Source organism: Coregonus clupeaformis, chromosome 25 (assembly GCF_020615455.1).
Source record: "Coregonus clupeaformis isolate EN_2021a chromosome 25, ASM2061545v1, whole genome shotgun sequence".
Taxonomy (NCBI): domain Eukaryota; kingdom Metazoa; phylum Chordata; class Actinopteri; order Salmoniformes; family Salmonidae; genus Coregonus; species Coregonus clupeaformis.
The window spans coordinates 18,541,201-18,613,289 of NC_059216.1; the positions used below are offsets into that span (position 1 = coordinate 18,541,201).

At 44.8% G+C, this 72,089-nt stretch overlaps 3 protein-coding genes across 3 annotated transcripts in view; all 3 read right to left on the reverse strand.

The window, feature by feature from the left end:
• Window positions 1–10,314: 10,314 nt before the first annotated feature.
• LOC121539086 (serine/arginine-rich splicing factor 5) lies at window positions 10,315–15,961 on the reverse strand. Its single transcript, XM_041847327.2, has 8 exons — window positions 15,855–15,961; window positions 15,234–15,368; window positions 14,569–14,639; window positions 14,177–14,332; window positions 13,805–13,877; window positions 12,168–12,241; window positions 11,771–11,878; window positions 10,315–11,480 (listed from the first exon to the last, which is right to left on the reverse strand). Exons 2-8 carry the CDS (start codon window positions 15,357–15,359, stop codon window positions 11,153–11,155), a joined length of 936 nt encoding a protein of 311 aa, XP_041703261.1. The 5' UTR covers window positions 15,360–15,368; window positions 15,855–15,961; the 3' UTR covers window positions 10,315–11,152.
• A 1,829-nt stretch (window positions 15,962–17,790) lies between these two features.
• On the reverse strand, window positions 17,791–56,235 carry LOC121539087 (deubiquitinase DESI2-like). Its single transcript, XM_041847328.1, has 5 exons — window positions 55,590–56,235; window positions 47,767–47,839; window positions 42,617–42,710; window positions 18,940–19,081; window positions 17,791–18,716 (listed from the first exon to the last, which is right to left on the reverse strand). The coding sequence occupies exons 1-5, from the start codon at window positions 55,626–55,628 to the stop codon at window positions 18,465–18,467; spliced, it is 600 nt and encodes a 199-aa protein (XP_041703262.1). The 5' UTR covers window positions 55,629–56,235; the 3' UTR covers window positions 17,791–18,464.
• Window positions 56,236–70,651: 14,416 nt separating this feature from the next.
• LOC121539088 (synaptojanin-2-binding protein-like) overlaps window positions 70,652–72,089 on the reverse strand; it is a 7,720-nt gene continuing 6,282 nt past the window's right edge. Inside the window, exon 4 of the mRNA XM_041847329.2 lies at window positions 70,652–72,089. This exon is cut by the window's right edge and continues 2,277 nt beyond it. The gene's annotated coding sequence lies outside the window, so the exon portion shown is untranslated.

The following is a 72,089-nucleotide window of genomic DNA, read 5'->3' on the forward strand; positions in this document are numbered from 1 at the left end:
CACTTCTCGTACATCAATGCCACACTCTCTCAGGTCTTCCTCATAGAAGCTCAGATTGCCTTTTCTCCAGCTGTTTGGACGGCTAGTTTCCCCAGCTTCAGAATCTCTTCATCCAGTTTTTATGTGTGAATCTGTCTCGGCTCTCTCTCGTCCCCCCTGAATATTTCTGGGTCTTGTGTAATACGTTGCAGTTCAAGAAGTGTGAGTACATCTCAGTCAGAGTCTTGGGCATCTCTCCCCTCTCTGCTTCTCTCCCCTCTCCAAAAGTCTCTCTGGAACAGTGGCAGAGGTCCAACTGGGGACTGCCCATGACGTAGGGGCTCCTTGATGACTTTATGTGTGTGATGATTCTATTGGACAGGTTCTCATCAATGATTCTCCTCCTAAAGTACTTCCCCTTCTGTGAGTCGATGAACACTGGGGGGGGTTTGATTGGCTGGTGCAGAACGGGAGGTTATCCACAAGAGAACAGAGGGAAGCAGATTCCCCTTGATGAGGTTTGTCAGCAGCACATCCACTGAGGTTGACTCCGTGACATCACAACAGCTCTCGTTGTTCTGGAAGTCTAGAGGAAGTCGGCACTCATCCAGACAATCAAAGGCAAACAAAGACAAACGGATTCCTGATTCTTTGGTTTCCATAGAGAAGTGATTTAAAAAAAGTTCAATTAAGCTGTATTTTTTCTCCATCAAATTCAACTCCCAAAGAGAGAACATCAATTGGACATCATCATTTGCTCTTCCTTCAGCCCAGTCCAAAAGGAACTTCAGAACAGTGTTTTTAAGATGCCAGCGACTCCTTTTGTCAGCACACTTCTGATTTGTTTTGTCCTGTCCAGGTAAAGGCTGGAAGATGTCGTTGCATTTGATTGAAGTTTCTTATGATGCTGGTCTTCTGGATGCAGTCTCAATCTGTGTTACCTCATGTTCTTTATTGACCTCTGTGACCTCTGTGGTGTAGAGCTCCTTATAGATCTGAAGTGTTTGGTTTCATTGTTTGAGTATTACTTCAAACACACGTTGCCTCTTCCTCTTCAGCAAGTTCATCTAAAAGACCTGACAACGCAGAACAATGTGTTCATTTAAAATATGTTACAGTTAATATTACTCAGGTTAATATTACATAGATAATTACAGGGCGGCAGGTAGCTTAGTGGTTAAGAGCGTTGTGCCAGTAACCGAAAGGTCGCTGGTTCTAATCCCCAAGCGGACTAGGTGAAAAATCTGTCGATGTGCCCTTGAGCAAGGCACTTAACCCTAATTGCTCCTGTAAGTCGCTCTGGATAAGAGCGTCTGCTAAATGACTAAAATGTAAATGTTAATCTCGATCAAGTATATGTGGTAATGCTTTATTTTACGGTCCTCTAATTATGTGGAATTTACTTAGAAACAATACAAAGTAACAGCGTAACTACAGTATAAAACGTGGGCGAGCATCCACACTGGAGTCAAGTTTATCGTTCTACAGTAGTAAGCGGAAGCATAGTTCCCGCTCAGCCCAGTTCCCGCTCAGCCCAGTTCCCGCTCAGCCCAGTTCCCGCTCAGCCCAGTCAAAGCTATTCGCTGCTCTGGCACCCCAATGGTGGAACAAGCTCCCTCACGACGCCAGGACAGCGGAGTCACTCACCACCTTCCGGAGACACTTGAAACCCCACCTCTTTAAGGAATACCTGGAATAGGATAAAGTAATCCTTCTACCCTCCCCCTCCCCCACCCCCCCAAAAAAATAAGAGATATATTGTAAAGTGGTTGTCCCACTAGCTATCATAAGGTGAATGCACCAATTTGTAAGTCGCTCTGGATAAGAGCGTCTGCTAAATGACGAAAATGTAATGTAAAATGTAGGCCTACATGTGTCAATCAACTGATGGCCCAAATCAGCTCATCAACTCAGCCAGGGAAACACAAACAGTAGGCTATTATCTGTTTTCACACCTTTCATTATGTGACAATGGATAGGCTAACGGGTAACGTATAGAATTATTGGAATAGAATCAATTAACAAGGGGCCTGTGGCAACAATCGATGGCACTAGAATATCGCCATCTGAATAAACCATCAATACCCGCTAAATTCAGCTGCACAGCTGATCTCATTTGCAACCATTATTGGTCACCTCATTGCCTCTCCCTAAAAGATGATGTTGGTATTACCTTTGTTCTGCTTGCAACCAAAGTCTTCCAAGATACACTGAACAGAAATATAAACGCAACATGCAACAATTTAAAAGATTTGACTGAGTTACAGGTCATACGAGGAAATCAGTCAATTGAAATCAATTAATTAGGCCCTAATCTATGGATTTCACATGACTGGGAATACAGATATGCATCTGTTGGTCACTGATGCCTCACAATGGGCCTCACAATGGGCCTCAGAATCTCGTCACGGTATTTTTGTGCATTGAAATTGCTATTGATAAAGTACAATTGTGTTCGTTGTCTGTAGCTTATGCCTGCCCATTCCATAACCCCACCGCCACCGTGGGGCACTCTGTTCACAACATTAACATCAGCAAACCACTCACCCACACGACGCCATACACATGATCTGCGGTTGAGAGGCCGATTGGATGTACTGCCAAATTCTCAAAAACGACGTTGGAGGCGGCTTATGGTAGAGAAATTAACATTCAATAACATTCCTGCAGTCAGCATGCCAATTGCATGCTCCGTCAAAACTTGAGACATCTGTGGCATTGTGTTGTGTGACAAAACTGCACATTTTAGAGTGGCCTTTTATTGTCTCCAGCACAAGGTGCACCTGTGTAATGATCATGCTGTTTAATCAGCTTCTTGACATGCCACACCTGTCAGGTGGATGGATTATCTTGGCAAAGGAACATTTTGAGAGAAGTAAGCTTTTTGTGCGTATGGAAACATCTCTGGGATCTTTTATTTCAGCTCATGAAACATGGGACCAACACTTTACATGTTGCATTAATATTTTTGTTCAGTGTATGTTTACCCTCTAGTTGGTATTGTCATTGGAACAACTTAGTCCTTTTTTAACAGACTAAGTGCGATTTATCTATTTGACAAGCATTCCGTACAAGAGAAATAAAGTATTTCCTTTATTTACCACGGCAAATCTACTGTGGCAATTTAGCCGACCCTTTGTATGAATGGAAAGTAATGTTGGTGTAGCCTCCTGTAGACCATCTGATTTGTTCCCTATTTATGTCCATTAAGACAACCGTCTTTAAAATAGAATGTATAGTTTGGTCATTTCTTATCAAGATAGAATGTATAGTTTGGTCATTTCTTATCAAGATAGAATGTATAGTTTGGTCATTTCTTATCAAGATAGAATGTATAGTTTGGTCATTTCTTATCAAGATAGAATGTATAGTTTGGTCATTTCTTATCAAGATTGGGGGTCAAAGATCTCTGGACTGTCCATATCTGAAATGTGTAACCAAGGGTGTTTTCACATATAGTGCACTTATAAAAGATCCGATCTCAGTCCTCTTTAAAAGATCAGAACTCAGTCCTCTTTAAAAGATCCGATCTCAGTCCTCTTTAAAAGATCTGATCTCAGTCCTCTTTAAAAGATCTGATCTCAGTCCTCTTTAAAATATCGGATCTCAGTCCTCTTTAAAAGATCCGATCTCAGTCCTCTTTAAAAGATCCGATCTCAGTCCTCTTTAAAATATCCGATCTCAGTCCTCTTCAAAATATCAGATCTCAGTCCTCTTTAAAGTGAACTCTGGGGTAAAAAAAAAAAAGAGTAAAATAACTCACTTCTCTTCGTATTCACACTGCCCTTGCCTTGGAATGAGGACTCAATTATTTTGCCAGTTCACTTCACGTATTTTGTGGTCCAAGTCCTCTTTGCATTCACATTGCTATGTTTAGAAAGGAACCAAGATCTTTTTCCAATATTCACTTGATGCAGATCAGTCATCTGCACCCAATACAGCTAGCCTTCAGCATATTCTTATAGCCTACATATTCTTACCTCTGTTGATTGATATCCATTGAATTTTGTCCAATTTCTGATTTAGAAAGATTTGCACAAATATGAAACGATAGATGGTATCATCATATAACAATATCAATTTAGATCATACAAGGGACATTTTTCAGTTAAGTGCCTGCACCTGCTGTCCTTTCAAATTCAAATGTTTCAGTTGGGCAGTTAGGTTCCTGCAAGAACCCCCGCCAACTAAGGAGGTTCCTCGATTAACCCCACCTCCTATGGGGTTCTTGGAATAACCTTTTTGGGGCAATTTTCAGTCCCAAGAACCTTAAGGTTCTTTGAAGAACTTTGAGGATCTTAGACGAACCCTTGTTCGTCTAAGGGGGGTTGAGTTATTTGTGCCAGAAATTGAGTGGGCAGATATCAAAACCACGCTGACACCATAGGTCTAAATGCAGGGCAGGGGCCAGAACGAATCAGATGGACGGGCATTTGATTTCGATAGACGGGCCCGTTTATTAATGTGTAGGATAATAAAGAAGATTATAGGCAGCTCGTGAGTTTCAAGGTTGGCGAAGCTTACAATTTATCCCACCATTTCTACCGATCTGTGTGCCAGTTATGATTATTTTTTATATGCACATTTTCGTGGAACAGTTTCATTTCAATAATAACGTTTTTGTTTCTCAAAATTGTCACGTTGTTAATCATAAAAATCCGAATAATAAAAATCTAAAAGTTAAAATTCAACTAAAGCAAGAGCACCAGCCTTTGCCATATGGACACATTGATACACCGTGATCCATTGGCGGCTAAATACATTAGCGCATGGAACTCAGAGAGAGCCTATAGGCCAATGCAGCAGAAGGTCTATAACTTCCGTCATCAACTAAGTAAAATACATAAGTCTAAAGCCGACAAATAAAAACAGTAGAAAATATTGGGATTAAAATGTAGGTTCTTAATCTCTCTACTCCGCCTGTGCCTTTTCTTTCTGTCTTGGTTTGAGTTGTAGCTGGTGAAGTGCGACATTGTATCAACTCAGCAGGTTGGCGGGCACACGTCGTGCTCCCTCAACAGAGAAACCACACACATGCTCAATGCTCACATGGAGCACTCCAAACAAAAGACAATGAAAAAATTGACAAAACTCCTAAATGATGGTTATATGAAATAAACCAAAACTTGTTTCTCACAAGTGTAGCAGGTTGTGAACTCTGCAAACAACGTTTCCACTCCGATAATGAGAACGGTACATGACTGTAATAAGTGCATTAATAGAACATGACGGGGATTAACGGTACATTTACTAGGCATACTGGTTACACATGTAATGGGGAATTTATAAAAAAAATTAAGAAACAATCAAAGGGCAAACAATTTACTCAATGAAATAATGAATGTGCAAGAATTGGCGGGAGACAGTGGAGCACATTCTGGAAAGAGAACAATATCTTCGCCACACACCCTCCCCTTCTTCTTGTCTCAACATTTTTAAATTATACTGAAGACACATTATCTTCACACATTTTAGATGCTTTTCACTGACAGCCGAAACTCAATCATCAGTTCGGCCTATTGCCACGCGTCTTACCCAAATTGCTGGCTTCCCAAATAGACATAGACCTATGCTCTTGTGATTTGAAACAATCCACAGCTATTGTTTTTAAATTAGCTAATGATCATCTGTGGCTTAAGTCAAGCGTTCTGATAAAGTCTTTTGTATGATTTTATTTAGACAGGAGTAATTATATAATTTTGGCAAAACATCAATTTACTTTAGGGCGAGCCAGCATCCGAACAGTGCGCTGTGCACCCGACAATATGCGCGCGAGTGGCTGAAACCAGAGATCTGTATATAATGACGAGATGCTCTTGTCTCCTCCCTAACAATGTGAGTCGTTGTCCCAAAGGCGGGGGATGCATGAGGCAAGTTTAGGTCTGCAGATTATGCCCATAGAAACGCATTAGGCTTATTCAGGACAGATTTGGGTGAGAGTGTGCCCTCTCCCTTCGTCTTCCTCTCTGTTGAAACTAGAGAGTGAAACCGCGCGGCTCGGTCTTGCGATACACGGAGTATGGAAAACATTAAGAACACTTGCTCTTTCCATGACATAGACTGACCAGGTGAATCCAGTTTAAATCTATGATCCCTTATTGAGGTGACTTGTTAAATCCACTTCAAGAAGCGTAGATGAAGGGGTGGAAACATGCTAAAGAATGATTTTTAAGCCTTGAGACAATTGAGACACAGGGTGAATAGGCAAGAACCCAAATGTAATGTAACTTTTAAGGCGATCCCGACCAAATTCACATAGATATAGATATATCATTGTACTTGAACGCAAGTCTAAGAAGCGGTAGATCTGTTCTATGCGCGCTATTTCTATGCTTCCCGTTTAGTTTAGTTTTAGCGTCTTTTACTGGGTTTTGGAACCCAGCTTCAAACAGCTGAAACTACAATATATTTGTTATAGAAAATATATTTCACAGAGGTTTAGATGGTTCAATGATTCTCTACACTATACTAGCTTATTTTGTCACATAAACAAAAATTAGCCTAACTATTTGTGTTTTAGCAACCAGGAAATGGTGGAGCTATTTCTGCATATTGCATAGTGAATGGGGTACGGTAGTAGGTGCCAAGCGCACCGGTCTGGGTCAAGACCTGCAATGCTGCTGGGTTTTTCAGCTCAACAGTTTCCAGTGTGTATCAAGAATGGTCCACCACCCAAAGGACATCCAGCCAACTTGACACAACTGTGGGAAGCATTGGAGTCAATATGGGCCAGCATCCCTGTGGAACGCTTTCGACACCTTGTAGAGTCCATGCCCCGATGAATTGAGGCTGTTCTGAGGGCAAAAGGGGGTGGGGGGGTGCAACTAAATATTAGGAAGGTGTTCCTAATGTTTGGTATACTCAGTGTATGTAGCTCATGGACTGTATCTGGTGCAGTCTGCTAGACCACCCCAGGCCACGATTGAACTCAATTTTGACCGTTGAATCATTACCTTAGGTTCACTAGAAACCTTAAAATGTCCTCTTTTTCGATAATATAATAAATATCCCGAAATGCATTTCGGATACACTTGACACTTGTATGTTGTAGTAGAGATCAATATCCATCCTGTGGTAGTGATGCTACACTATACAGTGAGGAAAAAAAGTATTTGATCCCCTACTGATTTTCTACGTTTGCCCACCGACAAAGAAATGATCAGTCTAATTTTAATGGTAGGTTTATTTGAACAGTGAGAGACAGAATAACAACAACAAAATCCAGAAAAAAACGCATGTCAAAAATGTTAGAAATTGATTTGCATTTTAATGAGGGAAATAAGTATTTGACCCCTCTGCAAAACACGACTTAGTACTTGGTGGCAAAACCCTTGTTGGCAATCACAGAGGTAGTTGGCCACCAGGTTTGCACACATCTCAGGAGGGATTTTGTCCCACTCCTCTTTGCAGATCTTCTCCAAGTCATTAAGGTTTCTAGGCTGACGTTTGGCAACTCGAACCTTCAGCTCCCTCCACAGATTTTCTATGGGATTAAGGTCTGGAGACTGCCTAGGCCACTCCAGGACCTTAATGTGCTTCTTCTTGAGCCACTCCTTTGTTGCCTTGGCCGTGTGTTTTGGGTCATTGTCATGCTGGAATACCCATCCACGACCCATTTTCAATGCCCTGGCTGAGGGAAGGAGGTTCTCACTCAAGATTTGACGGTACATGGCCCTGTCCATCGTCCCTTTGATGCGGTGAAGTTGTCCCCTTAGCAGAAAAACACCCCCAAAGCATAATGTTTCCACCTCTATGTTTGACGGTGGGGATGGTGTTCTTGGGGTCATAGCCAGCATTCCTCCTCCTCCATACACGGCGAGTTGAGTTGATGCCAAAGAGCTCGATTTTGGTCTCATCTGACCACAACATTTCACCCAGTTCTCCTCTGAATCATTCAGATGTTCATTGGCAAACTTCAGACGGGCCTGTATATGTGCTTTCTTGAGCAGGGGGACCTTGCGGGCACTGCAGGATTTCAGTCCTTCACGGCGTAGTGTGTTACCAATTGTTTTCTTGGTGACTATGGTCCCAGCTGCCTTGAGATCATTGACAAGTTTAGTTCTGAGCTGATTCCTCACCGTTCTCATGATCATTGCAACTCCACGAGGCGAGATCTTACATGGAGTCCCAGGCCGAGGGAGATTGACAGTTATTTTGTGTTTCCCCCATTTGCATATAACCGCACCAACTGTTGTCACCTTCTCACCAAGCTGCTTGGCGATGGTCTTGTAGCCCATTCCAGCCTTGTGTAGGTCTACAATCTTGTCCATGACATCCTTGGAGAGCTCTTTGGTCTTGGCCATGGTGGAGAGTTTGGAATCTGATTGATTGATTGCTTCTGTGGACAGGTGTCTTTTATCCAGGTAACAAACTGAGATTAGGAGCACTCCCTTTAAGAGTGTGCTCCTAATCTCAGCTCGTTACCTGTATAAAAGACACCTGGGAGCCAGAAATCTTTCTGATTGAGAGGGGGTCAAATACGTATTTCCCTCATTAAAATGCAACTAAATTTATAACATTTTTGACATGCGTTTTTCTGGATTTTGTTGTTATTCTGTCTCTCACTGTTCAAATAAACCTACCATTAAAATTCTAGACTGATCATTTCTTTGTCAGTGGGCAAATGTACAAAATCAGCAGGGGATCAAATACTTTTTTTCCCTCACTGTATATCCAGAAGTATGTTGACACACCTTCAAATTAGTGGATTCGATTATTGTAGCCACACCCGTTGCTGACAGGTGTATAAAATCGAGGACACAGCCGTGCAATCTCCATCGACAAACATTGGCAGTAGAATGGCCTTACTGAAGAGCCCAGTGACTTTCAACATGGCACCATCATAGGATGCCACCTTTCCAACAAGGCAGTCCGTCAAATTTCTGCCCTGGTCAACTGTAAGTGGAAACGTGTAGGAGCAACAATGGCTCAGCCACGAAGTGGTAGGCCACACAAGCTCACAGAACGGGACCGCAGAGTGTTGAAGTGCATAAAGATCGTCAGTCCTCAGTTGCAACATTCACTACTGAGTTCCAAACTGCCTCTGGAAGCAACATCAGCACAATAACTGTTTGTCGGGAGCTTCATGAAATGGGTTTCCATTGCCGAACAGCCGCACACAAGCCTAAGATCACCATGCGCCGGCTGGAGTGGTATAAAGCTTGACTCCATTGGACTCTGGAGCAGTGGAAACACATTCTCTGGAGTGAGGAATCACGCTTCACCAACTGGAAGTCCGACGGACGAATCTGGGTTTGGCGGATGCCAGGAGAACGCTACCTGCCCCTATGCATAGTGCCAACTGTAAAATTTGGTCTGGGGCTGTTTTTCATGGTTCGGGCTAGGCCCCTTAGTTCCAGTGAAGGGAAATCTTAACATTCTAGACGATTCTGTGCTTCCAACTTTGTGGCAACAGTTTGGGAAGGCCCTTTCCTGTTTCAGCATACAAAGTGAGGTCCATACAGAAATGGTTTGTTGAGATCAGTGTGGAAGAACTTGACTGGCCTGCAGAGCCCTGACCTCAACCCCATCGAACACGTTTGGGATGAATTGGAACGCCGACTGCGAACCAGGCCTAATCGCCCAACATCAGTGACCAACCTCACTAATGCTCTTGTGGCTGAATGGAAGCAAGTCCCCGCAGCAATGTTCCAACATCTAGTGGAAAGCCTTCCCAGAAGAGTGGAGGCTGTTATAGCAGCAAAGGGGGACCAACTCCATATTAATGCAATGTTCGACGAGCAGGTGTCCACATACTTTAAGAGGCAACTTGAATTAACTCAGATATAATTTTTTGTCCAAAATTGGTGCCGGATCCACTAAATCTGTTTAGAAAGGTTCAGCGATCAGCGCTGCTCTCCCTGTCAAGCATATTCTGTGTGATACCATAATGTGTAGTGCATGCAAATTCTACAGCGCGGATTCCTTGACCGAGGATTATTGCTTGCAGGATAGGTTGACTGCAGTCTTTAATCCGTAGGGATATCTGGTGCACTTGGCTGCTGCCATCAGTTTATCCCCATCTAATGTTGTCAAACAATTGTGAACTAAGGCCACATTTACAGCAACACTGACAGCTGTGACTTATCGGACTATGGATATTCTTCTTGGTGTGTGCAATACAACGCTGTAGAGAACATTAGCCTGATTCCAGATCGGTTTGTGCCATCATTTCATTCAACTCCTTGCCAAATATGTGGCATGATAAACAGACTGGTACCCAGGCTAGAAGAAAATGCCATTTAAAATATAACCTTTTCTGTAAAATGGCTTTCATTAATAAAAATAGGCAAGTAATGTTCTTTGTAGAAAATAAATTTGACTCAACAATTAATATTTAATAGAGACGTACAAGTACCCATTTAATACGAATTAGTGAAGAGCATATATACAATATTTTTCTGCAAATGTTAAAACTAAACCTTGTGGGAAATGTTTTCCCAATACCCATCCGTAAATGATCATGTTGGGTTTAATTTATATGAGGTCTGGGGTGTGGAATGGAATCACTGACAGGGCAATAATGGTGATGGAAATATAACATTGTATTGATTAGATTCATAACAGAAAGCTTGGACAGAACGTTTCACTTCAAATGGTACATTTCACACAGATGTTATGAGACTTACAATCTGCAGGGAGAACAGTAGATAATCAAAAGGAATGAGACCCAATCAAAAGCTCTCAAATCGCACTATACATTTAATTAAAAAGGTTCAGTTTTCAAAAGGAAAATGTTTAATTATTCATATGGCAAAAAAACAAAAACAATTAGAAGTTGAATTGAGGAAGCGCGATCCAAGCTATAAAACAAAGGCTCCCAAAAAGAGAAAAAAATCATTACAGGGCATCCAAGATACTGGCACAATGACCAAAGAGCCGATTATTTTATTTTTTTTAAACGAGAGATTGTGGGAGAACTTCACCAAACGCAAGCCTCTTCATTCATTCCACACTAGCAAGCAAGCAGGCCGCCACGGTCCCAGCACGACAACGCTTCAGCCCATACCACGACACCACTAGAGGCTGGTGGTCACTTTAAAATGAGAAGACAGGCTAATTGGAATAGCTGGAATGGAATCAATGGAACGCTATCAAACATGGTTCCATTAATTCCAGCCATTACAATGAGCCGGTCCTCCCTCCAGCCACCACTACACACACCCAGTGCAGCTCAGTGCTGGCTCTCAACCGAAGGGGAGCGAGACTGCTTCCGGGCTGGGGCAGGGGAACCGGGAGGAGGCGTGCGAGAACTGGGGGCAGGGGAACGGGAGCGAGGGGCAGGGGATCTGGAACGGGACGGGGAGCGCGAGGTGGAGCGATGTGCAGCCCTGCCCCCTCCTCCAGAGGAAGGCTTCTTCTCCGGGGTACGGCTGGCCGAGCGAGATCGGGGGCTCCTGGAGCGGTTACGGCTCCTGCTACGGCTGGGGGACTTGGAGCGGGGGGAACGGGAACGGCTACGGGAGTAGCTACGAGAGCCACGGGAACGACTCCTGCTGTGGCTGTTGGAAGAGATTAAAACAGTTATTAGTTTAACCCCACCACCAAGAGAGCATTGGTTGGTGCAAAGCCTTAATGTATTGTTTACACTCCCCTGGACACATGTCAATCCCCACTTCCACCCACATGCCCATCTCCATCTAATTTCCTTACTGTCAAAACACCTACATATATATATATATAAATAATGAGAGCATTGGTTTACAACTGTAGCTGGAAAATGACAGTCAAGTTCCCGTGTTTGTCTAGTCTCAGTGAAACTATAAGTTGCAACCGGAAAAGAGATACTAACCGGCTCTTGCGATCCTCAGACAGTTTCAACTTGCGTCCATTCAAGTCTGTTCCATCAAGCTTATCGATGGCATTCTTCATTTCACTGTGTGATGCAAACTCCACCACCCTGTAGAGTGAAATCACATTCAGTTGACAGGCTCATTTCATAATAACAACCGTTCAACCTAACAACCGTTCAACCTAAGGTATTTGTGTTTTCAGTAGAGCACAACAGACCTTTACTTATTTATTATTAAAACAGAACATTTGGGTTTCTTGTCGGACAAGCCCGAGGTAGTCTCTCCCTGTCTCAGTCCACAACGAACATGGGTCATCGTGCAACAGATTAAACGTTTTGCAACGGAATCCAACTAATGAATAAACCCTGGACCAACTGGACAGGCAACTCAACTCACCCTTCGTTCTTGTTGGTTCTGTGGGCATCCACAAAAGTGACCTCTCCAACTTTCCTCATCAGGTCTTTCAGGTCCTGTGGTGAAGCATACACGAGTCAGTGACTGGCTAACAGACTGGATAATGTGGCTGAGAGGGTTCTGTGAACCTGGGCAAGACTAATAAGTAACTCACGACAGCAACATCCATCCACCCCTGTAATACTGACTTCACTTAAAAAAACGCCCTCGTCTGAAAATGCTAAAACACCGAATGATTAGCGTATTTTGTTGAGGAGCCACTGAAATAGCTTCACAGGTAGGCCAACTTGGTTAACTATCTTACCCAAAGGAGAAACGTGCTAACACTATTTGGTTCCTTGGTATGGTGTTTGTTTCCGGTTTGTGGGCAACTAGGATTGATGGTAACAAAAAAAAAATGATTAAAAAATATATATTAAAGGTGGTGAGACGCGACAAATCCCTTGCATTGTGGTGGCTTGTATATGTTCAAGGTTTGTGTCTACTATAGTGGTTTTAGGGGGCATCGTTTAACTAAAAATAATATAATTCTGTGCCGATGTATTTTCATTTTATCCTAAGCTCCTACTTTAATCAAGGGGTTCTTTCATTAACCTATTAAGTAGCCTAGTATAATTCCATAAGGGCTTATAAACTTATAGAAAGATTTCTCCGGTAAGACTAGGGTATATGATTCTACTCTGTTCCTCCCAACCCTTAACAAACCCAATCACATGAGTTATATGTTACTTACCATTCCATACCCAGGAAGACATTAGCAAAGAGCCACTTGTCCAAATAGCGGACCAATGGGAACCAATGCAGTCACAGTGTTAAGCCCTTGAGAAACGACCTCCCCTCAGCCTTGACAGACCCGGACTCCGGCCAGCCTCCACAAGGGACCACCAGAGAGCAAGTAGGGGGAAGGAAGGAAGGGGTGTGCAGTGTGCCCAACTGTCAACACCCCCCCAGCGCCATCAGCAACAGAAAAAGACCCAAACGGGAGAGTGTAGGGAACGTGGAGTGGATTGAGGGGGTTACAGGCTGGCTGCAGTCGGGGGGGGTTTCCACCAGACCAGACCACAGAACCTCCAGACTGAGGCTACGAGGGACCATCCTAAGGCTATCCTGCGCTAGACCACTTCCTCCCGCTACGGGGCCCAGCCAAGATTTAGACCAGCGGCAACTGCGTGTAAGGAGAGGCACCAAATGGACACTATTGAAAACACAACCAGCAGAGGGCGCTATGCACAGACACCTCCAGGGAGGCGGTGCATGCAACTCCTTTATATAAAAATGAATAACCAGTTAAGAATAAGCTCATAAAATAAAAATAAAAAGGTTAAGATGTGCTTGGTTAGATTTACCTTTTCGTCTAAGAAGTGCTTATTCTCGAAAGATACAGTAAAACGAAGTCAAGAAATAAACAATTCTGAATTCACAACATCGAAAGTGGGCCTTGCCGTTCTATTCACCTAATGGGACTATTTAGCATATAGCTATGTTTTGTTAATAAATGAAAAATGTGCACGTTTCAATAAAAATGCTGCTTCACATAGGCTAAAAGAATTGGCAGTACCAGAGCAAGTAAAGGCTAATTGTCTTGTATCACATTGAACCAGATGGGTGTAACCCCTCACCTGCCAACTGATCCTTGACGACAAGTTCTCCACGATGAGTCTGTGTTCCGTTCGTACAGGGGGACCATACCTACTGCACGGGTGGAAGAGAGCAAAGTTGTAAAATGGAAGAGATAATGTTTTTATAGTTACCAATCACACTCGGAAAATTACAAAACAAACAAAAAACATTTACATGTTGAACACTAAACTCTAAATCACATTGACTAAACTCCATTCACTGCAAGTAAACTTCAAAACTCCTAAAATTGTCAGGTTTTCCAGAAATCATATATATGGAAGCAGTAAGCAGGAAACTCAGGTCTCCAACCAGGAGTTTTTGGGGGGGGGAAGTTTAGTGAGAGGTTGAAATTAGGTCTGATTAGTCTATACCTGGAGCCACCACTGTGACCACCAGACCCTTGGCGGTAGCTGCTGAAACGAGGTGAGAAGCGTCCTCCTCCTCCTCCTCCTCCACCGCCGCCGCCGCCACCCATCCCAGGTCCACCACCCCTCCCTCTTCTGGATCGGGCATGCTCTATAGTCACCCTATACGGACAAAACAGTTAATACTAAGGCTACAGAAATTACTGATAAGAGTAAATTAATTCACACACACTGAATGCAGCTAGGCCCAAGTCAGAGAAAAAGGTGTAGCAGTTCTGTGTAAATATCAACAATACCACTACTATAGTATTAGAAATGATAGTATACGGAGTACATGCAAAAACACATTTCACCATTGATCTTTCTCGAGACATTGAAGAATGCATCCAAATCTTTACCTTTCACTACAGAGTTCCTTGCCATTCAGCTCGTATACTGCATCATCCGCATCTCTGTGGTCCTCAAACTCCTGGTGAAAGACAAAGGGGGAGGGGGTTAGCTAATTATGGTCGGGTTCTAAACAACTGGTTACTCTGAAAAAACCCAGCTCTGGGTGGGAAAATCGATTTGAAAGGTCATCCAACTCTGGCCTCTTTCTAATGCTCCGACAAATTTTCGTTTTATTTATTTATATATATATATATAATTTTGTCTGTTTAAAAAAAATATATATTATTATTTCTTTGTATTCTATTTTTTTCTGCTATTATTTTTTTTGGAGGGGAGGGGGTAGGAGGATTACTTTTATACTATTTTTCCGAGTTCCCCGTTGTTTTGAACGCGGCATAACAACCCAAACGTTCACTGACAACGACAAAGTCTGACCACCCCAGGGATTTGGGGCACTGGTCAGCCGAGCTGGTAGACTTCCATTTTTGACTAGCCAGGGTCCGAAATCCATGCAATGTAATATTAGATAAAATACAACATTTCACTAGTCGGCGGGCTAAGTTAAGTTAGTTGGGAACATTTTCTACTAGCCCGATCTGAAAAGTAATAGTTATGGGTTAACTAAAATGTCCATCCCTGCCCCTAACAATGCCAATGGGCAAGGCAGACTTACCACAAAGCCGAATCCGTTCTTCAAATTTACTTCTCGGATCCGTCCATATCCCTTGAAGAATTTCTCCACGTCCCTCTCGCGAGCGTGGGGGCTCAAACGACCGATAAACACACGACATTCACTCATGATTATACTCTGGAACAAAACACAAAAAGACGTTTGGGACATGAGTTATTCGACTATAAACAGTAACGTTAGCCCCAAACACGTAGCTAGCTAACGGACAAGGCCCAGACCAGCGCATGCTAACTAGCCAAGCGCTAACAATACGTTACTGAAGTGCACTTTTGCCAAGTTTAGCAGCCGTTAGTCGTGCCAGTTAATATTAGCCAGATAGTCAGTATAGGTTCGGCAACGTAATCAGTTAATTTCACTTGATATAAGAAAAACTAGTTAGCTACATTTTATATTAAATAAATCCCAATCGATAAGGCGTGGGTATGTACACGTTAGCTAGCTAACGTTACTAGCCAGCTGAAAGTCGTTAGCTTTCTGCTAGGTTAGCTGCAACACTAGCTTGGCACTTGGATAAAATGTTAAATCATTACATTATTGATTTGCCAAAAAATGTGTGCCAGTCTGCTAACTAACAACAGTAAATGATAGAAACGTGCAGCTCACCTTTCTGTCGTCTCTTCGTTACTTCTGATAGCTCGCTTGTGCGTATCAAAATGGCGACAACGAGGGGGTAACCGGATGTACTTCAGCGCCAAGGTGAATGGGTGTGTTCCAGACCTTTTCAAAACACTTCCACAAAACCCCTGATCTGTAAATGAACAACCTCAACATTAACAAAAAAACGTAGCGAAAATGTACATACAAATAGCCAATCTTTACGACACATTTCCCGCTGTCCATCTCATCTCACTGGACTCAAATGATTGTATGCATTGCAAATGACGTAAATGTAAATGTAAATGTAACACAAACTCAAGGACAAGAACAAAATACATGACTGTTATTAATGTATCTTTATTCTGTTACCATTCTTAAAATTGTGGCATCGTCTTTCAATTCGGAAAAGCACATTACCAATTGAGGTTAAAATTGACACAATACACTAGAAAAAGTTATCTGACTGTTCTTCTCTGTAGAAAGTGTCAAAAATGATTTCAATGGTAAAGCATGGAATACTGACATTTACAGAACCCATTTAAATTCCAAGGATAAAAAAATTGTACTGATAATGCCAAAAAAAAAAAAAAACTTTTATGACACTACGCATAAAAAAGAAATACAAATATAGATTATTTAAAAACATAAGTATATAAACAAATAAAGTTTCCCCCCACCCAGTTGTCATGGAGATGGTGTATGGTAATGAGACACCTGTGTAACAACCACAGGTCATGTGATTTCCTTCCTGAGAGGGGGATGGGGTTGAAGCAAACATACAGTAAACCAAGGAGGAGCAGAGAAGGAAAGGAGGATATTGTTCTCCAGAAAGATGTATGGAATGCAATGGAGTGGGCTTCAGAATGCATACTATTGACTCTACATGAGCAGCATTATAAATGCATGAACAGAAAAGGGTGAATAACATGTATCCTTATGTCTGTCTCATCTGGAAAAAACATTTTTGATGTTTTATTTATGGGATAGTAGTCAGTGTAGTCCAGGACTTAACTGGTAGGACCACTTCCCCCTTGTTTCAGGGGAGCACATGTGTAAATCCAACTAATTCAGAGACATATCCACATCAATTCAAAATACATTTTGAAACAAAACCCTTTTCCTTCACACCAATGCTCACACTGTAACACAACCCCCCCTCTCGACAGGCCCCCCACACACCAAACTCAATCACTCTCTATGGAATCAACTGGGAAGGCAGTCGGGGAGGCAGCTGGGAGTGTCAACCAAGGCCTGTGATTCAACAGCTACTACAAGTTTCACGATGAAAGATTCCCATTGAAGAAGTGTGTAAATGCAAGTTTCAGAGTCATCTGACAGTGTTATTCATATGATAGTGGTAAATTGGCAAATTACATGGGGGGGGGGGGCAGACACCATTTTGTTAAACAATGCACGAGACCATGCCATGGACAAATAACACCCTAATATAATACTGTAATGACCCGGGCTGGTGTCACCGGGTCACTACAATACTAATATGATCAAATTTTATCATTAAAATAAATATGATCAGAGATGAATTTAGATGTCTTCACTTGTTGTCGAATCCTTTTCTCTTGGCACATTGTTTTTCAGTTAAGAATGACGTTTTAACAGAAATGTGCTGGTTAAATACAACCCAAATGTAGTTACTCCTAACCAGAGCATACATCGCTATAGATGGTTCTGCTCCTACAACTTTTTAAAATAGCCAGAATATTAACTCACCACACACGTCAACAAAACAAACATCTCTGACGATTACAACCGAAGGCCAAGTAAGGGCTACCTCGTGAAACTAGCCGAGAGTATCATCCTGCTAATGCCACAATAACAGTAAAATAATAAATAATTGGTCATTTTAGCAGACGCTCTTATCCAGAGGCGACTTACAGGAGCAATTAGGGTTTAAGTGCCTTGCTCAAGGGCACATCGACAGATTTTTCACCTAGCGGGCTCGGGGATTAGAACCAGCGACCTTTCGGTTACTGGCACAACGCTCTTAACCACTAAAGCTACCTGCCGCGGTAGTCTCAGACAGAGAGATACTTAGACATAGGGTGCACATTTGGGATGCGACCAACAGCTGTATCTCTGTGGTGTCAGATATACATCTAGTCTAAAGAAGCAGCAGCTCTGGAAGGAGAGAATCAGGGATGAAGGCGGACAAAAGTTTAAAAGTTCCTGGAAAAAGACAACTACTAGAAAGTACCTCAGACCTGCAGTACATCGCGTAGCTGTGGTCTATCTGAGAGAGAGCCACGTCACGCTCTGAGTTAGTTGGTCAACACCTATATAACAAATCCTTCAGAATATATCTACCGTACTCTCAAAGGGAGAGAACCAGGGAAAGGATCCAAGTACCTGTGGATTTTGCAGGTCCCCTGGACCGGCGGCTCCATGAGTTAGCACTAGCAGTCTAACTAATCATCCATCCCTGTCTCTGTTCTCAGTGGCACTTAGAGGTCAGGAGGTTATTCAGTCAGGCCCACAGATATTACATCACTACATTTCCTCCAGAGGTGACCTGGTGACCTTCTGGTCCAGAGTTCAGAGGTCAAAGGTAATTGAAAGAGAGTCCTATTGGCTATTCTCTTAAGACCTACAGTCATTGGTTCAGACCCGTGTATGGCGACAGCTGTGTGAGAATCCAGTGCCCGCCCCAGCGGTCCCGGAAGCTGAGTTGGGGTCCTCGTCGCTGGACTCCCCGGCCTCCCGCTCGTCCTTGTGGAGGCCCATGCTGATGTGGCTCTGGAGGGCCGCGGGGGTCAGCCACTCCTTAGGGAGGCAGGTCTGGAGGAAGGGCACGCAGGAGCTAAAGTAGGCCAGGCGGTTCACCCAGCGAGGGATCTCACGCCCACACAACAGCTGGAATAGAATGAATACAACTTCAAAATACTCCACAAAATATATTTTATATTCAATAGGCATTACTCCTTTAAAAAAAAAAATGGTTGTGTAGCTCTTATGACATTATCCAGTTATCAGTCATCAAGTTATTCACAATAAACGTAAATATATTTTAGATACTGTATGTGTGATCAAATTGAAACAAATGTTGAATAATTGCATGAATGTTTCTCCTACTGACCTCAGACAGCGAGGATGAGAAGTGGTTGCAGTTCTTGTGCATTAGATGGTAGGCGTTGCCCTTGAAATCTCTCCCCAGCTCCTCCATGATTTTGTCCATATCCTCCTCTGCAAAGTCTGTTGTGCCCAGAGCGATAGCCTCCCTGTGTAGAATGAAGAAAAGAAAGCTGATATGGACATACCAAACTTGGAAATACCGTTTCTGGGTGTAAAGGGTAATTAGTTGAGTAATTCCTCTCCTGTATTTGATTTACTGTAAAGGTTCCTACATTTGACCTGTTTAACTGACAGTATAAAATGTCTGCCAGTGTTGAATGTTATGGTAAAAGTTTGGCTCCATTCTGGGTCGGGGACACACTGATAATGTATCTGTCACACTGTGTGATTCTGTAGCAGCTGATGTTGTGAATTCCTACAAGCCTCTCGGGCTGGTGTGTTTAGAGAACATTTGGTGCTATCTGATTAGTATATACAGTGCCTTCAGAAAGTATTCATACCCCTTGAAATATTCCATATTTTGTTGTTTTACAGCCTGAATTCAAAATCGATTAAATACATTTTCTCTCTCTCACCCCTATGCACAATACTCCATAATGACAAAGTGAAAACATGTTTTTAGAAATTCTTGCAAATTTACTAAAAATGAAATGCAGAAATATCTAATTTACATAAATATTCACACCCTTGAGTTAGAATCACCTTTGGCAGCGATTACAGCTGTGAGTATTTCTGGGTAAGTCTCTAAGAACTTTGCACACGTGGATTGTACAATATTTGCCCATTATTCTTTTCAAAAATTTCAAGCTCTGTCAAATTGGTTGTTGATCATTGCTAGACAACCATTTTCAAGTCTTGCCATAGATTTTCGAGCAGATTTAAGTCAAAGCTGTAACTTGGCCACTCAGGAACATTCACGGTCTTCTTGGTAAGCAACTCCAGTGTATATTTGGCCTTGTGTTATAGGTTATTGTCCTGCTGAAAGGTGAATTAATCTCCCACTGTCTGGTGGAAAGCAGACTGAACCAGGTTTTCCTCTAGGATTTTGCCTGTGCTTAGCTCCATTCCGTTGATTTTTTATCCTGAAAAACTCCCCAGTCCTTAAAGATTACAAGCATACCCATAACATGATGCAGCCACCACTATGCTTGAAAATATGGAGAGTGGTACTCAGTAATGTGTTGTATTGGATTTTCTCCCAAACATAACACTTTGCATTTATAACAAAAAGTTAATTGCTTTGCCACATTTTTTGCAGTATTACTTTAGTGCCTTGTTGCAAACAGGATGTATGTTTTAGAATATTTGTATTATGTACAGGCTTCCTTCTTTTCACTCTGTCAATTAGGTTAGTCTTGTGGAGTAACTACAATGTTGTTGACCATCATCAGTTTCCTCCTATCACAGCCATTAAACTCTCTAACTGTTTTAAATTCACCATTGGCCTCATGTTGAAATCCCTGAGCAGTTTCCATCCTCTCCGGCAACTGAGTTTGGAAGGACGCCTGTATCTTCGTAGTGACTGGGTGTATTGATACACCATCCAAAGTGTAATTAATAACTTCACCATGCTCAAAGGGATATTCAATGGCTGCTTTTTTTTTTTTACCCATCTACCAATAGGTGCCCTACTTTGTGAGGCATTGTAAAACCTCCCTGGTCTTTGTGGTTGAATCTGTGTTTGAAATTCACTGCTCCACTGAGAGACCTTACATATAATTGTATGTGTGGGATACAGAGATGAGGTAGTCATAAAACAAATCCTGTTAAACACTATTACAGAGTCCTGCAACTTATTATGTGACTTGTTAAGCACATTTTTACTCCTGAACTCATTTAGGCTTGCCATAACAAAGGGGTTGAATACTTACTGACTCAAGACGTTTCAGCCTTTCATTTTTTATTAATAAAAAAAACAAAAAACATAATTCCACTTTGACATTATGGGGTAGTGTGTGTAGCAGCGGTCGGTGCCGTTTAAGATGAGGGAGGACAATACTATTTTTAATGAGCAGGGCCTTATTTCTATTACAGCATATTGGACGACTGTCATTCATACAGTGAGGGGAAAAAAGTATTTGATCCCCTGCTGATTTTGTACGTTTGCCCACTGACAAAGAAATGATCAGTCTATAATTTTAATGGTAGGTTTATTTGAACAGTGAGAGACAGAATAACAACAACAAAAATCCAGAAAAACGCATGTCAAAAATGTTATTAATTGATTTGCATTTTAAATGAGGGAAATAAGTATTTGACCCCCTCTCAATCAGAAAGATTTCTGGCTCCCAGGTGTCTTTTACACGGGTAACGAGCTGAGATTAGGAGCACACTCTTAAAGGGAGTGCTCCTAATCTCAGCTTGTTACCTGTATAAAAGACACCTGTCCACAGAAGCAATCAATCAATCAGATTCCAAACTCTCCACCATGGCCAAGACCAAAGAGCTTTCCAAGGATGTCAGCGAGAAGATTGTAGACCTACACAAGGCTGGAATGGGCTACAAGACCATCGCCAAGCAGCTTGGTAAGAAGGTGACAACAGTTGGTGCGATTATTCGCAAATGGAAGAAACACAAAAGAACTGTCAATCTCCCTCGGCCTGGGGCTCCATGCAAGATCTCACCTTGTGGAGTTGCAATTTACATTTACATTTTAGTCATTTAGCAGACGCTCTTATCCAGAGCGACTTACAGTTAGTGAATACATATTTTTTTATACTGGCCCCCCGTGGGAATCGAACCCACAACCCTGGCGTTGCAAACGCCATGCTCTATCAACTGAGCTACATCCCTGCCGGCCATTCCCTCCCCTACCCTGGGCCAATTGTGCGCCGCCCATGAGTCTCCCGGTCGCGGCCGGCTGCGACAGAGCCTGGATTCGAACCAGGATCTAGTGGCACAGTTAGCACTGCGATGCAGTGCCTTAGACCACTGCGCCACTCAGGAGCAATGATCATGAGAACAGTGAGGAATCAGCCCAGAACTACACGGGAGGATCTTGTCAATGATCTCAAGGCAGCTGGGACCATAGTCACCAAGAAAACAATTGGTAACACACTACGCCGTGAAGGACTGAAATCCTGCAGCGCCCGCAAGGTCCCCCTGCTCAAGAAAGCACATATACAGGGCCGTCTGAAGTTTGCCAATGAACATCTGAATGATTCAGAGGAGAACTGGGTGAAAGTGTTGTGGTCAGATGAGACCAAAAGCGAGCTCTTTGGCATCAACTCAAATCGCCGTGTTTGGAGGAGGAGGAATGCTGCCTATGACCCCAAGAACACCATCCCCACCGTCAAACATGGAGGTGGAAACATTATGCTTTGGGGGTGTTTTTCTGCTAAGGGCACAGGACAACTTCACCGCATCAAAGGGACGATGGACGGGGCCATGTACCATCAAATCTTGGGTGAGAACCTCCTTCCCTCAGCCAGGGCATTGAAAATGGGTCGTGGATGGGTATTCCAGCATGACAATGACCCAAAACACACGGCCAAGGCAACAAAGGAGTGGCTCAAGAAGCACATTAAGGTCCTGGAGTGGCCTAGCCAGTCTCCAGACCTTAATCCCATAGAAAATCTGTGGAGGGAGCTGAAGGTTCGAGTTGCCAAACGTCAGGCTCGAATCCTTAATGACTTGGAGAAGATCTGCAAAGAGGAGTGGGACAAAATCCCTCCTGAGATGTGTGCAAACCTGGTGGCCAACTACAAGAAACATCTGACCTCTGTGATTGCCAACAAGGGTTTTGCCACCAAGTACTAAATCATGTTTTGCAGAGGGGTCAAATACTTATTTCCCTCATTAAAATGCAAATCAATTTATAACATTTTTTACATGCGTTTTTCTGGATTCTTTTTTTGTTATTCTGTCTCTCACTGTTCAAATAAACCTACCATTCAAATTATAGACTGATCATGTCTTTGTCAGTGGGCAAACGTACAAAATCAGCAGGGGATCAAATACTTTTTTCCCTCACTGTATTCCATTCACCCAGTTCAATGTAACATCGATAGGTTTAGGCTACTACATGATACTCTAATGTCCCTATACCCATCATGAGGTTGCTACAACCTATGAATTAAAGTTTACAATGTAGGTGCACAGGTCGAGATAAATTTGAGTAATCAAGGTGACAGACAGCGACACATTCAATACCGCCTTTCACACTTTTGCCTGCATCTAGCTGATCTAGGGTGTAATCATTAGTCCAACAGTTGCAAACGAGAGTTTGTATTGGACAAATTCAGGTATGTTTATCCCCGTTTCATTCTGTTTAAGAAATGTTTTTCAACAGAATTGGCAGAACGAATACACCCCTGATCACACGCAAACACAGTTCACTTTCATAGCAGCCACATAAAAAAAGTCCCTTTGATCGTTGTATTCCTTCTAGCATCTACGCGCTCTCCTCTCACCTTTTCCCATTGATTGTGGACTTCAATGCACAACACATCAGCTGTAAGTGACCAGGCGAAAAAACCTTTCGATGCCAAACCTTCATATCATAACCGCTACACACAGCCTTTATCGTTGTCACTATATTAATATCATAGTCAACACAGCTACCAGAACTAACGTGTTAGTAAACCCGCTACAATCATGCTTTACAGTGTAGAGTTGCATGGTATACCGATACCACGGTAATATCACGGTCCCAAAAAGTCATGATACTTATGATACCAACGTTTTAGAATATCCTAGTACCGTTTCATATGATACTACCGACTTTTTCAGCCCTACCGATCTTAAGAACCTTCTGGCGCCTGTTATAAAATGTTTATAGTCAGTTTTGTTTATCAATTTAATTTAAGCGAACAGTCACTAGTCTCCTTGTATGAGCAGGTCCAATAATATCCACTTCACTTCCATGTGCATATCACGTGTGGCAGCTGTAATCAGCCAGCTGCTTCCCCTACCAGACCTCACTCACCTGCTTCTCTCTGAGTCTGTTCTTCACGCGCGTCTTTTCCTCCGTCAGTAAAAATAAAATAATATATATATATTATTTAGTGGTGATGCAAACCAAGACTCTGTTGTTAGATTTGTTACATTTGAGCAGCACGCAAAGCGAGCAATGTTAATACATTTGTATAATTTCATCAACTGTTATAACCAAGAGCACAGACCAGTCTGAGTAGATTTTGCAAGTTCACTGTCATGTAGCCTCTGAGTGCCAGAGAGGGGAGATGGAGCACCGCTCGCAGCTTTACAGCAAAGAAAACGGCTCTTCTCTAACCTAAACTGTAAAAAAAATAAATCACCCATATATAACCAGAGGTGGCTTTTTTTTCTTTCTGTAGGGATTCGCGCGCATTTTATATAATTATTGGTTTGATAACAAACAACGTTGTTCAGTCATGTTACCTAGCTAACTAACAACCTAGTAACTTGACGGTAGGTCGAGGCTAATTTGATTGGCACAGGAAGTAAGGAAAAGGCTACTATTATTTTATTTTATTTTATTTAAACTTTTTGAGATGTGCTCCAAAAGGTTGGATTCATACAGGCCTAATGGAAGACTAAAGTATACTGAACAAAAATATAAACGCAACATGCAACACTTTCACATTTTTTACTGAGTTACAGTTCATATGAGGAAATCAATCAATTGAAATAACTTCATTAGGCCCTAATCTATGGATTTCACATGACTGGGAATACAGATATGCATCTGTTGGTCACAGATACCTTTTAAAAAATGGGCCTCAGGATCTCGTCACGGTATTTCTGTGCATTCAAATCGCCATAGATAAAATGTAATTGTGTTCGTTGCCCGTAGCTTATGCCTGCCCATACCATAACCCCACCGCCACCATGGGGCACTCTGTTCACAACGTTGACATCAGCAAACCGCTCACCCACACGATGCCAGTGGTCCGCAGTTGTAAAGCTGGTTGGACGTACTGCCAACTGCCAAATTCTCTAAAACTAATATGGAGGCAGCTTATGGTAGAGAAATGAACATTCAATTCTCTGGCAACAGCTCTGGTGGACATGCCATTTGCACGCTCCCTCAAAACTTGAGACGTCTGTGGCATTGTGTTGTTTGACAAAACTGCACATTTTAGAGTGGCCTTTTATTGTCGCCAGCACAAGGTGCACCTGTGTAATGATCATGCAATTTAATCAGCTTCTTGATATGCCACACCTGTCAGGTGGATGGATTATCTTGGCAAAGGAGAAATGCTCACTAACTGGGATGTAAACCAATTTGTGCACCACATTTTGGAGAAATAAGCGTTTGTGCTTATGGAAAATGTATGGGATCTGTGTGTTTGTGGTAGAGAGAGAGTGGTGTGTGTTTATGAGTGAGGGAGACAGAGAGAGTGGTGTAATAATATAATAATAATAATAATAATATGCCATTTAGCAGACGCTTTTATCCAAAGCGATTTACAGTCATGCGTGAATACATTTTTAGGTATGGGTGGTCCCGGGGATCGAATCCACTACCCTGGCGTTACAAGCGCCATGCTCTACCAGAGGACCATGTGTTTATGAGTGAGGGAGACAGAGAGAGTGAGTCATTTAGGCAGGTTACCTTCGCTTTCTTGGGCACAGGGACTATGGTGGTCTGCTTGAAACATGTAGGTATTACAGACTCGGTCAGGGAGAGGTTGAAAATGTCAGTGTAGACACTTGCCAGTTGATCCGCGCATGCTCTGAGTACACGTCCTGTTAATCCGTCTGAATGTTGTAAATTACCTGTTTAAAGGTCTTGCTCACATCGGCTACGGAGAGCGTGATCACACAGTTGTCCGGAACAGCTGGTGCTCTCATGCATGCTTCAGTGTTGCTTGCCTCAAAGTGAGCATAAAAAGCATTTTGCCCGTCTGGTAGGCTCGTGTCACTGGGCAGCTCGCGGCTGGGTTTCCCTTTTGTAGTCCGTAATAGTTTGCAGCCCCTGCCACATCCGACGAGCGTCAGAGCCGTAGGCTATATTTGATTTAAACTTGTGTTGAGAAGAACGCGTCGGAGGCAGGTGGCAGCGGAGTGAGGAGAAGAGAAAACGGCCATTGGGCCTAGAAAAAGCGCAGAGAGGGGAAAAGTTACCTTAGTTTATGATCAACTGAATGAGGAAGATTTTGGAATCAAGTAGACTAATGCAGTTAATTGAAGGCATGTATCACATTCTGCTTATACTGAAAATCCCCAAGTCATATCCAACCGTTATACTAATAGAGCAATAGTCATGCGTGGTCACCTACATTAGATTGTCATTTCAGCACCATTTTGATTGGGAATCGGGCCCAATCGCGCTGCTTTGATACAAGTGTGGGGGACTCGTCTATAAAATCAATCAATGTCAGATTTTAATTTCCACTGAATCTCCGTTCGGATCTTCGGTAACAATTAGGCTGGGGAAATGTTCACTAAAGTTGAGGTGAGTGCTAATGATCATCATTATTCTAGTTTGCTCATGTATCAGCTGATCAGAACATTTTGCTAGCATTTTATACAACTGGATTTTGCTCTTCACTCGCGTAGTAGCCTGTCCTACTCCCGAACAAAAGCCTGTGACTTGTCTGTGTAACGATCCCGGCAGTCTGAGTCGGGTCCTGTCTGTGGACTAGTTTTTCTGCTCGTGATCTCCAGTTTCCCGAGGGTTCTGGAACGCTCCGGGGAGCTCTCTTGAGTTCCGCACCTGCATCCCATCAGCAATCTGCACACCTGGTCCTGATCATCACCCTTCTTAGGCTCTGGCCTAACATCCATTCCCTGCCGGATCGTTAGCCATAGAACAGTAGGTTTACCAGAGTATCAGTCTTAGAGCTTCTAGCGTTAGTTTTGTTGTTTTGCACCTTGTTGGTTTGTTGTTTACTTACCTCCGTTTTGTTCCATCTGCAGTCACTCGTCCGGAACCTTCATCCAACCTCTGCCTGGTGGTGGCGGCTGCCGAGCCATGATTGGATCAACCACTGCACCCTCAACAACTAATCAACGCCGCCCGCTCTGTTCCCTGGATTATTCAGCATCACTCTTGACTTTGTAAATAAACACTCACCTTCGTTTCAACTTACCTTGTCCTGGTCTGCTTCTGGGTTCTGGCTTTGTAACTCGTGACAGAACGATCCGGCCAGTAATGAACCCAGCGGACCTGGACTCTGTTCGCCATGCCATTACCCATCAGGAGAAGATGTTGGGCCATCATAGCACGGAGCTACAGGAGATCGCGTTGGCAGTTCGGAACCTTTCTACCGGTCTGACGGAGGTCCAGAACCAGCGCAAGTTTCGGTGGAGGATCCACTACCGGTTTCACCCATCTCGCCTGCCGCGTCTGGAGCTGTGTTCTTCCGTGAGCCCAAGGTTCCGGACGCCGGATAAATATGAGGGGGAGCTGGGAAGATGCCGTTCTTTCCTTATGCAGTGTGGGTTAGTGTTCGATCTACAGCCCTACTCTTATGCCACAGACAAGGCTAGGATAGCCTTTGTGATTGAGTTGCTGCGTGGTCGAGCGCTGGAGTGGGCTTCAGCCGTTTGGGAACGACAAGACCCCTGCATGGCTTCATACCAGGGGTTCACGGCCGAGATGAGGAAGCTCTTCGACCATTCCGTCCGAGGGAGGGACGCAGCCTAGGCGCCTGTTTTCGCTTCACCAAGGAACTCGCAGCGTGGCCGACTTCCGTGATCGAGTTCAAGACGTTGGCTGTGGAGAGTGGGTGGAATGAGGAGTCTCTGCAAGCGGCCTTTTACCAGGGTCTGTCGGAGCAGCTCAAGGATGAGTTGATCTCCTATCCGGAGCCTAGTGACCTGGACAGCTTGGTAGCCTTGTCTATTCGGGTGGATAATCGAGTCCGTGAGCGAAGGAGGGAGAAGCAATGGGGTCCGTCCAATCGATCAGCTTCTCAGGTTCCAGTCGGGTCGGGGATTGGACCAGAATACGTCGATCATCGTCCACCACACAGGATTAGTGGAGAGGTCCTGTCTCCCGATTCTGAACCAATGCAAGTAGAGGTGCACGGGTTAACCAAGGAGGAACGCCAACTCAGACGTAGGACTAACTGTTGCCTCTACTGTGGTGGTTCGGGACATTACCTCGCCACCTGTTCCCGGCGGTCGTCAAACTGCGCGGCTCGCTAAAGTTGGGAGGACTTTTAGCGAGCCAGTTTCGACCTCTCAATACCTCTGTCAGACCCCGTTTCCCGGCTACCCTTGTGAACAGGAATCAGAGCTTAGCGATTAACGCTTTTATCGATTCAGGTGCGATGGAAGCTTTCTTGATGCCGAGTTGGTGGAACAGCTGGGGCTTTCCAAGGAGCAATTGCCGGAAGCCATTGAAGCGACCACTCTGAACGGCAGTAGTCTGGCACGTATCACGATGAGGACTGAACCGGTTAAGATGCTGTTGTCGGGGAATCATTCGGAGATGATTTCATTCTTCATTCTGCCGTCTTCCCATGTTCCTCTGGTCCTTGGATACCCCTGGCTGAAGGAACACAATCCCACGTTCGATTGGGTGACGGGCAAGGTAACGAGTTGGAGCCTTGATTGTCATGCTAACTGTCTCAAGACTGCCTGTCCACATTCGGTTCCCAGTCAGGTGATTGAGGCTAAACCCCCAGATTTGTCCCTGGTTCCCGAGACATATCACGATTTGGGGGAAGTGTTCAGTAAGCAGAAGGCTCTGTCACTCCCTCCCCACCCGACCATATGATTGTGCCATCAACCTGTTCCCTGGAGCTGTCTACCCCAAGGGAAGGTTATACAGTATCTCCCGCCCTGAACGTGAGGCTTTGGAGACCTACATTAAAGGAGTCCCTGGCTGCTGGTCTCGTTCGTCCCTCGTCATCACCCCTGGGGGCAGGATTCTTCTTTGTGGGTAAGAAGGATGGCTCTCTTCGACCGTGTATTGATTATCGGGGTTGAATGACATCACGGTCAAGAACAAGTATCCCCTGCCCTTGATGAGTTCTGCCTTCGACTCCTTACAGGGTGCTACGGTGTTCACCAAGCTAGACCTACGCAATGCGTATCACATGGTCCGGATCAGAGAGGGAGACGAGTGGTTGACGGGTTTCAACACACCGATGGGTCACTTCGAGTATCAGGTGATGCCGTTTGGACTGACCAATGCTCCAGCGGTATTCCAGAGTATGGTGAACGACGTCCTGAGAGATATGATCGGTCTCTTTGTGTTTGTTTACCTGGATGACATTCTGATCTTCTCGAAGGAACCTTCCGACCACGTCCAGCATGTCCGGCAGGTTCTGCAGCGATTGTTGGAGAATCGCCTGTTCGTGAAGGCCGAGAAGTGCGAGTTTCACGCCCACACGACATCCTTTCTCGGGTACATCATCTCCAGGGGGAGATTAGGATGGACCAGGAGAAGGTTAGAGCGGTTCTGGAATGGGCCCAGCCCGGTACGAGATTGCAGCTCCAGAGATTTTTTGGGGTTTGCGAATTTCTACCGCAGATTCATCCGGGATTACAGCCGTGTGGCCGCTCCGTTAACTGCCTTGACTTCCAGTATCAGGAGCTTCAAGTGGAATCCGGAGGCGGATCGAGCGTTTCTGGATTTGAAGAGGCGATTCACCAACGCACCGATTTCTCTCTCAACCGGACACGGCCCGTCAGTTCGTCGTTGAAGTGGACGCGTCTGATGTGGGGAGTTGGCGCCATCCTGTGCAGCGATGCTCCACGGACAGTAAACTCCATCCCTGCGCCTACTACTCTCGTCGCCTTTCGCCTGCGGAGAGGAATTACGATGTGGGTAACCGGGAGCTTCTCGCGGTGAAACTTGCCTTGGAGGAGTGGCGCCACTGGTTGGAGGGGCGGAGCAACCGTTTATTGTCTGGACTGACCACAAGAATCTTGCTTACGTGCAATCGGCTAGACGTCTCAACTCCCGTCAGGCCAGGTGGTCGTTGTTTTTCGGACGATTCAATTTTTCCCTGACGTTCCGACCTGGATCTAAGAACGGCAAAGGCGGACGCCTTGTCTCGGATGTTCTCCAAGACGGAGGAGAGTGGGTCCAAGACCGAGACAATTCTCCCCCAGAACTGCGTCGTGGGAGCTGTTAGGTGGAAGATTGAGGAGGAGGTGATGGCGGCCCTTCGGACGCAGCCCGGTCCCGGTAACGGTCCACCCGGTCGGTTGTTTGTGCCTGAGTCGGTTCGTCCTGCGGTCCTCAAATGGTCCCACGCCAGCAAGATGGCTTGTCACCCTGGCGTGGCTCGGACGATGGCGTTTCTTCGCAGACGTTTTGGTGGCCTGCCATGGCCGAGGATACTCGGGGTTATGTTGCTGCCTGTCCAGTGTGTGCGCAGAATAAGAGTACCAATCGGCCCAGCCCTGGACTACTTCACCCCCTTCCTATTCCCCGGCGACCATGGTCGCATCTGGCCCTGGACTTTGTCACTGGGTTGCCCGTTTCTGAGGGAAACACGGTCGTTCTGACTATCGTGGACCGATTCAGCAAGTTCGCCCACTTTGTGCCTATTGCCAAGCTTCCCTCTGCCTCGGAGACGTCCGAGATCCTGGTTAGGGAGGTTTTCAGGGTCCACGGTTTGCCAGTGATATCGTTTCCGACCGTGGCCCTCAGTTTACCTCTGCTGTCTGGAAGTCCTTCTGTTTGGCCATTGGAGCTACAGTCAGTCTCACATCTGGTTTTCACCCCCAATCTAATGGTCAGGCGGAGAGAGCCAACCAGAAGATGGAATCCACGCTACGCTGCCTGGCCTCTTCCAACCCCACCTCCTGGGTCTCTCAGTTGCCTTGGGTTGAGTATGCCCACAATACTCTCCCTACATCTGCCACTGGGATGTCTCCCTTCCAGTGCCTGTATGGCTACCAACCTCCCTTGTTCCCTTCTCAGGAGAAGGAGCTCTCAGTGCCTTCTGTTCAGGCCCATATTCGTCGTTGCCACCGGACCTGGCATCGGGCCAGAAAGGCACTCCTTAGAGTTTCGGACCGGTATCAGCTCCAGGCGAATCGTCGCCGGATCCCCGCTCCCACCTATACCATCGGAGATAGGGTCTGGTTGGCCACACGGGATCTTCTCTACGGACTGAGTCTAGGAAGTTGTTACCGAAGTTCGTTGGTCCGTTTGTGGTGGAGAAGGTGATCAATCCAGTGGCAGTTCGACTCAAACTACCGAGGACGCTCAGAGTCCAGCCCACCTTTCATGTCTCCTGCCTCAAGCCTGTTTTTCTCAGTCCTCTGTTGCCTCCTCCGCCTCCTCCTCCTCCTCCTCGGATGATCGGAGGTGGTCCAGCCTACACGGTGCGACGCATCATGGATTCCAGACGGCGGGGCCGGGTTTCCAGTATCTCGTGGACTGGGAGGGGTATGGTCCTGAAGAGAGGAGTTGGATTCCGCGGCGACAGATCCTAGATGCTGACCTCATTCGTGACTTCTACCGCCTCCATCCTGGCGCTCCGGGGAGTCCGCCCGGTGGCGTTCGTCGGAGGGGGGGTACTGTAACGATCCCGGCAGTCTGAGTCGGGTCCTGTCTGTGGACTAGTTTTTCTGCTCGTGATCTCCAGTTTCCCGAGGGTTCTGGAACGCTCGGGGAGCTCTCTTGAGTTCCCGCACCTGCATCCCATCAGCAATCTGCACACCTGGTCCTGATCATCACCCTTCTTAGGCTCTGGCCTAACATCCATTCCCTGCCGGATCGTGTAGCCATGAACAGTAGGTTTACCAGAGTATCAGTCTTAGAGCTTCTAGCGTTAGTTTTGTTGTTTTGCACCTTGTTGGTTTGTTGTTTACTTACCTCCGTTTTGTTCCATCTGCAGTCACTCGTCCGGAACCTTCATCCAACCTCTGCCTGGTGGTCGGCGGCTGCCGAGCCATGATTGGATCAACCACTGCACCCTCAACAACTAATCAACGCCGCCCGCTCTGTTCCCTGGATTATTCAGCATCACTCTTGACTTTGTAAATAAACACTCACCTTCGTTTCAACTTACCTTGTCCTGGTCTGCTTCTGGGTTCTGGCTTTGTAACTCGTGACAGTCTGATAAGCAATCAATGTGATTTTGTTTTCACTGAATCTCTGTCTGTATATTTGGTTAATTGATCTCTGGCTGGACAAGTGAAATGTATTTGTTTATCTATCACTGATCAGAAACATTTAGCATGTAATAATGTAGCATGTAACAATGTAGCATGTAATAATGTAGCGTGTAATAATGTAGCGTGTAATAATGTAGCATGTAATAATATAGCATGTAATAATGTAGCGTGTAATAATGTAGCGTGTAATAATGTAACGTGTAATAATGTAGCGTGTAATAATGTAGCGTGTAATAATGTAGCGTGTAATAATGTAGCGTGTAATAATGTAGCATGTAATAATGTAGCATGTAATAATGTAGCGTGTAATAATGTAACGTGTAATAATGTAGCGTGTAATAATGTAGCGTGTAATAATGTAGCGTGTAATAATGTAGCATGTAATAATGTAGCATGTAATAATGTAGTGTGTAATAATGTAACGTGTAATAATGTAGCATGTAATTGATCTCTGGCTGGACAAGTGAAATGTATTTGTTTATCTATCACTGATCAGAAACATTTAGCATGTAATAATGTAGCATGTAACAATGTAGCATGTAATAATGTAGCGTGTAATAATGTAGCGTGTAATAATGTAGCATGTAATAATATAGCATGTAATAATGTAGCGTGTAATAATGTAGCGTGTAATAATGTAGCGTGTAATAATGTAGCGTGTAATAATGTAGCGTGTAATAATGTAGCGTGTAATAATGTAGCATGTAATAATGTAGCATGTAATAATGTAGCATGTAATAATGTAGCGTGTAATAATGTAGCGTGTAATAATGTAGCGTGTAATAATGTAGCGTGTAATAATGTAGCGTGTAATAATGTAGCATGTAATAATGTAGCATGTAATAATGTAGTGTGTAATAATGTAACGTGTAATAATGTAGCATGTAATTGATCTCTGGCTGGACAAGTGAAATGTATTTGTTTATCTATCACTGATCAGAAACATTTAGCATGTAATAATGTAGCATGTAACAATGTAGCATGTAATAATGTAGCGTGTAATAATGTAGCGTGTAATAATGTAGCATGTAATAATGTAGCATGTAATAATGTAGCGTGTAATAATGTAGCGTGTAATAATGTAACGTGTAATAATGTAGCGTGTAATAATGTAGCGTGTAATAATGAAGCATGTAATAATGTAGCGTGTAATAATGTAGCGTGTAATAATGTAGCGTGTAATAATGTAGCGTGTAATAATGTAGCGTGTAATAATGTAGCGTGTAATAATGTAGCATGTAATAATGTAGCATGTAATAATGTAGCGTGTAATAATGTAACGTGTAATAATGTAGCATGTAATTGATCTCTGGCTGGACAAGTGAAATGTATTTGTTTATCTATCACTGATCAGAAACATTTAGCATGTAATAATGTAGCATGTAACAATGTAGCATGTAATAATGTAGCGTGTAATAATGTAGCATGTAATAATGTAGCATGTAATAATGTAGCATGTAATAATGTAACGTGTAATAATGTAGCATGTAATAATGTAGCATAAATCAAGAGCATTATGTATCTATTGACTCACATAGTAGCCTTTATATAGAGTCAAGGCTATTCTTCCGTCGTCCCAATTACACTGAAACGCAAAATCCTGACTCCTAACTTTATTCTGTAATCCATAGGTTGGTTGCATTATCAAAACACGTCTCGCCTACGCATGTCAAAACACCGCTATAACATGCGCTGTCTCGTATTCCTGCCCATATGAGTGCTTCGGAAGAGAATGTGTGATCAACAAACGGTATGAGATTTTTAAACAGAGTCGGTCCCCTTTAAGATACCTTTATATTAAACATTTTCCTCTCTTCATCTCCCCTTTATTCATGATCTGATCTGCCATCTGTATAATTATCAACTCGATTTTGACAAATAGGAGATATTCTGTCATTCGTTGGAGGTTATCTAGCAAATTTAGCAACTTCGGTCATTTGACCTTTGTTAGACTGCCGTTACAAAGTTTGTATGATTCGACAACGCTACTCGGGGGGTGCGCTCTGTGAGTCCTGAGCGCGCTCTGTGTCGAGATAGCCAAGGCCTACTGCTGAAATGCACTGAATTAATAATTGAGGAACATGATAACGCTCTGAATTTATGAATGGCCTGTTTTGCAATTCACAACAACGTCATTGGCGATCAAAGTCACTGTATCACTATCAGTTTCACTTGCTGTGAAATCTGTACACAGTGGCGCAGTCAAGCCGGCAGTGTGGCGCAGCGACAATCTTATTTCGGGAGAACCCTGGCATAGTGACCAAATCTTGGTTTTAAACGCTTAGAAATTGGCTTTTTTTGCGGTATTTCCCGGGATTCTCTGGATAAATATGAATTATTCCCGGTATTGAAACTTGGTAGATTTTCTGGAAAATATTAATCCATAACCTCCAGCACAGAAGCAGAGAAAATGGTCTAACGGACCTTCAGAAAGTTTTCACACCCCTTGACTCTTTCCACATTTTGTTGTGTTACAGCCTGAATTTAAAATGGATCAAATTGAGATTTTTTGTCACTGGCCTTCACACCAGTGGAAGCTCCTCAGAGGAGGAAGGGGAGGACCATCCTCCTAAGTGAATTTCCTATAAATAAAAATAGTGTAACATTAAAAGTTATCATTTTTAGATAAAAATATACTAAATATATTCATGTCACCAAATAATTGATTAAAACACACTGTTTTGCAAAGAAGGTCTACAGTAGCCTCAACAGCACTCTGTACAGTAGCACCAGGATGTAGCCGGAGGACAGCTACTTTCCGTCCTCCTCTGGGTACATTGACTTCCATACAAAACCAAGGAGGCTCTTGGTTCTCACTCCCTTCCATAGACTTACACAGTAATTATGACAACATCCGGAGGACGTCCTCCAACCTATCAGAGCTCTTGCAGCATGAACTGACATGTTGTCCACCCAATCAAAGGAGCAGAGAATGAATCTAGTATTGAAAGCATAAGCTACAGCTAGCTAGCACTGCAGTGCATAAAATGTGGTGAGTAGTTGACTCAAAGAGAGAGAGAAAGACAATAGTTGAACAGTTTTGAACAAATTAATTCCTTAAAAAATGAAGGAGAAGCAAGAGAGGCTGGGGATATATATATATTTTACTTTCACTTACTTAGCTAGCCAATGCAGCTAGCTAGTTTAGCCTACTCAAACACCCGACTCAAACAGAGAGGGATGCTATGTTAGCTAGCTGGCTATGGCTATGGCTATCCAAGACTGGAACTCTTCCAAGTCAAGGTAAGCTTTAGGTTTTATTAATTTATTGCCGCCGGAGCCCGCCGGTTTAACTGCTAAACTGCTTGCTGCTGACTGTACACTGTACTAGGAATGGAAGCAATTAGTGTTGTCACGATACCAACATTTTACAAACGATATGATACCAGGCCAAGTATCATGATACCGAGTAGTATCACGATACCACGGTGGAAAGAAATCCGTTTCCTAGAATCCTGTTCGTTCCCCCCGACGCTTGTTCACGTTTTCTAAACGTTCTCCAAAAACCTGTCACTGAAATTCACACTTCTACTCAATACAACACATTTAACTTAACTTCACACTCCTTCAGTGTATAATAGAATACTACATAGAATGGCTGATTTGCTCATATTTGCAAAAGGCCTACCTGTGATTTGGCTGGAGGAATGTGAGGAAGGAATGTGCACCAGTGGAGGCTGCTGAAGGGAGGACGGCTCATAACAATGGCTGGAACGACGCAAATGGAATGGCATTAATGTCACACCCTGACTCTGGGACTCTATATGTTGAGCCAGGGTGTGTTCATTCTATGTGTTCTGTTTCTATGTTGGGTGTTCTAGGTTGTGTTTTTCTATGTTGGCCTGAGTGACTCCCAATCAGAGGCAACGAGTGTCAGCTGTTGGCTGGTTGTCTCTGATTGGGAGCCATATTTAAACTGTCTGTTTTCCTTTTGTGTTTGTGGGTTCTTGTTCCGTGTTCGGTCATTGTCACCGTGGACTTCACGAGTCGTTTATTGTTTTTGTTCGTGCTTTAATATAATAAAGTAACATGTTCATTCATCACGCTGCGCATTGGTCTACTCCTTACCCTGACGATCGTGACAATTAAACACATAGAAACCATGTGTTTGATACCATTCCACTGATTCCTCCCTAATTAAGGTGTCACCAACCTCCTGTGGTATACAGTGCCTTCGGAAAGTTTCAGACCCCTTGACTTTTTCCACATTTTGTTACGTTACAGCCTTGTTCTAACATGGATTAAATTGTTTTTTTTCCCCCTCATCAATCTACACACAATACTCCATGATGACAAAGCAAAAACAGGTGTTTAGAAATTTTTACTAGTTTATTAAAAATAAACAACTGAAATATCACATTTACATATGTTTTCAGACTCTTTACTCAGTACTTTGTTGAAGCACCTTTGGCAGCGATTACAGCCTCAAGTCTTCTTGGGTATGTCACGATCGTCTAGAAGAGAGGAGGACCAAGGCGCAGCGTTGAAGGCGAACATATTTATTATATTAATGATCACACGATCAAAACAACAAAACGATGACGTGACAGTCAATGGTCATACACAAACCAAATACGAACAAGAAACCACACCGAATGAGTGCCAAACGGCTACCTAAGTATGACTCCCAATCAGAGACAACGAGCTACAGCCGTCTCTGATTGGGAGCCACCCTGGCCAACATAGATCTACAAAACCAGAAAGTGAAACCTAGAACACACATAGACTATACACACCCTGGCTCAACATATTAGAGTCCCCAGAGCCAGGGCGTGACAGTACCCCCCCCTAAAGGCGCGGACTCCGACCGCGCCCACCAAACACCACAGGGGAGGGACCGGGTGGGCACTCCGCTTAGGCGGCGGATCCGGCTCGGGCCTGATCCCCGCTCCCTCTCCAACCCCCCAAAGTACCCCTGGTCCGGTCTGGCCCCGCTGGCCGGAGCTGGACTGCACACTGGTGGAGCGGATTGCTCTAGCTCCGGCATGAAGCATCTGACCGGTGCCGGACCAGCCACCGGTGGAACAGGCACGGGCCGTGCCGGACTGACGACGCACACCACTGGCTTGGTGTGGGGAGCAGGAGCGGGCCGAGCCGGGCTGACGAAGCGCACCACTGACTTGGTGCGGGGAGCAGGAACGGGCCGAGCCGGGCTGACGAAGCGCACCACTGACTTGGGGCGGGGAGCAGGAACGGGCCGAGCCGGGCTGACGAAGCGCACCACTGACTTGGTGCGGGGAGCAGGAACGGGCCGAGCCGGGCTGACGGGCGCACCACTGACTTGGTGCGGGGAGCAGGAACGGGCCGAGCCGGGCTGACGAGCGCACCACTGACTTGGTGCGGGGAGCAGGAACGGGCCGAGCCGGGCTGACGAAGCGCACCACTGACTTGGTGCGGGGAGCAGGAACAGACCCGGACCGTACTGGGGACACACACCACTGGTCCTACGCAGGGATCTGGAATGGGCCGGACCGGACTGGTAACACACCCCAGTACCTCTCGCCGTGCCTCTACACCTTCCACCCCCTCTTCGACCAGTGGCCCCCGTAACCTGGCGGCCTCCTCTGCCAATCCGCTGGGCCGCTCTGCCGCGGTCTCCTGCTGGCCCGTCGTCCACGGCGTTAGCCCCCCCATAAAAATTTTCTGGGCGTCTCTCCTACCCGTGGACCAGGTCTCCATGTCCCTCGCCAGCCTTTCGCCCTTCTGCCACAATGTCAAGCCCTTCTCTTCCTCACTCGGCTTGACCCAGTCGAGGAGGCGAAGGAGATCTGCTAGAGATCTCCCTGGCGATGGCTCCTGGACACGCTGCTTGGTCAAATCTTGGTGGTTTCTTCTGTCACGATCGTCTAGAAGAGAGGAGGACCAAGGCGCAGCGTTGAAGGCGAACATATTTATTATATTAATGATCACACGATCAAAACGATGACGTGACAGTCAATGGTCATACACAAACCAAATACGAACAAGAAACCACACCGAATGAGTGCCAAACGGCTACCTAAGTATGACTCCCAATCAGAGACAACGAGCTACGGCCGTCTCTGATTGGGAGCCACCCTGGCCAACATAGATCTACAAAACCAGAAAGTGAAACCTAGAACACACATAGACTATACACACCCTGGCTCAACATATTAGAGTCCCCAGAGCCAGGGCGTGACAGTACCCCCCCCTAAAGGCGCGGACTCCGACCGCGCCCACCAAACACCACAGGGGAGGGACCGGGTGGGCACTCCGCTTAGGCGGCGGATCCGGCTCGGGCCTGATCCCCGCTCCCTCTCCAACCCCCAAAGTACCCCTGGTCCGGTCTGGCCCCGCTGGCCGGAGCTGGACTGCACACTGGTGGAGCGGATTGCTCTAGCTCCGGCATGAAGCATCTGACCGGTCCCGGACCAGCCACCGGTGGAACAGGCACGGGCCGTGCCGGACTGGACGACGCACACCACTGGCTTGGTGTGGGGAGCAGGAGCGGGCCGAGCCGGGCTGTCGGGCGCACCACTGACTTGGTGCGGGGAGCAGGAACGGGCCGAGCCGGGCTGACGAGCGCACCACTGACTTGGTGCGGGGAGCAGGAACGGGCCGAGCCGGGCTGACGAAGCGCACCACTGACTTGGGGCGGGGAGCAGGAACGGGCCGAGCCGGGCTGACGAAGCGCACCACTGACTTGGTGCGGGGAGCAGGAACGGGCCGAGCCGGGCTGACGAGCGCACCACTGACTTGGTGCGGGGAGCAGGAACGGGCCGAGCCGGGCTGACGAGCGCACCACTGACTTGGTGCGGGGAGCAGGAACAGGCCGGACCGTACTGGGGACACACACCACTGGTCCTACGCAGGGATCTGGAATGGGCCGGACCGGACTGGTAACACACCCCAGTACCTCTCGCCGTGCCTCTACACCTTCCACCCCCTCTTCGACCAGTGGCCCCCCGTAACCTGGCGGCCTCCTCTGCCAATCCGCTGGGCCGCTCTGCCGCGGTCTCCTGCTGGCCCGTCGTCCACGGCGTTAGCCCCCCCATAAAAATTTTCTGGGCGTCTCTCCTACCCGTGGACCAGGTCTCCATGTCCCTCGCCAGCCTTTCGCCCTTCTGCCACAATGTCAAGCCCTTCTCTTCCTCACTCGGCTTGACCCAGTCGAGGAGGCGAAGGAGATCTGCTAGAGATCTCCCTGGCGATGGCTCCTGGACACGCTGCTTGGTCAAATCTTGGTGGTTTCTTCTGTCACGATCGTCTAGAAGAGAGGAGGACCAAGGCGCAGCGTTGAAGGCGAACATATTTATTATATTAATGATCACACGATCAAAACAACAAAACGATGACGTGACAGTCAATGGTCATACACAAACCAAATACGAACAAGAAACCACACCGAATGAGTGCCAAACGGCTACCTAAGTATGACTCCCAATCAGAGACAACGAGCTACAGCCGTCTCTGATTGGGAGCCACCCTGGCCAACATAGATCTACAAAACCAGAAAGTGAAACCTAGAACACACATAGACTATACACACCCTGGCTCAACATATTAGAGTCCCCAGAGCCAGGGCGTGACAGGGTATGACGCTACAAGCTTGGCACACCTGTATTTGGGGAGTTTCTCCCAATCTTCTCTGCAGATAATCTCAAACTCTGTCAGATTGGATGGGGAGCATTGCTGCACAGCTATTTTCTGGTCTCTCCAGAGATGTTCAATTGGGTTCAAGTCCAGGCTCTGGCTGGGCCACTCAAGGACATTCAGAGACTTGTCCCGAAGCCACTCCTGCATTGTCTTGGCTGTGTGCTTAGGGTCGTTGTCCTGTTGGAAGGTGAACCTTCGCCGCAGTCTGAGGTCCTGAGCACTCTGGAGCAGGTTTTCATTAAGGATCTCTCTGTACTTTGCTCCGTTCATCTTTCCCTCGATCCTGACTAGTCTCCCAGTCCCTAACGCTGAAAAACATCCCCACAGCATGATGCTGCCACCACACCATGCTTCAGCGTAGGGATGGTGCCAGGTTTCCTCCAGACGTGACACTTGGCATTCAGGTCAAAGAGTTCAATCTTGGTTTCATCAGACCAGAATCTTGTTTACATTTACAATTTAGTAATTTAGCAGACGCTGTTATCCAGAGCAACTTACAGTTAGTGAGTGCATACATTTTCATACTGGCCCCCCGTGGGAAACGAACCCACAACCCTGGGGTTGCAAGCGCCATGCTCTAGCAACTGAGCTACAGGGGACCACCTTGTTTCTCATGGTCTGAGAGTCTTAAGGTGCCTTTTTGCAAACTCCAAGCGGGCTGTCATGTGCCTTTTACTGAGGAGTGGCTTCCATCTGGCCACTCTACCATAAAGACCTGATTGGTGGAGTGCTGCAGAGATGGTTGTCCTTCTGGAAGGTTCTCTCATCTCCACAGAGGAACTCTGGAGCTCTGTCAGAGTGATCATCGGGTTCTTGGTCACCTCCCTGACCAAGGTCCTTCTCCCCCGATTGCTCAGTTTGGCCAGGCGGCCAGCTCTAGGAAGAGTCTTGGTGGTTCCAAACTCCTTCCATTTAAGAATGATGGAGGCCACTGTGTTCTTGGGGACCTTCAATGCTGCAGAAATGTTTTGGTACCCTTCCCCAGATCTGTGCCTCGACACAATCCTGTCTCGGAGCTCTACGGACAATTCCTTCAATCTCATGGCTTGGTTTTTGCTCTGACATGCACTGTCAACTGTGGGACCTTATATAGACAGGTGTGTGCCTTTCCAAATCATGTCCAATCAATTTACCACAGGTGGACTCCAATCAAGTTGTAGAAACATCTCAAGGATGATCAATGGAAACAGGATGCACCTGAGCTCGATTTCGAGTCTCATAGCAAAGGGTCTGAATACTTATGTAAATTAGGTATTTCTGTTTTTTATATATAATACATTTACAAGCACTTTTTTCACTTTGTCATTATGGGGTATTGTGTGTAGATTGCTGAGTATTTTTTATTTATTTTTAATCCATTTTAGAATAAGGCTGTAACGTAACAAAATGTGCAAAAAGTCAAGGGGTCTGAATCCTTCCCGAAGGCACTGTACATGATGCATAAAAACCTTTCATTGAAAATCACACTTCTACTCAATACAACAGATTGAATTTAACTTCACACTCCTTCAGTGTATAATAGAATGCTGCAAAGAATGGCTGATTTGTTCATATTTGCAAAGGCCTACCTGTGATTTGGCTGGAGGAATATACATGCATAATGATCTGCATGTCATTGTGTCATTAAGGGGAAAACACTGAAACCTTCTTTACTGTTCAGTTAACACACTCCCCCCCCTTCCTCTCACTCTCTCTGTCTCCCTCACTCCAGGACCTCTATACCAGGCGGTGTCAGAGGAAGGCACAAAAAAATAGTCAAAGACTCCAGTCACCCTAGTCATACTGTTCTCTCTGTTACCGCACGGTAAGCGGTACCGGAGCGCCAAGTCTAGGTCCAAAAGACTCCTTAACAGCTTCTACCCCCAAGCCATAAGACTGCTGAACAATTAATCAAATGGCCGCCCGGACTATTTACATTGACTTCCCCCCCCACCCCCCCTTTGTTTTAACACTGCTGCTACTTGCTGTTTATTATCTATGCATAGTCACTTTACCCCTACCTACATGTCCTATTACCTCGACTAACCTGTACCCCCACACATTGACTCGGTACCGGTACCCCCTGTATATAGCCTCATTATTGTTATTTTATTGTGTTACTTTTTATTGTATTTTTTACTTTAGTTTATTTAGTAAATATTTTCTTAACTCTATTTCTTGAACTGCATTGTTGGTTAAGGGCTTGTAAGTAAGCATTTCACGGTAAGGTCTACACCTGTTGTATTCGGCGCATGTGACAAATACAATTTGATTTCATTAGATTTTCTAGAAATCTGGCTTTTTTACGGGTTCGGGCTCGTGTGCAGTCCAGTCCGGCAGTGTCAATTATGCCATGCTTTGAAATGATGGCGACTTCGTGGGAAGTAGCCTAAATACAGTAGGCTAGGCTAAAGGATTCCATGCAACAAACTGTTTTGATAATGTGCTTTTAAATTTTTTGGCAATCTGCTGGTGCATATATTATGTATTTTGAAAATGTTGTAATTTCCCGGGTCTTGTCATTAAAGTAAATTTCTTTGTAACCCAGTTACTGGTGTTAATCCCTACTGAAGGTGTCTCCCTGTTGCAACTTGAATTAAACCAAAATTTATTTACGATTGACTATATCCGTGACTGCTATTCTCTTGTTCACTTGAAAATCCCATTTACACTGGGCTAAAATAATACTGTGATAAAGGAATGCAAGTTCCACACACACCGAATATATTACTGCTCCTCTGTACTTTATTCCTGAACCCAAATTTTACAACGTTTCAACAAGAAAATATTGTGTGTGCAAGCCTCTCATTTATCTCCCTGTATAGAAACCAGTATCAGTCACTCCTGTCCCAAACACCATCCATTCTGCTACAATGAAGGAATACCAGGCAGCCGTTCAGTAAGCCTAGCCTGCTCCTCTCAATACAGTACTACAAAACAAGAGTATTTTTTCCCCCCTTGTTTCTGTTGTGAAACAGCGGCCATTGACCCCTTTTTATGTGACTAGGCACTTTGTAGAACCCGTGTGTGTGTGTGTGTGTGTGTGTGTGTCTGTGATAATGTAAACTCACTTGAATTTGAAGGTCTCTCCTAATTCAGTGGTGTTTCCAGGGTTTATTTCAAATATACCACTAAATGGGTACGGATGACCTCCATATGCAAACTCTGTAATAAAGATGAGAATAAGGGAGTATATTGGGTCAATTGAACATCAGTAATGTATCATCGCTCACATTACAGGTGTGAGAAAGAAAAGACACAGTAAATGCTGTCGCGTTCCAACAAAGGTGCACGAACTGTGTCGCAAGATATCGTGTGGTGTGAGAAGATATCGTGTGGTGTGAGAAGATGTCGTGTGGCGTGAGATGATATCGTGTGGCGTGAGAAGATATCGTGTGGCGTGAGATGATATTGTGTGGTGTGAGAAGATATCGTGTGGTGTGAGAAGATATCGTGTGGCGTGAGATGATATCGTGTGGCGTGAGAAGATATCGTGTGGTGTGAGAAGATATCGTGTGGCGTGAGATGATATCGTGTGGCGTGAGAAGATATTGTGTGGCGTGAGATGATATCGTGTGGTGTGAGAAGATATTGTGTGGCGTGAGATGATATCGTGTGGCGTGAGAAGATATTGTGTGGTGTGAGAAAATATTGTGTGGTGTGAGAAGATATCGTGTGGCGTGAGAAGATATCGTGTGGTGTGAAAATATATTGTGTGGCGTGAGAAGATATCGTGTGGCGTGAGAAGATATCGTGTGGTGTGAGAAGATATTGTGTGGCGTGAGAAGATATCGTGTAGTGTGAGAAGAAATTGTGTGGTGTGAGAAGATATCATGTGAGAAGATATCGTGTGGTGTGAGAAGATATTGTGTGGTGTGAGATGATATCGTGTGATGTGGGAAGATATCGTGTGGCGTGAGAAGATATCGTGTGGCGTGAGAAGATATCGTGTAGTGTGAGAAGAAATTGTGTGGTGTGAGAAGATATCATGTGAGAAGATATCGTGTGGTGTGAGAAGATATTGTGTGGTGTGAGATGATATCGTGTGATGTGGGAAGATATTGTGTGGTGTGAGAAGATATTGTGTGGCGTGAGAAGATATTGTGTGGCGTGAGAAGATATCGTGTGGCGTGAGAAAATATTGTGTGGTGTGAAAAGCTATCGTGTGGCGTGAGAAGATATCGTGTGGCGTTAGAAGATATCGTGTAGTGTGAGAATAAATGTTGTGGTGTTTCGAAGATATTGTGTGGTGTGAGAAGATATCGTGTGAGAAGATATCGTGTGGTGTGAGAAGATATCGTGTGGTGTGCGAAGATATCGTGTGGTGTGCGAAGATATTGTGTGGTGTGAGATGATATCGTGTGATGTGGGAAGATATCGTGTGGTGTGAGAAGATATTGTGTGGTGTGAGAATATATCGTGTGGTGTGTGATAATATTGTGTGGTGTGAGATGATATTGTGTGGCATTAGAAGATATCGTATGAGAAGATATTGTGTGGAGTGAGAAGATATCGTTTGAGAAGAAATTGTGTGGTGTGAGAAGATATTGTGTTGTGTTTCGAAGATATCGTGTGAGAAGATATCGTGTGAGAAGAAATTGTGTGGTGTGAGAAGATATTGTGTTGTGTTTCGAAGATATCGTGTGAGAAGATATCGTGTGGTGTGAGAAAATATCGTGTGGAGTGAGAAGATATCATGTGGTGTGAGAAGATATCGTGTGGAGTGAGAAGATATCGTGTGGTGTGAGAAGATATCGTGTGGTGTGAGAAGACATCATGTGGTGTGAGAAGATATCATGTGGTGTGAGAAGATATCGTGTGGAGTGAGAAGATATCGTGTGGTGTGAGAAGATATCGTGTGGTGTGAGAAGACATCATGTGGTGTGAGACGATATCATGTGGTGTGAGAAGATATCGTGTGGTGTGAGAAGACATCATGTGGTGTGAGAAGATATCATGTGGTGTGAGAAAATATTGTGTGAGAAGATATTGTGTGGTGTGAGAAGATATTGTGTGGCGTGAGAAGATATTGTGTGGCGTGAGAAGATATCGTGTGGCGTGAGAAGATATTGTGTGGTGTGAGAAGATATTGTGTGGTGTGAGAAGATATTGTGTGGCGTGAGAAGATATTGTGTGGTGTGAGAAGATATCGTGTGGCGTGAGAAGATATTGTGTGGCGTGAGAAGATATTGTGTGGTGTGAGAAGATATCGTGTGGCGTGAGAAGATATTGTGTGGTGTGAGAAGATATTGTGTGGCGTGAGAAGATATCGTGTTGCGTTAGAAGATATCGTGTAGTGTGAGAATAAATGTTGTGGTGTTTCGAAGATATTGTGTGGTGTGAGAAGATATCGTGTGAGAAGATATCGTGTGGTGTGAGAAGATATCGTGTGGTGTGCGAAGATATCGTGTGGTGTGCGAAGATATCGTGTGGTGTGAGAAGATATCGTGTGGTGTGAGAAGATATTGTGTGGCGTGAGAAGATATCGTGTGGCGTTAGAAGATATCGTGTAGTGTGAGAATAAATGTTGTGGTGTTTCGAAGATATTGTGTGGTGTGAGATGATATCGTGTGATGTGGGAAGATATCGTGTGGTGTGAGAAGATATTGTGTGGTGTGAGAATATATCGTGTGGTGTGTGATAATATCGTGTGGTGTGAGATTATATTGTGTGGCATTAGAAGATATCGTATGAGAAGATATTGTGTGGAGTGAGAAGATATCGTTTGAGAAGAAATTGTGTGGTGTGAGAAGATATTGTGTTGTGTTTCGAAGATATCGTGTGAGAAGATATCGTGTGAGAAGAAATTGTGTGGTGTGAGAAGATATTGTGTTGTGTTTCGAAGATATCGTGTGAGAAGATATCGTGTGGTGTGAGAAAATATCGTGTGGAGTGAGAAGATATCATGTGGTGTGAGAAGATATCGTGTGGAGTGAGAAGATATCGTGTGGTGTGAGAAGATATCGTGTGGTGTGAGAAGATATCGTGTGGTGTGAGAAGACATCATGTGGTGTGAGAAGATATCATGTGGTGTGAGAAGATATCGTGTGGAGTGAGAAGATATCGTGTGATGTGAGAAGATATCGTGTGGTGTGAGAAGACATCATGTGGTGTGAGAAGATATCATGTGGTGTGAGAAGATATCGTGTGGAGTGAGAAGATATCGTGTGGTGTGAGAAGATATCGTGTGGTGTGAGAAGACATCATGTGGTGTGAGAAGATATCATGTGGAGTGAGAAGATATCGTGTGGTGTGAGAAGACATCATGTGGTGTGAGAAGATATCATGTGGTGTGAGAAAATATTGTGTGAGAAGATATTGTGTGGTGTGAGAAGATATTGTGTGGCGTGAGAAGATATTGTGTGGCGTGAGAAGATATCGTGTGGCGTGAGAAGATATTGTGTGGTGTGAGAAGATATTGTGTGGTGTGAGAAGATATTGTGTGGCGTGAGAAGATATTGTGTGGTGTGAGAAGATATCGTGTGGCGTGAGAAGATATTGTGTGGCGTGAGAAGATATTGTGTGGTGTGAGAAGATATCGTGTGGCGTGAGAAGATATCGTGTGGTGTGAGAAGATATTGTGTGGCGTGAGAAGATATCGTGTTGCGTTAGAAGATATCGTGTAGTGTGAGAATAAATGTTGTGGTGTTTCGAAGATATTGTGTGGTGTGAGAAGATATCGTGTGAGAAGATATCGTGTGGTGTGAGAAGATATCGTGTGGTGTGCGAAGATATCGTGTGGTGTGCGAAGATATCGTGTGGTGTGAGATGATATCGTGTGATGTGGGAAGATATTGTGTGGTGTGAGAAGATATCGTGTGGTGTGAGAATATATCGTGTGGTGTGTGATAATATCGTGTGGTGTGAGATGATATTGTGTGGCATTAGAAGATATCGTATGAGAAGATATTGTGTGGAGTGAGAAGATATCGTGTGGTGTGAGGAGATATCGTGTGAGAAGAAATTGTGTGGTGTGAGAAGATATTGTGTTGTGTTTCGAAGATATCGTGTGAGAAGATATCGTGTGGTGTGAGGAGATATCGTGTGAGAAGAAATTGTGTGGTGTGAGAAGATATTGTGTTGTGTTTCGAAGATATCGTGTGAGAAGATATCGTGTGGTGTGAGAAAATATCGTGTGGAGTGAGAAGATATCGTGTGAGAAGATATCGTGTGGTGTGAGAAGACATCATGTGGTGTGAGAAGATATCATGTGGTGTGAGAAGATATCGTGTGGAGTGAGAAGATATCGTGTGGTGTGAGAAGATATCGTGTGGTGTGAGAAGACATCATGTGGTGTGAGAAGATATCATGTGGTGTGAGAAGATATCGTGTGGTGTGAGAAGACATCATGTGGTGTGAGAAGATATCATGTGGTGTGAGAAAATATTGTGTGAGAAGATATTGTGTGGTGCGAGAAGATATTGTGTGGCGTGAGAAGATATTGTGTGGCGTGAGAAGATATCGTGTGGCGTGAGAAGATATTGTGTGGTGTGAGAAGATATTGTGTGGTGTGAAAATATATTGTGTGGCGTGAGAAGTTACGTCATCTTCCGCGTTACTTCCGGGTCATGTCCCCTAATCTTTTGAATGGACTTGACGATTATATTATCAAATTCGTGAAAATGCGGTCATGTAAGATATACATAACATTTTATTTGGGTTTGTGGATGAATTTACTTCAGCCAGATGCCTTTTATTAAGTGTTTTGCTGAAGACCATTGCTCTACATTTTTGCTCGTTGAAGACCATTCAAAAAGACTACAAACGTTGTTGTTTTTTAAACTACAAGGCTACTTCCTGGAAAATGACGTGTCACTTTTACAGGATATAAAAAAAAGTGTATGATGTAACAGCCACAATATCTTCTAGGTACAGTCTGTGACTGAGGGCATTATGAATAAGACCAGTCAGTCAGTCCGTTCGTCTGTCTGTCTGTCTGTCTGTCTGTCTCTCTGTGGGTTGATGCTAAACTCTCTTCCTCTCTCCACACATTATGATTCAATGGTGAGTGGGTTCAGGAGGATAGAACACAAAATGATAGAATCTCAATGGGATAGAAGCTGTGGAGAGACATTCCACATCTAACATTCCACATGTAACATTCCATTTAGCCAACAGCACACTGATTGATTGAATGAGTGAGTGAGTGAGTGAGTGAGTGAGTGAGTGAGTGGCTGGATGTATGAATGAATGAAAAAGTAGTGAAGGTCTTCCTCTGTACCTCGGCCATAGATCTCAATGCCTGAGTGGTAGACTCCAACACCCAGATTGGAAGTGTACTCGTTGATCCAGTACTGAATAGAGAAAGAGAGATTCAACAGTTAGAATGCAATGTCCTGGAATGGTTAGAATGATGTTTTTTTCATTTGAATCGCCCTATGAGAGTGAGTTTGCATGTTTGTATTTTCATTTAAAATCCTGAAATTTATGCGAAGTAAATTGTAATCAAAATGTTAATAGAAGCAGGTCTGACCACCAAGCACCTGTTCACAGAAACACCGTTGGGGGAGGGGAAGGTAAGGGATGCTACTCATATTTCATCTACACGTGCGGTGGTGTTAACACCCCTATTCCTTACCCCCACAGAAACCCTCTCTTATAATAATAATAATAATAATAATAATTATTATTATTATTATTATAATAATAATAATAATAATATACCATTTAACAGACGCTTTTATCCAAAGCGACTTACAGTCATGTGTGCATAAATTTTTACGTATGGGTGGTCCCGGGGATCGAACCCACTACCCTGGAGTTACAAGCGCCGTGCTCGACCAATCAGGGGCTGTAATTAGGTTATCAGGAGTCTCGGAGTAGAAGTGCCGATTTCAGTTTAGCCTTTTAGATCACAATTAACAAGGTTACATGGACAGGGAAGGCCTGATCCTAGATCAACTTTATACATATGGCCCCAGACCTTTGGTAACATCCCATCCCCCACAGATCCTATCTTTATTATTTATTATTTTATTTTTATTTCTCCTCCCCAAATCAAATCAAATGTTATTTGCCAGGCTTCGTAAACAACAGGTGTAGACTAACAGTGAAATGCTTCCGGGCCGTTCCCAACAACGCAGAGAGAAAAATAATAGAAAAATAATAACACAACGATAAATCCACAATGAGTGGATGTGCAGGGGTACCAGGTAATAACATGGCTAAATACCCGGGGTACCAGGTAATAACATGGCTAAATACCCGGGGTACCAGGGAATAACATGGCTATATACACATGGTACCAGGTAATAACATGGCTATATACACAGGGTACCAGTACTGAGTGGATGTGCAGGGGTACCAGGTAATAACATGGTATTACGAAAATAGCTACCGGGTACCAGGTAATAACATGGCTAAACCTCAGAATGGCTAAGAGTGGCTATATACCCGGGTACCAGGTAATAACATGGCTATATACCCGGGGTACCAGGTAATAACATGGCTATATACCCGGGGTACCAGGTAATAACATGGCTATATACCCGGGGTACCAGGTAATAACATGGCTATATACCCAGGGTATCAGGTAATAACATGGCTATATACCCGGGCTACCAGGTAATAACATGGCTATATAGACCGGGTACCAGGTAATAACATGGCTATATACCCAGGGTACCAGGTAATAACATGGCTATATACCCGGGGTACCAGGTAATAACATGGCTATATACCCAGGGTACCAGGTAATAACATGGCTATATACCCGGGCTACCAGGTAATAACATGGCTATATACCCGGGCTACCAGGTAATAACATGGCTATATACACAGGGTACCAGTACTGAGTGGATGTGCAGGGGTACCAGGTAATAACATGGCTATATACCCGGGGTACCAGGTAATAACATGGCTATATACCCGGGGTACCAGGTAATAACATGGCTATATACCCGGGGTAGAGTGATAGTGACTAGGCAACAGGATAGATAATAAACAGTAACAGCTGTGTATGTGATGAGTCAAAAGAGTTAGTCAAAATCAAATCAAATTAATTTATAAAGCCTTTTTTACATCAGCAGATGTCACAAAGTGCTATACAGAAACCCAGCCTAAAACCCCAAACAGCAGCAATGCAGATGTAGAAGCACGGTGGCTAGGAAAACTTCCTAGAAAGGCAGGAACCTAGGAAGAAACCTAGAGAGGAACCAGGATCTGAGGGGTGGCCAGTCCCCTTCTGGCTGTGCCGGGTGGAGATTATAACAGTACATGGCCATTAAGGCCAGATCGTTCTTCAAGATGTTCAAACGTTCATAGGGTCAAATAATAATCACAGTGGTTGTAGAGGGTGCAACAGGTCAGCACCTCAGGAGTAAATGTCAGTTGGCTTTTCATAGCCGAGCATTCAGAGGTCGAGACAGCAGGTGCGGTAGAGAGAGAGGGGGGGGGAGTGGGAGAGAGAGGGTCGGAAACAGTAGGTCCAGGACAAGGTACCACGTCCCGGGGGAACAGGTCAGGGTTCCATAGCCGCAGGCAAAACAGCAGAAACTGGGTTCAGCAGTACGACCAAGTGGACTGGGGACGGGGACAGCCTGGAGTCCTGAAGCATGATCCTAGGGCTCAGGTCCTCCGGGAGGAAGTGGTGGGGGGGGAGAGAAAGAGAGCGAGTGAGCGAGAGAGATGGGAGAATTTGAGGGAGCATACTTAAGTTCACATAGGACACCAGATAAGACAGGAGAATTTCACCAGATAGGACAGGGCCAACCAGGCAGGATATAACCCCTGTGCAGAAAGTGTCAGTGCAGATAGTTAAATAGTAACCAATAACTACTCAGACTAACTACAGAGCATTCAGAAAGTATTCAGACTCCTTCCTGTTTTCCACATGTTGTTACGTTACAGCCTTATTCTAAAATTGATTAAAATTAAATCTACACACAATACCCCGTAATCACAAAGCGAAAAACAGGTTTTTAGAAATGTGTGCAAATGTATTACAAATAAAAAACAGAAATACCTCATTTAGATAAGTATTCAGACCTTTTGCTATGAGACTCGAAATTGAGCTTAGGTGCATCCTGTTTCCATTGATCATCCATGTTTCTACAACTTGATTGGAGTCCACCTGTGATTTGGAAAGGCACACACCTGTCTATATAAGGTCCCATAGTTGACATTGCATGTCAGAGCAGGATTGTGTCTAAGCACAGATCTGGGGAAGGGTACCAAAACATTTCTGCAGCATTGAAGGTCCCCAAGAACACAGTGGCCTCCATTATTCTTAAATAGAAGAAGTTTGGAACCACCAAGACTCTTCCTAGAGCTGGCCGCCCGGCCAAACTGAGCCATCAGGGGAGAAGGGCGTTGGTCAGCCAGAGCTCCGACTTGAACCCGATCTAACATCTCTGGAGAGACCTGAAAATAGCTGTGCAGCGACGCTCCCCATCCAACCTGACAGAGCTTGAGAGGATCAGCAGAGAAGAATGGGAGAAATCTCCCCAAATACAGGTGTGCCAAACTTGTAGCGTCATACCCAAGAAGACTCGAGGCTGTAATCGCTGCAAAAGGTGCTTCAACAAAGTACTTAGTAAAGGGTCTGAATTCTTATGTAAATGTGATATTTCAGTTTCTTATTTTTAGTTTTTGCTTTGTCATTATGGGGTATTGTGTGTAGATTGATGACGGAAAAAAACTATCCATTTTAGAATAAGGCTGTAACGTAACAAAATGTGGAAAAAGTCAAGGGGTCTGAATACTTTCAGAATGCACTGTATTTAGCTTGGGGGTAGAAGCTGTTCAGGGTCCTGTTGGTTCCAGACTTGGTGCATTGGTACCGCTTGCCGTGCGGCAGCAGAGAGAACAGTCTATGACTAGGCTTGCTGGAGTATTTTACAACTTTTAGGACCTTCCTCTGACACCGCCTGGTATAGAGGTCCTGGATGGCAGGGAGCTCAGCCCCAGTGACTGGGCGGTATGCACTATCCTCTGTAGCGCCTAGCTGTCGGATGCCAAGCAGTTGCCATACCAGGCGGTGATGCAGCCAGTCAAGATGCTCTCATTGGTGCAACTGTATAACTTTTTGAGGATCTGAGGGCCCATGCTGAATCTTTTCAGCCTCCCGAGGGGGAGATGCATTGTCGTGCCCTCTTCACGACTGTGTTGGTGTGTGTGGACCATGAAAATTCCTTAGTGATGTGGACACATCAATGAACTTAAAGCTGTGGGGCCCCCGTGCTGAGGGTCAGCGTGGCGGATGTGTCGTTGCCTACCCTCACCACCTGGGGGTGGCCCGGCAGGAAGTCCATGATCCAGTTGCAGAGGGAGGTGTTTAGTCCCAGGGTCCTTAGCTTAGTGATGAGCTTGGAGGACACTATGGTATTGAATGCTGAACTGTAGTCAATGAACAGCATTCTCATGTAGGTGTTCCCTTTGTCCAGGTGGGAAAGGACAGTGTGGAGTGCAATAGAGATTACGTCATCTGTGGATCTGTTGGGGCGGTATACAAATTGGAGTGGGCCCAGGGTGTCTGGGATGATGGTGTTGATGTGAGCCATGAACAGCCTTTCAAAGCATTTCATGGCTACAGATGTGAGTGCTATGGAGCGATAGTCATTTAGACAGGTTACCTTGGCGTTCTTGGGCACAGGGACTATGGTGGTCTGTTTGAAACATGTAGGTATTACAGACTGGGTCAGGGAGAGGTTGGAAATGACGCTCCCTGCGGCTTTGTGAATGTTAACCTGTTTAAAGGTCTTACACACATCAGCTACAGAGAGCGTGATCACACAGTCGTCCGTAATAGCTGGTGCTCTCATGCATGGTTCGGTGTTGCTTGCCTCGAAGCGATCATAGAAGGTACGTAGCTCGTCTGGTAGGCTTGCGTCACTGGAGAGCTTCGCGGCTGGTTTTCACTTTGTAATCCGTGATAGTTTGCAAGCCCTACCACATCCGACAAGCGTCAAAGCCGGTGTAGTAAGACTAGATCTTGATCCTATATTGACGCTTTGCCTGTTTGATGGTTCATCGAAGGGCGTAGCGGGATTACTTAAAAGCTTCCGGATTAGTGTCCCGCTCCTTGAAAGCAGCAGCTCTAGCCTTTATCTCAGTGCGGAAAATGCCTGTAATCCATGGCTTCTGGTTGAGATATTTACGTACGGTCACTGTTGGGACGACGTCGTCGATGCACTTATTAATGAAGCCGGTGACTGATGTGGTAAACTCCTCAATGCCATCGGATGAATCCCGGAACATGTTCCAGTCTGTGCTAACGATCAGACCTCCTCCTGTACCCTTGTGTGTGGGATGGGGGGGGTAAAAGACATTCACATCCCACCAGCTGGACCCTCCATTAATAATAAAGACTTTCCTGAATGACACAGTGCTAGTGAAATGACAGTGTCTTCAAAACACTACCTGTAAGCTTACTGTTGCAGGCTCTCACATATGGTATTGAGCTAACTATTCCGTCTTTTTTTTAGAATTGGTGGACTGATAATGCAAAGAAGCTAACTTTATTTTGTGGACTAGAGTTCTGGAGTTCTATGTTATTGGTCTTTCATTTGAATTTGACACTATCTTAGTCTTGGTGCTTAGTCCCCTCCTGTCCTCCCTGTTCACCCACGACTGCGTGGCCAAGCACGACTCCAACACCATCATTAAGTTCGCTGACGACACAACGGTGGTAGGCCTGATCACAGACAAGACAGCCTATAGGGAGATCAGAGACCTGGCAGTGTGGTACCAGGACAACAACCTCTCCCTCAACGTGATCAAGACAAAGGAGATGATTGTAGACTACAGGAAAAGAAGGGCCGAACACGCCCCCATTCATATCGACGGGGCTGTATTGGAGCAGGTTGAGAGTTTCAAGTTCCTTGGTGTCCACATCACCAACAAACTATCATGGTCCAAACACACCAAGACAGTCGGGAAGAGGGCACGACAACACCTTTTCCCCCTCAGGAGACTGTTCTCTCTGCTACCGCACGGCAAGTGGTACCGGAGTGCCAAGTCTAGGTCCAAAAGGCTCCTTAACAGCTTCTATCCCCAAGCCATAAGAATTCTGAACAATTAATCAAATGGCTACCTAGACTATTTAAAGTCACTTTACCCCTACCTACATGTACAAACTACCTCGACTAACCTGTACCCCCGCACATTGACTCGGTACCGGTACTCCCTGTATACAGCCTCGCTATTGTTATTTTATTGTGTTACTTTATTTTTATTTTTTTTACTTTAGTTTATTTAGTAAATATTTTCTTAACTCTATTTCTTGAACTGCATTGTTGGTTAAGGGCTTGTAAGTAAGCATTTCACGGTGCTGTATTCGGCGCACGTGACAAATAACATTTGCTGATTTTGATCTGCACACCACTGAAAGAGAGCCTCGGTATCTGGTAAAACCATGTCTCGCATCTCTTCAGTCTAAAGCTGGAATGCTGCACGCAGTCTCCGAGGGACTCCCACATTACATTCAATTGTCTTTCTGTCCATGCAGAAATATCATGCCTCATTTCACACCCATCCTCCAGTCTCTCTCTCTCTCTCTCTCTGCGTCACTGTCTTTTAGAAATCAACCCATCACTCCTTCAGTTCTCTCAATGCACAGAGTACAGTAATTCAAACGTATTCCTGTCTTCACTTGTCTTAACCTTATTGTTGTTATTCAAAAAGTGTTTAGGACTCTACGAACCAGGGTTGGGGTGAATTCCATTTCAATTCACTCAATTCATTGCTTTTCAATGAGGAAAATAGAAATTGGAATTTGCTCCCAAGTCCCAACCCATGATCACTTCTCTCGCTCTCTCTGGGGTCGCACCCTTCTCTCTCTCTGGGGTCGCACCCTTCTCTCTCTCTGGGGTCGCACCCTTCTCTCTCTCTCTGGGGTCGCACCCTTTTTTCTCTCTGGTGTCGCACCCTTTTCTCTCTCTGGGGTCGCACCCTTCTCTCTCTCTGGGGTCGCACCCTTCTCTCTCTCTGGGGTCGCACCCTTCTCTCTCTCTGGGGTCGCACCCTTCTCTCTCTCTGGGGTCGCACCCTTCTCTCTCTCTGGGGTCGCACCCTTTTCTCTCTCTGGGGTCGCACCCTTTTCTCTCTCTGGTGTCGCACCCTTTTCTCTCTCTGGGGTCGCACCCTTTTCTCTCTCTGGGGTCGCACCCTTTTCTCTCTCTGGGGTCGCACCCTTTTCTCTCTCTGGGGTCGCACCCTTTTCTCTCTCTGGGGTCGCACCCTTTTCTCTCTCTGGGGTCGCACCCTTTTCTCTCTCTGGGGTCGCACCCTTTTCCAGCAGCCCCTGCATGACCTGTAGTGTGCCAGCCAGAGGGTCCCAGACATAGAGCAGTCCGGGCAAATGCCAGATGGGCCGGTCCATCTTTAGTCCAGCGGGCCGGTCTAAATTGGGGGATTCAAGCAGAATACTGTTATCCAAATAGGCTGGTGTGTTAGAAATGCCCGTGCCGATTTCTGGTCCCAGTCTGTCCCTACTCCCTGCAAAGCAGAGCTACGCTGGGATTTAATCAGGCGTTTGAGCAGCTGTGACTTTCAGCTCCACTGGGGTCCTCATCTGTGACTGCTGGCCTGGAGATATCAGAGGGGAGGAGAGGAGCCAACTATGCACCTGCCTGGTTGTCAAATCCATCCCTGTGTGTGTGTGTGTGTGTGTGTGTGTGTGTGTGTGTGTGTGTGTGTGGGTTGGATCTTCTATCATTGTGGGGACCTAAAATCCCCACAAGGATAATAAAACAAGGAAAATTATCACTGGTTGGGGACATTTCCCACAACCCCATGAGGACAAAGGCTATTTTAAGCTTAGGCGTTAGGGTTACAATTAGGGTTAGGGGTTAGTGGTTAGGTTTAGGGTTTGGGTTAGGGTTAGGGGTTAGTGGTTAGTGGTTAGGTTTAGGGTTTGGGTTACGGAAAATAGGATTTTGAATGGAAATTAATTTCAGGTCCCCACGAGGATAGAACAAAACGTGGATGTGTGTGTGTGCAAAGAGACTAAATATTGTGTGTGTGTGTGTGTGACAATAGTAGGTTAGTATGTTACATTGATTCACAGGCAAAATAATGGCACTGAGTGAAAACACACAATCTTACCATATCATACACATTAAGGATGACAGGTTCATTAGCCATGGTTTAATCCTGAGATGGGAAGGCAACGTCCTCCTCTCCCTCCGACGTAATTGCTCTTAAGTAATAGTAGCGCCTTCTCGCCCCGACACCCAAGAGGCGCATAGGATTGGATTCTGCTGATGTGCGCTTCCCAGATGGGCTACTCACACCGCGGCGTATTGGACTGGACGAAGCACCGGGGTGGAGGGATGGTGGATCGCATGTCTGTCATGCTCCGCCCTCAGCCAAAACGATAAATTATGTCCGTTCCAAAGCCAAGAGTATCTAGATTCTAGAGGTAGAAAAAGTATCAAATATCAAGGGGGTGAAACGTCAAAGGTTCATATTTAGCTTTCTGGCTGTAAAGACCACAGGCACGCACAAAATCCCGCGTCTAGTTAGCTCGCTAGCTAGCTCGAACTAGCCAGTTGCAGAACTGTTGAACACGGCCCATTTCCATTACCCAAGCGTAGACAAATAGGGGCTCTGGAAACCAAACCTTCGCATAAACTGCGATCAATCGACTGTGAAGCTAAAACAGCAGTTGCCAAAACAGCACAGCTGGCCTGCGAGGATGATGATGATCAGAGAGGAAGAGGCGAAGCGAGAGGGATAAATGGCCCCAAAATCTGTCTTCTCCAGCAGGTGGCGTTTTTTTTTCTTCCGCTCACCAAGCGAGGAGTTTTTGTATGGTCAATGAGTGTCGAATTTGGTTAACAAAAAATGTAATGGCTTATTTGCTACGTGTGGCTTATTCGATCAAATATAAGTTTCGTACTGCTTAGGTTGTTACGAGTGTACTGTTATAAGTAGGACACGTGACATCCCGGAAACATTGAGAAAAAAAACATTTTTATATCGGAGTTGTGCCGGTTGCTCATGCGTGTATCTGCCCTCTCATTGGCTAGAATGGTCCCACCCGGTCTCGCCTCCTCCCGACTGCTTCCCGTTTTGAAGACATGTATTTTCACGTTAGAGCGACCACTTGAGCATCTGGTAAATATAATGGATAATCTGTGTGATGATGCTTGTGTACGAATCTGGGATATCACTTTTCTCTCAAAGGCGGCGATAAGGAAAAAATTGCTAGCATATAACTTTTTTAATTTTTTTAATTTCACCTTTATTTAACCAGGTAAGCCAGTTTGAGAACAAGTTCTCATTTACAACTGCGACCTGGCCAAGATAAAGCAAAGCAGTGCGATAAAAACAACAACACAGAGTTACATATGGAATAAACAAAACGTACAGTCAATGACATAACAGAAAATCTATATACAGTGTGTGCAAATGTAGTAAGTTATGGAGGTAAGGCAATAAATAGGCCATAGTGCAAAAATAATTACAATTTGGTATTAACACTGGAATGATAGATGTGCAGAAGATGATGTGCAAATAGAGATACTGGGGTGCAAATGAGCAAAATAAATAACAATGTAAATAACAATATGGGGATGAGGTAGTTGGGTGGGCTAATTTCAGATGGGCTGTGTACAGGTGCAGTGATCGGTAAGCTGCTCTGACAACTGATGCTTAAAGTTAGTGAGGGAGATAAGAGTCTCCAGCTTCAGAGATTTTTGCAGTTCGTTCCAGTTATTGGCAGCAGAGAACTGGAAGGAATGGCGGCCAAAGGAGGTGTTGGCTTTGGGGATGACAAGTGAGATATACCTGCTGGAGCGCAGACTACGGGTGGGTGTTGCTATGGTGACCAATGAGCTAAGATAAGGCGGGGATTTGCCTAGCAGTGATTTATAGATGACCTGGAGCCAGTGGGTTTGGCGACGAATATGTAGTGAGGGCCAGCCAACGAGAGCGTACAGGTCACAGTGGTGGGTAGTATATGGGGCTTTGGTGACAAAACGGAGGGCACTGTGATAGACTACATCCAATTTGCTGAGTAGAGTGTTGGAGGCTATTTTGTAAATGACATCGCCGAAGTCAAGGATCGGTAGGATAGTCAGTTTTACGAGGGCGTGTTTAGCAGCATGAGTGAAGGAGGCTTTGTTGCGAAATAGGAAGCCGATTCTAGATTTAACTTTGGATTGGAGATGCTTAATGTGAGTCTGGAAGGAGAGTTTACAGTCTAACCAGACACCTAGGTATTTGTAGTTGTCCACATATTCTAAGTCAGCCACCGAGAGTAGTGATTCTAGTCAGGCGGGTGGGTGCAAGCAGCGTTCGATTGAAGAGCATGCATTTAGTTTTACTAGCGTTTAAGAGCAGTTGGAGGCTACGGAAGGAGTGCTGTATGGCATTGAAGCTCGTTTGGAGGTTTGTTAACACAGTGTCCAATGAAGGGCCAGATGTATACAAAATGGTGTCGTCTGCGTAGAGGTGGGTCTGAGAGTCACTAGCAGCAAGAGCGACATCATTGATATACACAGAGAATAGAGTCGGCCCGAGAATTGAGGCACCCCAATAGAGACTGCCAGAGGTCCAGACAACAGGCCCTCCGATTTGACATATTGAACTCTATCTGAGAAGTAGTTGGTGAACCAGGCGAGGCAGTCATTTGAGAAACCAAGGCTATTTAGTCTGCCAATAAGAATGCGGTGATTGACAGAGTGGAAAGCCTTGGCCAGGTCGATGAATACGGCTGCACAGTACTGTCTTTTATCGATCGCGGTTATAATATCATTTAGGACCTTGAGCGTGGCTGAGGTGCACCGATGACCAGCTCGGAAACCAGATTGCATAGCGGAGAAGGTACGGTGGGATTCGAAATGGTCGGTGATCTGTTTGTTAACTTGGCTTTCAAATACTTTCGAAAGGCAGGGCAGGATGGATATAGGTCTGTAACTATTTGGATCTAGAGTGTCACCCCCTTTGAAGAGGGGGATGACCGTGGCAGCTTTCCAATCTCTGGGGATCTCAGACGATACGAAAGAGAGGTTGAACAGGCTAGTAATAGGGGTTGCGACAATTTCGGCGGCTAATTTTAGAAAGAAAGAGTCCAGATTGTCTAGCCCAGCTGATTTGTAGGGGTCCAGATTTTGCAGCTCTTTCAGAACATCAGCTGTCTGAATTTGAGTGAAGGAGAAGCGGGGGGGCATGGGCAAGTTGCAGCGGAGGGTGCAGAGCTGGTGACCGGGGTAGTGGTAGCCAGGTGGAAAGCATGGCCAGCCGTAGAAAATGCTTGTTGAAATTTTCGATTATTGTAGATTTATCGGTGGTGACAGTGTTTCCTAGCCTCAGTGCAGTGGGCAACTGGGAGGAGGTGCTCTTATTCTCCATGGACTTTACAGTGTCCCAAAACTACTTTTTGGAGTTAGTGCAACAGGATGCACATTTCTGTTTGAAAAAGATAGCCTTTGCTTTCCTAACTGATTGTGTATATTGGTTCCTGACTTCCCTGAAAAGTTGCATATTGTTGATGATCACAAGTTTACTGGAGAACGGAGACCAAGTAGAGACTTTCGGACAAGGTGGATAATTGTATAATATGAGGCAGTTTATTCAGAGGTAAAGATATCTGTAAATAGCGTGCACGGACCCGTTCGTCAACCTCGTAGGGAGATATCTGAGAGAGCGAGCCCCTAAACATTGTGTGCTGACATTTTATACAATAAAATAAAGTAGGTTGATTCTAGTAGTTCTGATCTTCTGATTGGTCCTGATGAGTTGGTCGAGGTCACTTCCATTGCATTGGCTCTGAGTCGGGTTCTCTGTCTTCAGATGTTCAGCCTAAGAGAAGGGGGTTTTTGTGTGTGTGTGCTTAACAATGATGATGTGTGTGTGTGTGTGTGTGCGTGTGTGTATGTGTGTGTGTGTGTGTGTGTGTGTGTATGTGTGTGTGTGTGTATGTGTGTGTATGTGTGTGTGTGTGTATGTGTGTATGTTTAACAATGATGATGTGTGTGTGTGTGTGTGTGTGTATGTGTGTGTGTGTGTGGGGGGTGTGTGTGTGTATGTCCTCAGAGCAATAACTCGTGAGTTGGGAGAACTGAGAGACCTATGGCGTGGGTGTTGTCCATAGCCACCTGCTGATAAGGCCGACAAGATAGAAGTCTTTGTGCATTGTATTAAATCCAAAGGCCCAACACAAGATGGGTCATGCACAAGATTTTAGTCAGACCAAGCTATAACATAATATATTTACTACGACAAATCCCTCTCTTCACGTCTCCCCAGAGACGTGACCAAGTAACAGTAAAGAAGGAAAACTTAAGACGTGACACAAGCTAACAGTGTAATTGGCAAAATAGGGAAAACTTTATCAGAAGATAAAGTTTTACATTCCCCCTCTTCACGTCTCACAAGAGACGTGACATAAAGCTTAAATGCTGCAATTTGGCAAAATAGGGAAAACTTTATCAGAAGATAAAGTTTTACATTCCCCCTCTTCACGTCTCACAAGAGACGTGACATAAAGCTTAAATGCTGCAATTTGGCAAAATAGGGAAAACTTTATCAGAAGATAAAGTTTTACATTCCCCCTCTTCACGTCTCACAAGAGACGTGACATAAAGCTTAAATGCTGCAATTTGGCAAAATAGGGAAAACTTTATCAGAAGATAAAGTTTTAATTCCCCCTCTTTACGTCTCACAAGAGACGTGACACAAGCTTAATAGTGCAATTGGCAAAATAGGGAAAACTTTATCAGAAGATAAAGTTTTACATTCCCCCTCTTCACGTCTCACAAGAGACGTGACAAAAGCTTAAATGCTGCAATTGGCAAAATAGGGAAAACTTTATCAGAGGATAAAGTTTTACATTCCCCCTCTTCACGTCTCACAAGAGACGTGACAAAAGCTTAAATGCTATTCATCATCCAGATATCCTTGGTCAGCATCGTCAATAGCAAGCAAAGGAAACATCTGACCGTTATCTGCAGGATGTGGATCAATAGCGGTGGTTATAATCCTGGTTGTCAGCGTCCGTATGCATGGAATGCAACAGCATCCACAAAGCACTAGAATTGCAGCAAAAACAGAGATGGATACAAGTATAGAAGAAACAAGCGTTTTATATTTACCAAACGCATCCATCCAAGAGTCCCACATTGAAGTATCCACCCCTGAGTGGCTCTTCATTTTGCCATTAAGAGTTCGTAACCCTTCCAGGGCGACAGTCAAGCTGCCATCTGTGGCTGTATTGTTGGGAATAAAGGTACAACATTGTTCACCAAACATAGCACATACTCCTCCTTTTTCAGCCAGGAGCATGTCGACAGCAATACGATTTTGGAAAGCCATGAGAGAGGTCGCAGCCAACTGGCCATGCACCGCCTCAAAACCTTGTTGTGTCCAATTGCCTAATTTTTGAACATTAAAATGGACATAATTGATTCTGTCAACATTTTTATTAATCGTGGCACCACCAGCAAAATGAAGATTCAAAACCTGCGGCTACTTGGTCAATCAATTTATACTCATCTGGTACCCCCTAGGGACCCCAATTGCATCAATGTAGGTTGGGTCCCCATGAGTAGGGCCCACAGCGCGCCTGGTCCTGGTAGGAATTAAGTCAGACACATGGGTCACCAGCTCCTGAACACCTGTTGGATACACAGAAATTGGTAGCAAAAGAGAGACTAGTGCACAGGTGCCTGTGGCATTTCCAGGCAGTCCATCAAACAGATGAACGCCTCCACACCACCACCAGACATCAGCCCTGGAAACAGGTTTAAACTCAGCATTAGGCGTATAGATAAACCGACACCATCCAACAGGTACCATACCCAACAATGGTAGACCTTTCGTGAGATTAACACAGGTAAAGTTAGCTCTAGCCACCTGATAGGAAAAAATTGGTTTCTTAGTTGCTTTAGTAACCAAGGGATGAACTACGTCCCATAGTGTACAATTGGCGGAAGGGTTGTCATGTTTCATGACAGACAGGAAGCATTCTGGCGTAATGGCGGCAGGGATAATGCGAAGCAATGGCCGTGCCCCCATACAAACCACACAACTCTGATGAGTCACCTTTGCCGCTTCCTCAGTCAACAAGAGCCAGTTGTTAGAAAGGCCGGAGACACCTGTAGCGGTCAGGATTGCATCATCCAAAGTAGGTGGAGTGGTAAGTAAAATAATAGAATTATTCTTATTACCATTTTCATTAATAGCCTGTGCTTTTGTGTTATTAATATGACAAATTCGAACATTCCAATGGACTGGTGCAGTGGTACAGCTTACATAAGGAGCAAGTCTAAAGTCCTGGCAGCCTAATGCAATACCAGGATAGATAGTAAATTTGAGTCCTTTAGAGTTTTTTGTCAAAGTCAAGAGTTTCCTCCATTGTTTTCCTAATGTAGTAGAGGTGCAACTGGACCAGTCATAATTAGTCTCACATACCAAGTTTGTCCAAGTCCAATCGCTATGGGTGACCCCCACTGTCATATACCAGTCCCAGTCACGGTAGTAGGTAAGTTCTCTGAAGTCTACCCACGGCACTGTCGCAGTAGTGGTAACATTAAAGGGTATACATAATGTGGTGCTTCTATACAATTGTCTGGGCCCACAGGAAAGGGTGTTAGAGACAACTTGTCGTTTATTTACGTGGTGGCTGTGGCTTACATTCTGATCTGGGCTCAATGTGTCGGAGTGCAGGTTGGTCGGACGTATGGTTGTGGCATTGAATGTGTCGTTAGGTTTACTAGTGGGTGTAATGGGTGTCTGTGTCATGTGCTGTACTGACCAGAGTATGATTCCTAGAGTAACCCCAATAGTTACAATCAGCAAAACAAGGAGTGGAGCAGAGCACCCCAGTCTCTCCCATGGTGGTCTGTCCCTCCTCTGTTTTTTCCCCTCCAGTATCTGAAGATGGGAGTCTCCTCCACATATTCAGATAGTGTTGGTGTCAAGAATTTGATCCGAATTTAATGTGATTAAATCACTTCTGACTTCAGTCAGGGTTCTGGAAGGAGTTGGTGCTGGTGTACAATGTGTCAAGTGGTGCCAAGGTGCGCCCGATTTACCTTTGACCTGGACTGAGTGTGAAGTAACCTCCTTCACTTCGTACGGTCCAGTCCACCTGGGATCTTGCCACTTTCTCTTGTGAACCTTGATCCTTACCCAGTCGCCAACTTTTACCTTCAGCAGCGCCGGATCTCCCGTCAGCTCCCCCTCTTGGACCTTGTGAATCTGTTTGGAGAGAGCTGCAGAGAGCTCCGTTAGTTTTCTCACATATTCAGACATTACAATTTGTTGTACATCAAGGGCGGGCATATGACCTCCCTCCCTTGGTGGACCAGGCATGACTCTACCAGTCATAATCTCATGTGGAGAGAGATGGGTGCCTGCTCCTGGAGAGGCTCTCATGGCCATCAACGCCAGGGGCAGAGCTTCAACCCACGTCAACTTTGAACCTGCACATACCTTGGCTATCTTAGCCTTCAAAGTTTGATTGGCGCGTTCCACGAGGCCCTGGGATTGCGGCCGGTACACAGACCCAAACTTGTGCACAATGCCGAACCTCTCCTCCACCTGTCTCAGGTGTTGGTTACTGAAATGGGACCCGTTGTCGGATCGAATTTGTCTTGGAACCCCATACCTTGGTATGAGTTCAGTCTGCAGCCACTTAATAACTGACCTAGCATCCTCACGTGCTGTTGGTATTGCCTCAACCCATTTGGAGAATCGATCTACCATTACCAATAAGTACCTTTTCCCATTAGTTACATTATCAGCCCCCATGTCAGTGTAATCTATGCTAATGTCCTGAAAACATGCATTAGGTACTGGGTATGAACCCATGGGTGTTTGGAAAGGTTTCTTTGGGTTGTGGCTGCCACAAATGCTGCACTCATCACAAAACAAGTCTGTCATGTCCTTAATGTGTGGGTGCCACCAAATATGGGAAACCTTCTGTAAAGTTTTGAGTTTCCCTTCATGGGTGGGCCCATGAGCCTCACGTATCAGCTCGGGACAGAGATTAGCTGGGGCCACCAACCTGCCGTCATGGCATCTCCAAAGTTCATCAGGTCCTTTGGTGGCTCCCATCTGTCCCCATACCGAGTGCTCATACGGGCCCGCTGTGAATTGTAGTTCCTTTATGTGTTGGTCTGTGAGTTCTGTTCTAGCTGGTTGAGTCTGCAGCACCATCTGTCTTGGAGTGTAGCCCCCAGCTTTCTTGGCTGCTTTGTCAGCTGCGTCATTTCCCTCGCTGACTTTGTTCTTGAGTTGCTGATGTCCTTTGCACTTCATGATGGCCACCTGCTCAGGTAGTGAGACTGCTTTTATCAGTCTCTCCATTTGTGCCTTGTGTTTGATCGGAAGGTTTCCTGTTGTGGTGAAGTTACGTCTGACCCATTGTGGTCCATCTGTATGGACTGCTCCATGAGCATATGCTGAGTCAGTGTAGATGTTCACAGTCTTTCCTTCAGCCTTTTCCAGGGCTTGAGTCAAACCAATGATCTCGGCTAGTTGGGCTGAGGCAGGTTGTGGGATGATGTCTGATTCCAGGGTCACGTGTGACCCGTCTGGAAGCTGCTGTACCACTGCATATGCTGCTATGTTCCCTTCTTCTCCTCTATAGCAGCATCCATCGGTGTACAACCATAGATCAGGATTGGTAAGGGGGTTCGTTTCCCAAGTCTGGTCGCAGTTTCAGTTCCTGTGCCGCCCTCTCTTCGCAGGGAGTGTGCCAACCCTTCTTCTGCATTGAGTGCGTCTGCCATGTTTTTGTCGGTGTTGACAAAAGTAATGTGTGATTGGGTGCATTTATTCTGGATTTTGTTCTTTCTTTCAGCGCTGAACGTGAATTCCTTGCTCATCAGATATGCTGCAACCCCATGGTGCGTATGGATTTCCAATTTGTGGCACATTACCAGGTGGGCGGTTTTTTCAATAGCTTTTGCCACTGCAGCCACGTACCTGGAACATGTTGTCTGACCTGCTTCAATATGGTCCAACTTAGAGGAATGATACATCAGTACTCTTCTCTCCCCCTCTTGTTTCTGAAAAAGGATGGAAGAAGTGAACCCCTCCTTTTCAGAAACATCAAGATGAAATTTGTTTTTGTAGTCGGGTGCTGTCAGAGCTGCTGCCACCGAGAGATCGGTTTTTAGGAGAGCAAACGCTGTTGATGCTTCAGGTGTCCAGGTAAGTGAGGAGTGTAAGTTTCTTGGTCCTGCTTCTCTCACTATTTCTCTCAGTGGTTCAGTCCTGGATGTGTAGTCAGGGATGTGGGTACGGCTGTACCCTGTCAACCCCAGGAAGGACAACATGCCTGACACTGTGATGGGACGTGGATGATGGAGTATGGAATCTCGGTGGGATTTCGAGAGACCAGCACCTTCTCCTGAGATTTCTCTGCCAAGGAAAAGGACAGTTCTGCGACAGGACTGGACTTTGCTCATTTTGACCTTGTAGCCTTTGACAGCCAAGAAGTCAAGTAGGGTTTTTGTCATTTGTAGACAGAGATCAGATGTGGGAGCCCCCAGCAAAAGGTCATCTACATATTGGATGAGTATCACTCCTTCAGGGATTTTCAATTCAGCCAGGTGTGTCTTTAGGATATGATTGAAGATTCCGGGAGAACACCTGTAACCCTGTGGAAGAACCGAATACGTATACTGTTGATGTTCATATGTGAAGGCAAAGAGAGGCTGTGAAGCCTCATCCAGTGGAATGCTGAAGAAGGCATTAGCCAGATCCACAACGGTGAAGTATTGGTGTTTTGGTGAGAGATTACTCAGTGTAATGTGAGGGTCAGGGACAGGTAGGTCAATGGGTGCAGTGACGTCGTTCACTGCTCGGAAGTCTTGTACCATCCGGTATGTTTCACCTCCTGTTTTCAAGACTGGTAAGATTGGTGTGTTCCATGGAGACACAGTGCGATATATGACACGAGCTCCCAACAACCCATCTATGGTTGGTTTGATCCCCATGGTCTGTTCAGGTTTCAGACGGTACTGTGTTCGGTAGATAGGAATTTGATCAGGGTTGAGTAAGGTGATGGTGACTGGTGCCACCTGTAGTTGTCCAACATCAAATGGGGTGTGTGTCCATATGCCTTCATCAATGGTGGAAAGCAGTGCTTGTGATGAGGGGTGGTCTGTGTAAGGTTTACCATGGTGTCTTGGGAGAGTCAAACGTTCAGGAAGGCAATGTTCCTCTGTGTCAACTGTCATAAACCTCCACATGTTCTCAGTGGTGGCTTTGGTTATTCCTGGAGTTTGGGTGGGTTCCCACTGGAGTTTGGATGCTCTTCTGATCATAGGCCCAAGGCTCCTTGCTTCAAAACCGTTTCCAACTGCCAGTGTAACATGGGGAGCAGATTCTTCGCCCAGTAGGTACCAGGATTTCAAATGGGAAGGTAGGATAACCGGAGCAGCCACTCCTTCCTGTCCACACACTATGGTACAACATCTGATTGTTGGTGTCAGGTGCATCATGTTTTCATCCCAGTCATCGGTATATGGGTTGACATCATTATCAGTCACATTAAGTGTACAGTGGATTTCAGCTTGAGGAGTCTTGTATGGGTGAAATGTGTAAATGAGTTGTCTCAGCTTCTATTATGGTTGTGTTATGTGACGCCTGTCCCTGACACGCATCCCACTCATCCTCATAGGTTTTTTCTTCCTTCCTTTGTTCTCCTTCATCATCCTCACTTGGTTGGTCCCCGATTGAGACCCCCCGTGAGCTTCTTAATGAGCCAGACCCTATCGACCCCCCAAAGCTCATTGTCCCCTGCACCCCCTTCTGTCATGGATTGGGTACTTCCCCTTTCTCTTTCGACAAACCATTCTGAGAGTCTGGGTTTAGGCTGATTGGGTGCAGTTGCTTGTCTTAGGCCAGATGCTCCCCCTTTCCTGTATAGATCTGACGGTTGGTTTTGAGTCATCATTACCAGGGACTCTGGGTTGGAACCCCCACTTGTGGGACTGGGTCTGGGTTGGGTTCCGCCGGCCGGGTGTGGCTCCTCTCGTCCTTGTGGCTCGCTGTTGGCTCGGACTTCCACACAGTGAAGTACTCCTTGCCCTACGCTTAGTGCCATGTTCCCCTCTAGGTGTCCTCCTTGCACCACGAACACAGGCGCTTGTACCACTGCAGGACTTAGGAATGGGTTATAAGGGTTAGTTGGAGGAGTGGGTGTGTATGCGGGTGGTGTGCTCTTCGCTTCCTGTGGCAGGGTCGGATACAGTGGTGCTGAGGGCGCTGGTATGTCACTCATGGACTGTGTCCCCACTATTGGTGTTGTCTCAGTTGTGGGTTCAATCACCACACCCATCATGTCTGGTTTCTTGTATGGGTGTGCTCGTCGTGTTTCCTCAATTGCCCACGTACCTATCCTTAGCTCAGCCTCTGCTCTCTCTCTGTGTTTAGTCCCTTCCTTCTTGAATAAGTGAGACTTATTCCTTTCCACTTCACTTTCTGTTCCTTCCCTCACTGCCTCCCCTAGCTCTTTCTCCATAGAGGTGAGTTGCCCTTTAGACAGGGCACCCCCGCTAAAGTAACCTGCCTGTGTCCATTTGAGTTTCACTCCCTCCCACACTTTCTTCACTGTCTTATACTGTTCTTTCCCTCCCGCTCTATCCTGTATTTTTTGATCTAGATATTCATTAAATTTGAGTTTTGGGACGGTAGTGGTTGCCATGGTTATACAGTTTATTAGACTATCTTGGTGCTCTCTGCCCGTCACTGGCCGAATCCAGCAATGTATTCTTGGCGCTAACTGAGATTTATCTCTGATGTCCCACCCTCGTACACAAAAAATGTTCAATACTTTATTATTAGGAATTATTTTGCAAAAGGTATTATTGTTTTTCAATTATTCGAATTATTATATATTTTCCCAAAAGGTATCAGAACCGCCCTTTTGGAACAATACATTAACAAACCCGAGCGCTCCCAAAACAATCATCAATTTAATCCCAGGAATTATTTTGCAAAAGTTATTATTGTCTTTCAGGCACTCGAGCTATCATATACTTTCCCAAAAGGTATCAGAATCGCCCTTTTTGGAAGAATACATTAACAAACCCAAGCGCTCCTAAAATAATTACCAATTTAATTTTGGGAATTATTTTGCAAAAGTTATTATTGTTTTTCAGGTATTCGAGTTATTATATATTTTCCCAAAAGGTATCAGAATCGCCCTTTTGGAAGAATATATTAGCAAACTCGAGCGCTCCTAAAATAATTATCAATTTAATTTTAGGAATTATGAAAATACCAACACCACAAGAGGGAAAAAGTTCAAGTCAGCTTTTAGCGCAGCGGCTACATAACAGGCAAAATAGGACTCAGTGGTCCTCTTAAAAGTTATCCACTAGTTAGTCTCATGAAACGGCCAATCTTACACAACATTCAGGTTATCATTTCAACAATTACATTTTCATTACATATCAGCATCAACACACGAATTCAGTTTAAGTTCCTCACAGTACATATAGTTGAGTGCCACGTCAACCAATTGCCCGACTATCTGAACTTGTATTTTTTTATTATTTTTTTTATTCTCCTCAAGGAGACTCCCAGTCGTTTAAACCATTCAACTGGCGTCTAGTCGGGAGAACCTTTTCTGGACTTGGATTCTCACGGAATTAACTCAACCCGACTATCTGAATCTTTTTATCAAGTCACCAGATCCTTCTCTTGTGGATCAAATAAAAGGGTCCATCGCTTGTGAACCAAAAAAACTGTAATAGGCTTCTCACTAGAAAGCCGCAATTCAACAGGAAATAAAACCACTGTAACTAGACTTCTTCTCTTAGAGTCACATTTCAACAGTAAAAACCTAAGATTTCAGATATCAACAGCAAAAAATAAAAGGGTCCGTCTCTCGTGAACCACAACCTCTGTAACTAGACTCCTCCCCTAGAGAGTCACATTTCAACAGTAAAAACCTAAAGAATTCAGATATCTTTACATATGTGCCTTTTGAGTCATAATAGATATGTTATAAATTTATCAGTAATCCATACTCACGCCCAGTACTACTGATCATAATTTGGGTTTATCCTACAATACAATATGCAGATTTTGTTTTAACAGGTTCTGCTTACCTTTGTATTGACGGCCGTCTAGATCAGTTTCCTGAGGCGAGCTGGATTCCCGGCTGCTCCTGCGGACAGGTCACCCGTCCTTTCAGATCCGTCTCTTACTTGTCTCCTGTCTCTATCAACTTTTATGGACCGAATTCAGAGTTAGAAAACCATCCTCTGCTACCAAGTTTGTTGATGATCACAAGTTTACTGGAGAACGGAGACCAAGTAGAGACTTTCGGACAAGGTGGATAATTGTATAATATGAGGCAGTTTATTCAGAGGTAAAGATATCTGTAAATAGCGTGCACGGACCCGTTCGTCAACCTCGTAGGGAGATATCTGAGAGAGCGAGCCCCTAAACATTGTGTGCTGACATTTTATACAATAAAATAAAGTAGGTTGATTCTAGTAGTTCTGATCTTCTGATTGGTCCTGATGAGTTGGTCGAGGTCACTTCCATTGCATTGGCTCTGAGTCGGGTTCTCTGTCTTCAGATGTTCAGCCTAAGAGAAGGGGTTTTTGTGTGTGTGTGCTTAACAATGATGTGTGTGTGTGTGTGTGTGTGCGTGTGTGTATGTGTGTGTGTGTGTGTGTGTGTGTGTATGTGTGTGTGTGTGTATGTGTGTGTATGTGTGTGTGTGTGTATGTGTGTATGTTTAACAATGATGATGTGTGTGTGTGTGTGTGTGTGTGTGTGTGTATGTGTGTGTGTGTGTGGGGGTGTGTGTGTGTATGTCCTCAGAGCAATAACTCGTGAGTTGGGAGAACTGAGAGACCTATGGCGTGGGTGTTGTCCATAGCCACCTGCTGATAAGGCCGACAAGATAGAAGTCTTTGTGCATTGTATTAAATCCAAAGGCCCAACACAAGATGGGTCATGCACAAGATTTTAGTCAGACCAAGCTATAACATAATATATTTACTACGACAATATCTAGCTGGCAATAGATTTCCGTATTGTTTTAAGGTTCACTTTTGGCTTGTCAGCTGTGGTGGTAAAAGCTAGCAACAGCGCAGGTGTAGAATGTATCCAAGCCATGATAATTGTAGCTGGTGCAGCAGTTGAGTTCGCAGGCATCAGTCGCGGATGATGTGGCCCTTTCATCACACAGATAGATCGAGAGTCGAGTCGTTTTTGCTGAAGCTAGCTACTGTCCTCCGTCTCTGTCCATTCGATGATATCCTCCCCACCCAACCATATCTCTCGCCGCGAAAAACGGTGTCCTCCGGTCTCGAGAAAACTGCTAAAAAGAAAGTGTATGAAATCATCCGAACCGTGTGGTGCGGGTTATGACCAGATGGGATACAGCTTTTGTCCGAATTTACGCAGCAGGTTAAGAGAATTAGGTTAGGAAAAATGCAACAAAAAAAATGCAACTTTTGACGTTAATTTAACAAAAGCTGTATCCTTTCTAGCCATGACATGTGGTGTACATCACACAGCTGTTCAGGGAGCAGCGCAGAGCTGTTGTGAAGGAAGTCAATTTGTGTTTATACAGGACCCTCCGCCACCCCCTACCATCAACCAATCATGTCAATGCTGAACTTATTTGAAACCCTCGGCATTGTTTCAAAATTTGTCCGATACAGTATGGAGCCCAATTTGGCCTCTGCATGCCACGGGAGGCTCCGCAATTGCGTCACACCATCGATACAGCGCCTCCGACCACATTTTGGGATCAAGCATACGTTTGCTTTTAGGAGCAGAAATGTTTGATTACGTCATCTTGCTACAGGCTGCCTCACAGCGTCCTCCAATCCACTACCCAATTGATCAAGGGCTGCATAAATGAGGAGAGAAAGAGCGCCGAGTTGCAGCAGTCAACAAAGCTTTTACCAAGAGAGCTATGCTTTTATTTGTAACTATTCACTTTTATAATCAAGATTTATCATCACCACCATGTTCCTCTTCCTCCTCATCGTCTTCCAAAGCCATGGGAGGTATCACCACCCCAACCCCTCCCATTTTTTTTAATACAGCAGAATCAGTAGCAACGTTAAGATTGTGCAGAAGTGCAGGACATGAGCATAAGGGGGGTACAGTAATAAATAATTTATAACACTAATAAATACTTGCTTGAAGAATTAAGGGAAACATGGGACACATGCTGACCATAAAGGTTTATTCATTTATGATTTCTTTATTCAATTTGAAAACAAATACACTGCTTCATTTTAAGGCAAAAGTTATACAATGCATCACATTGATCATCCAAAAAAATATAGCACTGGCTAACAACGATACAGGGGCAAAACATACACGATTTGTGAACTTGAATGTGCTGCATTCAGTATGTCTCTTACAGAAAATTCATAATAAAAGGTGACGAAATAATGGAAGTGAGTTATTTCACACAAACACACACCAAATGTGCTTTAAATGAAAACAAAATACAGTCTTATCCCAAATGGCACCCTATATAGTGCACTACTTATGATCAGAGCCTTAAGTATACATAGGGAGCCATTTGGGACATACCCTAGATTACAGTCATTGTTATTGTCACCCCAGTGACTCCATATAATACCATTAATTCCCTTTAGATTCTTGCCCACCACAGGCTCTACAAGCGCTTGTTGTTGGGCTCCTGTAGCTCAGTCGGTAGAGCGTGGCGCTTGCAACGCCAGGGTTGTGGGTTCGATTCCCACGGGGTGGGGGCCAGTATGAAAAATGTATGCACTCACTAACTGTATGTCGCTCTGGATAAGAGCATCTGCTAAATGGCTTAAATGTAAAATGTTGTCAGTGCTCACAATAAATACACAATTAGACAGACATACATTAGCTGCACATTGATGCAACACTTCTACTTGATGGCATCCCATTGCTCCTCGTCAAGCCAATGAATGACAAGAACTTGACACGATAGCACAAACAGACTGTCGCTCAGGTTAATTCAATTTCGCCACCCTAAAAGCTGCCAATTCAACCTCCTTGTCTAGAAAATATCTGGTACAAACATAACTTGTTACACTTTAATTTCATCTTTCATCTTAAAAGTTGGTCTATCACCTCATCACAATTTCAATGTGCATTCTTATTCCCTCACGTTTGCAGAGTCAATTAGCTTTAGTCTGGGGTCGAAGACAAGTGGGCATAGGGAAACAATTTATTCTGCTCCACAAAGTTCACTGACCCAATTCAATACAATTCATGGCAAGGTTTCATTCGATCAAAAGTGGAACTATCCTACACCAAACTGGTGGTGGACACACAGAAGCAGAATAAACATACATGAAGAGGACAGCTTTTTTTGTTTGTTTACATGTAATCTCATTTTCATACTAGCTTGATTCTTGTTTAATGGGTAAAAGTGTAGAGATCTGTCCAAAACCCCACAGCAATTCATTTGCTATATCAATAATCATAATCATCAATGCCTTTTTGAAAACAAACAATCAGTTTGGAGAGGTGATATTCTGTACTCAAGTGAAGGGACAGTCAGTGTCCTAAGTCTGGGACAGCTGGCTGGCTAGGGTCCAGTTGGGTGCCCCGACTCCTGTCCAAGGTGACCGCATGAACAGTCTAAATGTACATTACAATGAT

What these genes read in the sequence shown, in the direction of transcription:
- LOC121539086 (XM_041847327.2), bottom strand. Translation starts at nt 15,359, where the DNA reads ATGAGTGAATGTCGTGTGTTTATCGGTCGTTTGAGCCCCCACGCTCGC. An exon ending in AGAACGGATTCGGCTTTGTG is followed by an intron (nt 14,640 to 15,233) that starts GTAAGTCTGCCT and finishes GTCTTTCACCAG; the next exon opens with GAGTTTGAGGACCACAGAGA. An exon ending in GGTCACAGTGGTGGCTCCAG is followed by an intron (nt 13,878 to 14,176) that starts GTATAGACTAAT and finishes CCACCCGTGCAG; the next exon opens with TAGGTATGGTCCCCCTGTAC.
- LOC121539087 (XM_041847328.1), bottom strand. Translation starts at nt 55,628, where the DNA reads ATGGCTAATGAACCTGTCATCCTTAATGTGTATGATATG. An exon ending in CATTGAGATCTATGGCCGAG is followed by an intron (nt 42,711 to 47,766) that starts GTACAGAGGAAG and finishes TCTTTATTACAG; the next exon opens with AGTTTGCATATGGAGGTCAT. An exon ending in GGAGAGACCTTCAAATTCAA is followed by an intron (nt 19,082 to 42,616) that starts GTGAGTTTACAT and finishes CATTCTACACAG; the next exon opens with GGAGGCTATCGCTCTGGGCA.